The sequence below is a fragment of the Meriones unguiculatus genome, chromosome 6 (assembly GCF_030254825.1).
Source record: "Meriones unguiculatus strain TT.TT164.6M chromosome 6, Bangor_MerUng_6.1, whole genome shotgun sequence".
In the NCBI taxonomy this organism is placed as follows: Eukaryota; Metazoa; Chordata; class Mammalia; order Rodentia; family Muridae; genus Meriones; species Meriones unguiculatus.
In genome coordinates, this window is record NC_083354.1 from 27,073,980 (window position 1) to 27,146,068 (window position 72,089).

At 42.0% G+C, this 72,089-nt stretch overlaps 1 pseudogene; it reads left to right on the forward strand.

Annotated features, from left to right (window-relative positions):
• Positions 1 to 2,850: 2,850 nt before the first annotated feature.
• Positions 2,851 to 51,484, forward strand: LOC132646062 (baculoviral IAP repeat-containing protein 1a-like; annotated as a pseudogene).
• The last annotated feature ends 20,605 nt before the right edge of the window (positions 51,485 to 72,089 follow it).

The following is a 72,089-nucleotide window of genomic DNA, read 5'->3' on the forward strand; positions in this document are numbered from 1 at the left end:
TGTAGAAATAATGGTAGGACTCTTAGGTGGCAAAAAATGGATTGAAGGGAGCTGTGGATGAGGTGGTTTGGGTGAGAATGACTCATAGGTTTGTGTGTTTGAATACTTGGTCCCCAGTTGGTGGAAATGTTTGTGAAGGGCTAGAAGGTGACTTTGTGTGTCACAAGGATGGCCTTTGAGACTTCAAAAGCCTAACCATTCTCAGTGCACTCTCTGTTTCTTGCTCTCCTGCCTGTGGTTTGAGATGTGAACTCTAGGCTGTTCCTGCCATTCTGCTTTTACTCCACCATCAAGAACTCTAACCCTCTGGAGCCATGAACCCACTTAAATACTTTCTTCTATAAGTTGTGTGCCACTAACTTGTATACCACCAACTACTGGAAGGATTGACTTAGCTGAACACTTTTCTAAGCCATTTAGCAGGTAGAGAGTTAAGGAGCTGCCTGTTACAGACCACAAGAGAGTGGCAGCTTCTCTGTGTGGGATAAGAAAAGGAAACAACTCAGCATCTTCCTGATGCTATTGCCAGCCCAAACCATCCCAAGCAGGTGGTTCTAATGCATGGGTACTCCTTACTCCAGACAGCTGCCGAGTATTTCTCAGAATCAGTCACACCCCAGCATTTCAGGCCATGAGTTCACCAACATAACTGTGTGGATACAAAATTAGTTGTGCACATAGGAAATGCCACGTGGAGGCTCAGTGTGCAGCTACATGAGCACTGATATCCACTGAGGTGAACGTCGGGATCTTTGTTTCTTCCCAAGGACTGTGGCTTGTGCAAGGAGAAACATGGTGTTTTTCTCATGTTGCTGTTTTCAAATAATTGAATGTCTGCATTACCTTTTCCTGGAAAACTGAAAATAGAGTGAATTAGAAGTTTTGTAGGGCTAAGGAGATTGAGGAGAAATGGAAAGCCATCGAGTACTAATAGATACAGTTCTTTCTTTTGGGAGTGGTAAGTTGTTTGAAAATCACTGATTGTACCAGTCTGTGAATGTCCTAAAATCTATTAACTGCATAGAGGAGAACGTATAATGTGTGCATTGTGTCCCAATAACATTGTAATATTAATAGTGAAAATGCTTGAAAGTAGGAATTTATGTGATAAACTGCATGATTGTGTCTTACCTGAACTAGTAGAAAGGATGATAAGGTGTCTGAATGGAGAACCTACCCCTGATCCCTGCTCTGAGGAAAGAAAGTTCATGAATATCTACTTTTTGGCTGTTTGCAGGTGCTGGATAGAAACATTTGAATAACTGAGGACTACTTACATATCTACTTTGAAACACTCTATTGTAGTGGTTCTCAACTTTCTTAATGATGAGACCCTTTAATACAGCTCCTCCTGTTGTGACCCAGACATAAAGTTATCTTTGTTGCTACTTCACAAGTCCAACATTGCTACTGTATGAATCATAATGTAAATATCTGTGTTTTCTGATGTTCTTAGGCAACCCCTGTGAAAGGGACCTTTGACCACAAGGGTTTGAGGCCCACAGGTTGAAACCTATAGGCTCTCTGGGGAATGTCAAGAGATTCAGCCTTCATTGAAGACACAGTATATTTGATAAACACTACGAATTATTTAAAAATCTCTTATGGGTGTGATAAAGTTGATGATACAGCAAATGAATTGTAGACAATAGTGGATGTACTAAAGTGTAACCTTCTACTTGCTTCATTCTGAACTGATAGGGTTTTAAGAACATATTGTCTAGATAGCTCAGCAAGTAAAGGTACCTCTGCGGAAGCCTGATAACAAGAGTTTGTTCTCTGGGATTCACCCGGCAGAAAGAGAGAGACCTGATATGCACTCTCACACACATACTTTCCAAATGTAATAAAAAGAATTCATTAAGTTTTCTAGGATTTGGGAGAGCAAGAACAAGTTCAAGGCTAGCCAAGACTATATAGCAAGAGTTTCATAAGCTTGGGGACACTGGTGCTCTAAGCAGCTGGAAAATGCTTTCATTATTATCAACCCTATTTTAGCAAAAAAGTAAAAATTAAGCCTTGCAAGAGGAGAGGATTTAAGATGTTCTCAGAGGATATTCACTTATTTGTTTATTATTCTCTTTTGGGAGAAGGGAGTTTTTTTTAGCTCTGGCTGTGCTGGAACTCGCTCTATAGACCAGAATAGCCTGAATCTAGGCTTTTGCTCCTGAATGATGGCACTTGGAGTGTGTACCACCACACTGGCTATTCCAGAGGCAGTGGAAACCCTCTTGCTTACTGCTACAAACTGTTGATGAAAAGTGTACATTTGATTCAACTGGGAAGCACAGCCTCATTGCAGGAAGGAATCAGGTTGGACTGAAAATTCCAGTTCATCAGCTAACCAGTGGGGGGAGGGAGGGCTGGTTAGCTGAGATAAACAGGACTTAACAAATGGGGAATATTTTCATTTGGGTTACTCTAAAAAAAACCCCAATTTTCAGAATTATTTTACTAGATACAAGATGGAGATAAGATAGACCAAAAAATGGGCTTTGTTTCTTGATTGCTGGAGAAATCACATATCATGTTTGAAATTTTTTCAAACCTCTATCTTCAAAGTTTTTGAAAGGGTTGGCTTGGGTGAGTGTTTGGAATTAACTTTATATGTGGCTTTGTAGAACAGGAGGTTCAGTGGGAACTTGAAATAATCACTGACCAACAGATTATGATGGAACCACACAAGCTCAGTTTCACTTACATATGACCACGAGTGGAGGCCATGCCTGTCCCCCAGGATGACCACTGGGGTGCTGGACTTGGATGTCGTTGAGATGCCTGACCAGGCTTTTCCCTTGGGAAATCAGTTTTTGGTTTGTAAGCAGACTTTAATTTCTGTTACAGAGATACATGGAATTCTGATATGTGAAACCTCATTGCAGGAAACCACGTGAGAAGAAGCAGGACCCTGACCTTACTGAAGGTAAAAGGAGCCCAGATGACCATTAGCAAGGCCAGTGCCTGACAGACACCCAAACCCTTAAGAGGATGCATGTGTTTGACTCAGCAATTCTTATTTCAGGAATTTACTCTGAGAAAATGTTTAAACTTGAGGAAAGGTTTTGTTTTTAGCATCTTGAACCCATCTTTGTTTATGAAGAGAAAATGGCAGTGGCATAAATGCTCCATTGTAGGGGAGTGATTAGCCATTCAGAAGTCAATGAACTAAACAACATACAAGCAACAAAAGCTCAAAGCAGTGCAGGTAAAAGAGATTGCCTTGCAAGCCTGAGTTCAATCCCTGGGTTCCACTGTGGAGGGAAAAACCAGCCTCACAGACACACTGTGGCCTGGGGCGCCCACACTCACAAATCACAAACACTCACACAAAACCTATTAGGGGGAAATCAAGGTTTCCTTCTTGGGTTCTTGGTCTTGTTAATTTAAAAAAAAAAAAAGTTGAGATCAGAAGGAAGCTCAGGGATCATTTTATTAGAGTTTCAGAGAAAAATGATGAGGCAGGCAAGGTATAAATCACAGCAGCTTCCAGAAGGAGAGACATGGAGAAGAGGAGAGAAAGTTACGCCTTTGAGTTAGGACCCAAGGACACAGGCAAATTCAGCAGTGGATTTCAACAAGCAATGTGTGGGTTGGGAGTGGAGGTCTTCAGAGAAATGGAGTCTAGTGTGTCAGGAGCCCTTGGTCAGTATTAAAAAAAAAAAAAAAAAAAGAAATAGGAAAAAGGGAAAAGTTACAGGCTTAAGGAATTTTATTTATTCATCATTTATTTTGGGTGTAGGTGTGTTTTGTTTGCATGCATGTCTGTGCAACCAAGGTACATGCCTGGTGTCCATGGAGGCCAGAAGAGGGTGCTAGATCTGGTGCCAGGCCAGAAGAGGGTGCTAGATCTCTCTGAAACTGGAGTAGAGACCATTGTGGGCTGCGACTTGGGTTTACTGGGAATGGAACCCAGGTCCTCTGGAAGAGCATCCAGTGTTTGTAACCCTGGACCCCCTAAGCTACAGTTTCCCTGTTAGAACTAAGAAAATTGGGCAGGTTTAGCAGTGCTGAGGGGTGAAAGCTCTGTAAATACAAACATTATCCTCTGAGGAAATAATTATGCCTCCCAACTTAGCATATCTTCTGGTGAGTCAGATTTCCTGTGGAATGGTCTCTTGGCTGGATGACTGGCAAGTGACATTATCTGTAACATTCTAATCTTATCTAAGTTCTCAGATAGAACTCAGATAGAAATCCTGTTTGCTCAAGCCTTGACTGCAGGGCTGTCTCTAGTAGCTAGGAAACCAATAAATACACAGTGGGAAAATGAGAATCGTTTACTCTTGCAGGAAACCCAGAGACTTGTGTCTCTGTCTACTATTACCCTGCTATGTCCCTGTACTGCCCATGGCTGTGCTGGCTGAGGCAGCTCAGAGGTGGGGTACTTTCCTGGTATACAAAAGGTCCTGGACTCACTGCTTAACACCCACCCTGGACTACTGAAGGGACTAAGGACTTGGTTAGTTCAAGTGTGTTAGGCAAAATAGAGGACCTGGGCTCGATCCCTAACAGCCACCCCAGTATATTGCAGGTATATGTACATTTATGCATATGTCTATGTCTGTCTATATCTATGTCTATGTCTCTGTCTCTATGTCTGTATCTATGTCTATGTCTTTGTATGTCCATGTCTATATCTATATAGGCTAATGGGACAATGCAACATTTTAACTTAGAGAAAAATAATTGATAAGATAAATTATGTAGCAACTATAATAATAATTATGTTCTACTAATATAATAATAGAATAGGGAATAGTATAGAGTAGGAGGTTCCAAAGATTAATACGAAAGACAGCGACAGTGGAAGACTGGAAGTCCTTCCTGACCTAGGCTTCATTTCAACCAAAGGAGCATGCTGAAGAAGAGCTAGCTTTGTGAGAACACTGGGAGAGGAAAATATTATGTGAAGTGTCATGCAGAGCTGTCCCTTTCCTCTCTTGGGTCTGGGTCACAGTCCAGGCAGCATTCTTAGCTGATTAGAATGTCTCCTTTAATAAACTATCTCCTTGCCTGTAAGCATCCCTGTGCTTCATACAACCCACTGTAAAGACATATAAGATCTTGGGAAGCGCAGTGGCTGCCTGCCAGAGTAAAATCCTCCCTTGCATCTGGAGTTTGTAAGCAAGGGTGAGTAAAACCACTGAACTGGACCACCCATGGGTAAAAAAAAGTTTGTTTGGGAAATTAAAGTGCCAGGTGTTCACTTGTAGGCCAGGGAACAGTGGCACAGAAAAAGCCATGTCAATCTTAAGGGAATAGGGAGGAGAGGTGTGGCTCAAAACAGCCTGAGAGTTAGTGCAGGCTTTGGTGTTCCGTTAACAGGAACTAGATGTCTGTGTCCCAGGTAGGTGACTGTTAGGGACAGCTGGATAAAGGAAGTGGTGATTTTCCTGGTAAACAGAAAGGTGCCTTTGAGGTTCCTGAGGGATGCTGAATTTACCCTCTGGTTTACTCAATAAACTTCTGTTTCCCTGGCCAGAGTCCTGCCTGAGATAGGACATGGTTATTGGCACTACCACTGTGGGGGCCACTGTGGACCTAACACAGCTTACACACAGAGCACTACCTCTGAAAAGTGAACAGAAGAGAAGGGTTTTAAAGAAAAGGGTGATTTTAACACATTTTCTCTACGAGGCTATGGGATTTTGTGTATATTTTTCTCTAACATGCATGGCAAATATGTGCCCACATCACAACAATGGGGCCATTATTCACATGTGGGACAGGTCTTGGTGATACAAACTGTGTAGCATCCTGTAGGCTGATGTGGTCTGTCTGTTTTTAAGCTCTTGGCCTTTAATTCAAACAACTGAAAACAAAGGCTCTAAGATTTTCAAAAGAAGCAAATAAGTTCATCTGGAGCAAAGTGAAGCTACAGATTAGAGCAGGATACACTGTCAAGATGGACAAATGGCTGTGTGAATCAGAGTTCTGACACACCCTGATTATTGATTGGGCTTTCACTCATGGGGTTGAGGAAATGAGGGGTCGAGTTACAAGAAAGGAGACAGGTACTTTGTTTTGTCTGACAGGCTGAATTTAACCAAGCCTTTAGTCCCTGAGCATGTCCTTCACAGAACACATCTGACTTTCTTCATATGCATATGTAGTTATGCAAAAGATAAGATGCTCAATAGGGAACTTTCTATAAACGTGAGAAAGTAGTTTTACTTTCCTGCATATGCACCTCAAACCAGTGAGCAGGTGAGATCAGCCTGTCCATTCTCCCTTCCTAATGCATTGGTGCCACACCTGACTAGAGACTGCCTGCACTTGACTGTCCAAAAGAGGAAAGAAAAAAATCCAAAAGCCCAGAAAGTGGCCCAATGAAAGTGGCAGGGTGTCTGTGGTATATGTAGGTTACTACAAGAAGGAGATGTGCACAACCCAAACCAAAGAGGGTCCCAGGATTAACACCTTCCTGTGGCACCTGCCTCAGCCACAAGTTCTAGACCAGCATGGAATACATAGCATAATTCTATCTCAGAATAACAAAGAAACAAAGGGTGGGCAGAGCCTTTATGGATGGAAACAGGCCTATTTTTCTTTTTCATAGCTGGTCCTCATGGCCTAGTCCACTTGTTTGAGACACAAGTCAACACAGCAATTATTTCTTCTTAGTCCCTTTGTTTTGACATATGGGGCAGGGGCATGAGTGTGTGTATCCCCATGTCCATGTGGAAGTGAGACGACAACTTGTGGGTGTCAGTTCTCTTCTTTCACCATCCTGGGATTAGCTGCAAGTGTTTTTACCCTCTGAGCCACCTCATGGGACCTAAATTCATGTTCTTTATAGCAAAGCATTGCTATCTCCATTATCTGTTTTCCTTTCTCTTTTAGAAGATGGCCGAGCACGGGGAGGCCTCTGAGGAGCCAGTTACTGAGTTTGATTATGATCATCTCCATGAGCTCTCTGCTCTTCTCGGTGTGGATGCAGTGCAGCTGGCCAAGAGCCAAGATGAAGAAGAGCACAAAGCAGGAAGGAAAATGAAGAAAGGTTTTAACTCACAGATGCGCAGTGAAGCCAGGAGATTAAAGACTTTTGTGACCTATGACCCATATAGCTCATGGACACCTCAGGACATGGCAGCTGCTAGGTTTTACCTTACTGAGGTGAAACCTGGGGTGCAGTGCTTTTGCTGTAGCTTAATCCTCTTTCACACCAGCCTCAGGAAATTTCCCATAGAAATCCACAAGAAAGTTCGTCCTGAATGTGAGTTACTGTTGGGCAAAGATGTTGGTAACATTGGCAAGTATGACATAAGGGTGAAGAGTCCAGAGAAGATGCTGAGAGGCAGCAAAGCACAGTACCATAAAGAGGAGGCCAGGCTGGAATCCTTTGAGAAGTGGCTGTTTTATGCCCATGGGACCTCGCCACGTGGACTCTCCGCAGGCGGCTTTGTCATTACAGGTAACTAACGGGGTCCCATTTTGTGAGGTTTTCTGTGGTGGTTAAGGGTTAGGTTCCATTTTGTGGGCAGTAAAATGTTGCTGTTCTTTACATATAGACCTTAAGAGTACCGGCAGTGGGCTTAGTGTGTAGCTGAGTGCTAGATCACCTAGTAGGACCTCCAAAGCCCTGGGGTGTGTCTATGGAGGATGGCCATGGCTGGGATGGGAGGTCGAGACTCAGGAGTGGGTCATATAGGGCAGTGGGATGTGGCCAAGGATTCAGCCAGAGGGGACATGGAAGAGCAAGCATGCTGGGGTCTGTGTTGCTCTGGTTCAGTATGATCAGCTCCAAGACACACCTGGTGCCATCGCTTCCCTGCATCTGTAGGTGAAAGGGACACTGTGCAGTGCTTCTCCTGCGGTGGATGCCTGGGAAACTGGGAAGAAGGAGACAATCCCTGGAAGGAGCATGCCAAGTGGTTCCCCAAGGAAGTGGATCGTATTTCATGATTAAACGTTTTAATGTTTTATAGAGCAAAATAAAACTAGAGATAAAAGAGCCACATTGTTGGGGTATTCCCTTGAGTTCTGATCTTCCTCCTATCCTATACGAGGTCACCCCAGAACTTTTTAAGTGGTCACATAGTGATAAGTTTGAATCACATGAACTTAGCTTTTTCTTCTATTTATAAAGTTATTATTATTATTTTTTTGCTGGATTATTGAGTGATTTTATTGGCTTGATCCATAAAGGATATTTTTAATACATTCTTATTTTTTTAATCATCCTTATAACCACTACTTTTTTTTGCCTTTCTTTGTCTAATTTTTATTTTTTATATTAATTACAGTTTATTTACTTTGTATCTCAGCTGTAGCCCCTCCCTCATTCCCTCCCAATCTCACCATCCCTCCCTCCTTTCCTCCCTGTCCCTCTCTAAGTCCATGGTAGGGGAGGTCCTCCTCCCCTTCCATCTGACCCTAGCTTATCAGGTCTCATCAGGACTGGCTGCAATGTCCTCCTCTGTGGCCTAACAAAGCTTCTCCTCCCTGGGTGGGTGGGTGGGGGTTGTCAAAGAGTCAGCCATTGAGTTCATGTCAGAGACAGTCCCTGTTCTCCTTACTAGGGAAACCCACTTGGATGCTAAGCTGCTATGGGCTACGTCTGGGCAGGGGTTCTAGGTTATATCCGTGAATGGTCCTTGGTTGCAGAATCAGTCTCAGACAAGGTGACTGTATCCAGATATATTTGGTCCTTATGGTGCTTCCATCCTCTCCAGGTCATACTTACTCCCTCTTTTTAAATATGATTCCCTGGACTCTGCCCAAGGTTTGGTTATGAGTCTCAGCATCTGCTTTGATATACTGCCAGGTAGAGTCTTTCAGACGTCCTCTATGGTATGCTCCTGTCCTGTTTCTTGTTTTCTCCTACTTCCAATGTCCATCCGATTTGTCTTTCTAAGTGAGGTTTGATCATCTTACCCCGGAACCTCCTTCTTGTTGAACTTCTTTAGGTGTACAGATTTTAGTAGGTTTGTCCTATCTTATAGGCTTAGTATCCACTTATAAGTGAGTATATACCGTTTGTGTCTTTCTGCTTCTGGGATACCTAACTCAGGATGATCTTTTCTAGATCCCACTATTTGTCTGCAAATTTCATGATTTCCTTGTTTTTAATTGCTGAGTAGTGTTCCATTGTGTAAATGTACCACAATTTCTGTATCCATTCCTCTGTTGAGGGACATCTGGGTTGTTTCCAGGTTCTGGCTATTATGAATAAAGCTGCTACAAACATGGTTGAGCAAATGTCCTTGTTGTGTATTTGAGCATCTTTGGATATATGCCTAGGAGTGGTATAGCTGGATCTTGAGGAAGCACTATTCCTAATTGTCTGAGAAAGCACCAGATTGATTTCTGAAGTGGTTGTACAAGTTACATTCCCACCAGCAATGGAAGAGGGTTCCTCTTTCTCCACATCCTCTCTACCATGTGTTGTCACTTGAGATTTTTATCTTAGCCATTCTGATGGGTGTTAGGTGAAATCTCAGGGTTGTTTTGATTTGCATATCCCTGATGGCCAAGGAAGTTGAGTGTTACTTTAGGTGTTTCTCTGCCATTCTATAGTCCTCTACACAGAATTCTCTCTTTAGCTCTTTTTTGTTTACTTGATTTGTTGATTTTTAACTTCTTTATTTCTTTATATATTCTGGATATTGGTCCTCTGTCAGATATAGGGATGGTGAAGATCCTTTCCCAGTCTGTAGGCTGTCATTTTGTTTCTGATGACAGTGTTCTACAGAAGATTTTTAGTTTGATGAGATCCCATTTATTGATTGTTGCTCTTAGAGCCTGTGCTGTTGATGTTCTGTTCAGGACATCTGTGTTCTCTGACAATGAGTTCTAGGCTCTTCCCCACTTTTTCTTCTCACCAATTTAGTGTGTCTGGTTTTATATTGAGGTCTTTGATCCACTTGGACTTTAGTGTTGTGCAGGGTGATAAACATGGATCTATTTTCATTTTTCTGCATGTAGACATCCAGTTGGACCAGCACCATTTGTTGAAGATGCTGTTTGTAGTACAGCTTGAGATCAGGGGTGGACATACCTCTAGATGATCTGTTGTTGTACAGGATCATTTTGGAGATTCTGGGTTTTTTGTTTTTCATAGGAAGTGGAGAATTTTTCTTTCAAGGTCTGTAAAGAATTATGTTGGTGTTTGGATAGGAATTGCATTGAATCTGTATATTGCTTTTGGCAGGTTGGCCATTTTTACTATGTTAATCCTACCGATCCATGAGCATGCGAGATCTTTCCATCTTCTGATATCCTCTTCAATTTCTTTCTTCAGAGATTTGAAGTTTTTTTCAAAGAGGTCTTTCACTTGCTTGGTTAGAATCACACTGAGGTACTTTTATATTTTTAGTGGCTATTGTGAAGGGTGTTGTTTCCCTAGTTTCTTTCTTGGCCCTTTTATCTTTGTTATACAGGAGCGGTTCTGAGTTTTTGAGTTAATTTTGTATCCAGTCACTTTGATGAAGGTGTTTGTCAGTTGAAGGAGTTCTCTGGTTGAACTTTTAGGGTCACTCATGTATACTATCATATCATCTGTGAATAGTAATACTTTGTCTTCTTCCTTTCTGATTTGGATCCCCTTGATCTCTTTTATTTGTCTTATTGCTCTAGCTAGGACTTCAAGTATAATGTTGAAGCGATATGGAGAGAGTGGGCAGCCTTGCCTTGGCCCTGATTTCAGTGGGATTGATTTAAGTTTCTCTCTGTTTAGTTTGATGTTGGCTGTAGGCTTGCTCTATATTGCCTTTATTTTGTTTAAGTATGTACCTTGTATCCCTGGTCTCTCCAAGACTTTAATCATGAATGGTTTTTTGATTTTATCAAATACTTTTTCAACATCTAAGGCAATGATCATATGGTTTTTCTCATTCAGTTTGTTTATATTGTGGATTACAGTGATGGATTTCTGTATATTGAATCACCCTTGCATGCCTGGGATGAAGCCTACTTGGTCATGGTGGATGATTTTTTTTGTGTTCTTGGATTCAGTTTGCAAGTAATTTATTGAGTAGTTTTACATCAATGTTCACAAGAGAGATAGGTCTGAAGTTCTCTTTTTTTGTTGGGTCTTTGTGTGGTTTAGGTATCAAGGTGACTGTGGCTTCATAGAATGAGTTTGGTAATGTTCCTTCTGTTTCTATTTTGTCAAATAGTTTGAAGAGAATTGGAGTTAGCTCTTCCCTGAAGGTCTGGTAGAATTCTGCACTGAAACAATCTGGCCCTGCCTTTTTTTTGGAAGGAAGACTGTTGATGACTGCTTCTGTTTCCTTGGGGCATAGAGGACTTTTCAATCTTTCTGCCTGATTTCTATTTAACTTTGGTAAGTGCAATCTATCAAGAAAATTGTCCATTTCATTTAGATTTTCAAGTTTTGTTGCATATAGGCTTTTGTAGTCAGACCTAATGATTGTTTGGGTTTCTTCAGTGCCTGTTGTTATGTCCCTCTTTTAGGTTCTCTATGCCTTTTAGTTAGTTTGGCTAAGGGCTTGTCTATCTTGTTGGTCTTCTCAAAGAACCTGCTCTTGGTTTCATTGATTCTTTGAATTGTTTTATTTGTTTCTAATTTATTGATTTCTGACCTGAGCTTGAATATTTCCAGCTGTCTACTACTCTGGTGTGTTTGCTTCTTTTTTTTTTCCTAGGGCTTTCAGGTGAGCTATTAAGTTGCTTGTATAGGATGTTTCAAATTTCTTCTTGCAGGCACATAGTGCTATGAGCTTTCCTCTCGGCACTGCTTTCATTGTGTCCCATAAGTTTGGATATGTTGTACCTTCATTTTCATTGAATTCTAGGAAGTCTTTAATTTCTTTCTTTATTTCTTCCCTGACCCAGCTGTCATTGAGTAGGGAGTTATTCAGTTTTCATGAATGTGTAGGCTTTTTGCTATTTCTGTTGTTGTTGAGGTCCATCTTTATTCCATGGTGATCAGACAGGATACAAGAGATTATTTCAATCTTCTTGTATCTGCTGAGGCTTGCTTTGTGACCAACTATATGGTCTATTTTGGAGAAGGTTCCATGAGGTGTTCAAAGAAGGTATACTCTTTTGAATTTGAGTGAAAAGTTCTGTAGACATCTATTAGGTCCATTTGATTTAGGAGCTCTGTAGGTGCCCTTATTTCCCTGTTTAGCTTCTGTGTGGATAATCTGTCCCTTGGTGAGAATGGAGTGTTGAAGTCTCCACTATTAAGGTGTTGGGATGGATGAATGATTTTAGCTTTAATAATATTTCATTTACAAATGTAGGTGGTCTTGTAGTTAGGGCATAGAAGTTCAAAATTGTGATGTACTCCTGGTGGAATTTTCCTTTGATGAAAATGAAGTACCCCTCCTCATCTTTTTTGATTATTTTTGGTTGAAAGTCTATTTTATTAGATATTAGGATATTAGTTACCCCCAGCTTGTTTTCTGGGTCCATTTGCTTGAAAAACATTTTTTCTAGCACTTTACTCTGAGGTAGTGTTTATCTCTGTTGCAGAGGTGTGTTTCTTGGATGCAGCAGAAGGTTGTATCCTGTTTCTGCAACCATCCTGTTAGTCTGTGTCTATTTATTGAAGATTTGAGTCCATTGATGTTGATGGATAATAGTGACCAATGACTGTTAGTTCCTTTTATTGTGGAATTGGTGGTCTTACTGTGATTCTTTGCTTGTTTTCTTGTAATTTTGTTGGGAAATTATCTGTCTCATCTGTTTTCTTGAGTGTAGTGTTTTCATTGGATTGGAGTTTTCCTTCTAATATCTTCTGTAGGGCTGGCTTCCTGTGTAGATATTGCTTAAATTTTGTTTTGTCATGGAATGGTTTGTTTTCTCCATCTATGTTGATTGAAAGCTTTGCTGGGTATAGTAGTCTGGGTTGGCATCTGTGGTCCCATAAAGTCTGCATGACATCTGCCCAGGCCCTTCTGGCTTTCATAGTTTCTGATAAGAAGTCTTGTGTGTTTCTGATAGGTCTACCTTTATATGTTACTTGGCCTTTTTCCCTTGCTGCTTTTAATATATTTTCTTTGTTCTGTAGATTCAGTGTTCTGACTATGATGTGACATGAGCAGTTTCTTTTCTGGTCTAGTCTATTTGGTGTTCTATAGGCCTCTTATATGTTTCTGGACATCTCTTTTTTTAAGTTGGGAAATTTTTCTTCTATGATTTTCTAGAAGATATTTTCTGGATCTTGGAGCCTGGTATGGACTTTTTTGTCTGTTCCTATTATTCTTTGATTTCGCCCCTCTTCACAAGAAAATCATAACAATCAAAAAACTAGTATGACCAAAAAAAAAAAAAAAAAAGGAGTGTGTTTTGTGTTGGCAAGTATTCCTGGGCATAGGCCTGCCCTGAAGTGTGTGGTTATACCCAGGGACACTGCACTGGAGACTGATTGTCCCCTCATCAGCAGGGATCAGTTGGAAATAGCTTCTTGGTTAGGGTCCTTGTGTCCACTTCCCTGCTCAGTGCTGGGTCTCCATCTGGCTGGGACCTACTCAGGTCTTGTGTTTGCAAGTATTCTTCCTGACAGTATTAGTGACGTATAAAGTCCAATAATTTGAGAGGTTTTATCAAAAGGTTTTTGCAGTGTAGAATATCTCTGTTTATAGAGTTTTTTTAATAAAGAAAATTTTCTTTTATTTAAATTCATTTACATTACATCATAAGGGTGACCCTTCCCTCCTCTCCTCCCAATCTCCTCTCCCCCTCCTTTCTTCTTCCACTCTCCCTTTTCTTCCAGAAAATGAGAGTCCTCTTCCCTTTTATCAGCCCTCCCCAAGACATCAAGTCACATTAGGACTGAGCATATCCTCATCCACCGAGGCCAGGAAACGCAGTCCTGCCACGGGGAGCTGATCCAAACCAGGCGATAGAGTCTATATTGGAAGTTGTCTCTCTGTGTGTGTGTTTTATTGATTCTAATTCTGTTTTTATGCCTTGCACCATTTCCTTCATCTTTTTGAAGGTAGATTCCTGTCTCTGTATGATGGCCTCAATTATTTTGGTTTGTTTCCTCTCTATATTCCAGTAACTGTGCCAATACTTGTGCCTCTTTTTGTTTGGCTATATTTGACTGTGTTAGAAGTTTTCTCTGTGTGTGTGTGTGTGTTTTATTGATTCTAATTCTGTTTTTATGCCTTGCACCATTTCCTTCATCTTTTTGGATGTAGATTCCTGTCTCTGTATGATGGCTTCTATTTTTTTGTTCATTTTCTCTCTATATTCCAGTAATTGTGCCTCTTTTTCTTTGGCTCTATTTGACTATGTTTCTTTGAGAGCTTTGGTCATTTCCTCTTTATTTGCCTCCACTTGTGCGGCCAATTCTTTGAGAAATGTGTTCATTTCCTCTTTAACTGTCTCTATTTGTATGGTATTTCTCTGAGAGATCTGTTTGTTTCCTCTTTATGTGCCTCTAATAACTGGATAAGCATAGCTTTACAGTCATTTTCCTGTGTCTTAGATGGATTGGATAGCCATTGATTTGGGGGGTTGCTGGTGAAGCCCTAACATCCTGATTTTTGTTGGATGTGTTCTTTCTCCGACCTCTGGCCATTTGCTTATCTGTAACTGTCACTGTTTTTTCCTGGATTCTGCAGTTCAGACTATACAGTCTTTCTCTGGAGTCTGGAGAATTCTTCAGGAAGATGAGAGAGGTCCAGTGGTTTCAGCATGTGCATTGGTGTTTCAGCTGTACCTGTAGGAGGAAAGTCCGAGGGTGCAGCAGGACAAGTTTGAGCTTGGAGTCTTCTCCTTCAATTTCTATTATTCTTAGGATTGGTCTTTTGCTATTGTCTCAGATTTCACAGATGTTTTGTTTCAGGAATGTTTTATATTTAACATTTTCTTTGGCTGATGAATCAATTTCTTCAATAGTATCTTCTACAGCTGAGATTCTCTCTTCCATCTCTTGTATTCTGTTGGTGATGCTTTTCTCTGTAGTTTCTGTTCTCTTCCCTAGATTTTCCATCTTCAGGATTGCCTCAGATTGTGTTTTCTTTATGGCTTCTATTTACCTTTTTAGGTCTTGAACAATTTTATTCTTTTCTTTCTCCCATTTGTCTGTTTTTTTTTTTTTTTTCTGTGTTTCTTTGAGGGATTTATTCAATTCCTTTACCTGTTTAATTGTATTTTCCTGAATTTCTTTGAGGGATTTATTTACTTCTTTTAAGGCCTTAATCATTTGTTTTCACAACCTCAGATTTAAGATTGTTTTCTTGTGCTTCTGGTGTGATAGTATCCCCAGGACTTGCTGTGGTAGGATAGTTGGGTTTGGGTGATTCACGTGGCCCTGGGATTTGTTGCTTGTGTTCTTGCACTGATTCTTAGTCATTTGGTTGACTTTGGTATTAGCAGGCCTGGTGGTCTCTGATGGTAGCAGGTCTCTGGAGTTATAGGTGGAAATCTTGGTCCCAGATGGCCTCAGTCTTCTGGTTTTCCTACTCCTCCCTGATCCATGCGGGTCTGTTACTCCCTGATCCTCGATGCTGCTCTCTGATCAATGCTGATCTCCAAGGCCACAGATCGGAGTGTTCCTGGGAAATGGCACAGGCCCAGGGAACTGAGGTTTAGGGCTCACAGGGAAGTGGAGCTCAAGCACTCTGGGCTGACCTCAACATTATTGCTGGCAGGCTCTGGCAGGCCAGTAGATGGGGAAGGGTGTGGGAGGTTTCACCTGCTACTCTCTGATCTGTGGTGGTCTCTAGGGCTGCAGATTGGTGCGGATCTGTGTGAGATGATGTATCATTCCCTGATTGGCTGCTCACCCATGGTGTGAGATGACATATCATCCCCTGATTGGCTGCTCACTCATCACCCCATATGACGCCCCGGGCTGGGCTTGTGACTTGGCGCGCTATTGTCGAACGGTCATGTTCTCTAGGACATGTTTACCAGTTTTGAGGGCGGAAGCCAGTGCCATGGCGACCAAACCCCAGCTCTCCACATCTCCCCCTTTTTTATTTTGTTTGAACAGTAAGCTTCCTACTGTCAATACAGCATTATGCCAGAAAGCCAACATCTGAGCCTGGTGGAAGGCAATGCTTCAGCTGTTGACCGTCATTGGAGCAACCTCCTCACTGTGAGGCTGTCCTGTCCTAGGTCGGTGAAGACTTAATTGCACTCTTGTGTCACTGACTTTCCAGATCATTTGGCAAGAGAAAAATTGTGATTTACACCCATCCCCGTGCAATGGGAAACAGATCCCCAGGGAGTGAAAGGGCTGTAAATCCAGATTGTAGCATGTGCCTGCAAAGACAGGCAACCTTGTCAAACATTAATTTTTCAGCATGGATAACCAAATATTGGGGGAGGTGGCTTGCTCCAGAGCGGCTAGCGCCTGTGCGATCACCACCTTGTCACATTTTTGTTGGGTTTTGAGTTTGCAGAACAACCAGAGGACAAATATTAAACCACAGCACAGGGCAGCGCCAAACATCCCAACACCCACCCATTCCTTAAAATAAGAAAAGGCGGAAGAAACCCAGGATAATAAGCCATCTGTGAGCGATAAATCCACTCGAGTAGAATTAATGGTCACCACTGCCTCCCTTAGCTCTTCAAGCATTTCTTCAAATCCTTCTGACCAATTTCCTGCAAGATATAGGGACAATTTCCTGGACAAATTAGCGGCTCAGGTAAGATCTTCATATTGTACACTGGTAATACAGAGTGCTCCTATTTTTCTTTCACACCCTAATTGAGCCAATTGAGATAAAATATCTATTCTTTCTTCCACAAGATCCAGAAGCTGGTTAAGAACCATCAATCTGCCTTTTAATTGTGCGCTAGCAGATGCATGAAGGTTTATGGCTTCAGCCACACCTGCCGACAATTGATTTACTATCAAATAAGGCAGGCCTAAATCTTTACTGGACAAGAAAAAATTATGAATTATGTATGACCGGCATAGGCTTCGGGAATGCAGACAAAATGGCCCAACGTTGTACCCCCACAATACTAGGAACCTGATTTAGAAGGATCCAAGCAAGAACTGGAATTAGTTGTAGGTATATTCGTTGAAAGATCTTCTTCAGCTGCCGCGAGCTTTCACGTGAGGCGCTCCAGTACCCAGAATGGATTGTTTTCTTCCAGTAACAATCCACTGAGTCAGGCAGTAACAGCACACACCTTTAATCCCAACACTCAGGGAGGCAGAGGAAGATGGATCATTACGAGTTCAAGGCCAGCCTGGTCTTCAAGCAAGGCTACACAGAGAAACCACCCTGTCTCAGGGAGAAATATAAAATATGCCTTGAGGGCAGGAACAAAGCACCTGGAGCTGTCCCGTAAAATCTTGATCTAATACTCCAGGATGGACCATAAGACCTTTTAGAGTGAGAGAGGAGCGACCCAAAATAAGACCGACACTTCCTTCAGGCAGGGGGCCTTCAAACTCCACTGGGATAGGTCGCACCCCCATGTGTGGCATTAATAAGAATTGGGAGGTAGAACGGAGGTCCAACCCTGCTGATCCTCTTGTTGTTCTACAGCTGGATAAACCCTCCTGTTGCCTACCTGTGTCCCATATCTTTTGGGGCCCTGAGACCTGGGGCCCTGATGCCCATTTTTTGGAACATTTTTATCCCTCTCTTCAGAGGGGTTGTCATGCTGTATAAGTTTTCCCTGAATATCTGACTGAGCGGCATTCATTAGCCCAGTGATTGCCTTTTCTACACTTAGGGCAAAGTCCAGGAACTTTCTTTTGCGCAGACATACGGCAGTCTCTTTTTAAATGACCCATTTTGCTGCAATTAAAACAAACTTTATTGTTTCCAGAACTTGGGCAGTTCTTGCTTTGCAAGGCCAGCGTTGGTAAGCGGGCCTCCGAGTCCTCGGCAAACTTTTATCCAATCTGTTAGTCCTTTGCTCTTTCTAGGGATAATGACTGCCTTGCATTCTGGTGAAGTATTCTCATACAACAGTTGCTCTATCATTGGTCGGACCCTTTCCGGGTCTCCAAATATTCTGCCTGCTGCGTCTGTCATTCTGGCCACAAATTCTGGGAATGACTCCTGAGGACCCTGGATAATTTTTGTTAAATGGCTTTCAGTCCCACCCTTCTTTGAAAGGGCCTTCCATGCTTTAATTGCAGTGGCAGAAATCTGGCCGTACCCTCCCCAATCATAATTTGTCTGTCGCTAAACATGTGCACCTTATCCTGTTAGTAAGTCAAAGGTCCAATTTTGTTGATTGTCCTCTGCATTAACATTAGCCCTAGCCTGGGACTGACAGGCATCATGCCATAAAGCTTTCCATTCCAAAAACACTCCCATATTGGGGAGGGCAGCTTTTACTACAGTCTGCCAATCATTTGGGGTCATTGCTGTAGAGCCCAGCCTCTCAAGCTGCATGATTGTAAAATTAGCATCCACCCTGTACTTGTTAATTGATTCTGCCAGTTCTTTGACTAGGGGGTAGTCTATAGGCACGTAGACACGGCCTCCCTCCACGTCTTCGAATACTGGAAAAATCTGAAAAATTTTATGTCTATCTTTTGTTGAAAAGAAGGAGTCAGGGCAGTACCTCCCGATGTAGGGAGGAGGAGGAGCACTAGGGACAACAGGAGCGGCCGACCGAGAAAGTACACGCTTCCTGTTTCTCAGTAGTGGCCGCTCATCCAGGTGGTATCGTTCTTCCTCATAGCAGGCTGCTTCCTCCTCTAGATCTGACTCCTCGGAGGGACTTAACTCCTCCGACTCAGAATTGCCAATTTCTAAAGCCTCTAGTTCTTTTGTCGGATAGAGAGGCTCCTTTTTAGATTTTTTTCTTCTCCTTATCATGTTTCTCTCCCAGGGTGTCCTTTCCCTTGCCTTTCACTCCCGCGGCTTTACCGTCCATGGAAGGGTCTTTATCCTTAGGGACATCTTTAGAGACATCCTTTTCCTTTTTTGTAAGAGCTCTTAACCTTTTATCCCGTTCTGTTTCTGACATGCTGTCTTGTATCTCCTCCAACACTTCCTGACCAGCCTTAATAGAGGAACGACAGTTTTCATCTTCCAAGCAAGATTTAACCAAAAGCCACAGTGATCTAGTACCTGCTCTTAGCTTTTTGTTAATCTCTTCCCTTTCGAGATCGCCCTCAAGCTTGTACAAAACCAAAAGAAAAAGGATGAGGGCAACAGTCACAACAGGGAAAGCAATAAGGGCTCCTGCTAGCTGAGGTGAAAGATGAGATAAATCAAGACCAAACATACCTCTCAGAACTTACCTCGATGCTGCAGTTCTGAATCCTCCCCGCGAACTGGGGGTCTCCTCAGCACCAGCAATGGCAGGCTCCCGGCGTCCCGGGTTTCGGCACCAGATATTGCGACCCGCATAATCGTCTCGCCAGCAAGAACGCACGCGGACAATAGGATCCTTCTGCAGCAAGCTTTATTACAATGAAAAGAGGAAGACCCTGAGCCCCTAAGTGGCGCTGTTTATATAAGCCCTGCTTGCACCAGGGTTGTGTGAGATGACGTATCATTCCCTGATTGGCTGCTCACCCATCTTGTGATATGACATATCATCCCCTGATTGGCTGCTCACCCATCACCCCATACGACGCCCCAGGCGGGGCTCGTGACTTGGCGCGCTATTGCCTAACGGTAATGCGCTCTAGGACTTGTTTACCAGTTTTGAGGGTGGAAGCCAGCGCCATGGTGACCAAACCCCAGCTCTCCACACGGGTCCTGGGAAATGGTACAGCTCCGGGAACTCAGAGTATATTTTAATTATATTTTTAATTATAGATGTGAATTTCTTCAAAGTAAGAAATCATCAGGGAAATTGCCCAGTATATTCAAAGCTACGAGGGATTTGTTCATGTAACGGTAATTTACAAGGGCCATTTCTAATAGCATATGTTTGTTACCTAATAATATGTGATTCATCAGGGTGATGTTCATTTTTGTTTGTTTGTTTGTTTTCCCAAATACTCTATGTTTTTCTTCCTTTCTCTTGTCTTCTCCTGCCTCTTCTCTGCACAGAGGAAACAAAACTCTTGTCTTGTGAAGCTGGAACCACTTAGACAGTTTCCAGGCGGCTTTGGGTTGCTTCTGCTGCCTCCTTCATCTTCCCTCTGAGTGAGGCCACTCGCTACTCTAGCTACCTCCTGCCACCTCCATCTGGATGTCTGACTCAATCTTCTGACCTAGTACATGGCAGAGGCAGGGCACTCAAAGGTGGCTCCTGAACCTGGTTATTTACACCCTTAAATTAGTAAGGACTTCCTAGTGGCAAGCAGTGGGAGCCCACCTCAAACTGAAGCCAAAGGAGACTGTATTGTCTGACTGACTGAGAGGCAGCATCTGCAGAGGGCATGGGCTGACAGTTGGGGTGCAGTTTTCTCAGAGGGAGAGCTGCTTGGTTGGAGAGCATGGCTCCTTTCCCATGTCTCAGTTCCTCATGAGTCCAAATACACCTCTGTGTGTAACTGCAGTTCTGTGGTTGCACAGGGTGTGTGGTAAGAGTGACCCTGAGAAGCTTCCATTTCACTGATGTTTGACACTGCATAAAAGTTTACAAGATCAATAGAAATCAAACCTAAATTAAAGGGCTGCTTTGCTCAAATTCTGCTGCTTGAATGAAAATTCACTTCAGTTTGGGAAGACCTTAAGTTTCAGGCCACAGATAGATGTATATCTTGTAAGTCAGCCAATCAGGCAGTAACCTGAATTTCTTTTCCTCAGGGAGAACATTTTGTGAATTCCTGGGTCAGAAGAGAATTACCTATGGTATCAGGTAAAACCTCAGGCACATTCCAAAGTCTTTGTTTGGTTCTTTCTTTTGGTGTTTCTCTCTCTCTCTGTCTGTATCTCAGTCTCTGTCTCTCTGTATCTCTCTCTCTCTAACTGTGTGCACACAGTGCACATATACAGGTGCTTTTGGAAGCCAGACAAGGGCATCAGATCCCTTCGAGGTGGAGAAACAGGCATTTGTGAGCTCTCTGATGTGGGTGCTGGGAACCGAACTCAGGTCCCCTAAAAAAGTAGAAAATGCTTTTAACCACTGAGCCATCTCTTCAGCCCTCATCAACTTTCTTCAAAAAATATTTTTATAAGTGATTTCTCCATCATGGAATGACTTTGTTTTGTTTTGTGTTTTATTTTTTTATTTTTTTTTTTTACTTTATGGCTGGGAGAGAGAGTTAAGCAGTTAATGTACTTGTGCTCCTGGGAAGGACTTGGGTTATGTTCCCAGCACCCTGTAGTAGCTGACAACTCTGCAAGTGTATTTCCAGAAGATCCAATACTGTCCTCTGACCTCCTTGGCTACTCTACACATGTGATACAGCCAAACACTCAGACAGAACACCTACATCAAAAATAAAAATAAGTGAATCCTTAAAAGTAAATTTTTTAAAAATTGACACCCAGCCAAGCACTGTGGCACATGCCTGTAATCCCAGCACTCAGGGAGGCAGAGGCAGGTGGATCTTTGAGTTTGAAACCTGGCTGGTCTACAAAGCAAGTCCAGGACAGACAAGTCTACACAAAGAAAATCTGTCTCTAAAACAAAGGAAAATAAAACCCAATTTACACTCAGTTATTTCCATAATGTATATGTGTATGCGTGGGTCCATGTGTGAAGGTCGGAAGCCAGAGGACAACATAGGAGTTGCTTCTCTCCTTCTGCCATGAGGGTTCCAGGGATTAATTAAAAGTTTGTCAGGCTCAGCAGCAAGCATCTGTACCGTGGAGCCATGAACTGGCTTACTGTTTAGCATAGGTGAACACAGCTAAGTGTGGTAGGGTGGGCGCTGTCATGGATGCTTCTTTAAAACAGCTAACATTTTGGATAACATGTTTTGGAAGCATTTTTGAGCATCTCTCCTGTTCCAGGCTGGCCTCAAATGCAAATGAATTTTGAAGTTTTGTTTCTCCTGCTGAGTTCTGAGACAGAGCTTCTTGGGTGCTGGTGATGGAACTGAGGACTTCCTGAAAGCTAGGAGAGCATGCTACCAACTGAGCTACATTTCCAGTCCCCCAAAACATTCTTAAGTGACATAGTGTGCTGTTAAGAAATTAAGGAATATTCACATTAAAATGATGTGACAGGCTTAAGGATATTACTCACTTGCCTAGAAAGAACAAGGTCCTTGTGTTTCATGCCAACATCCAAAGGAAAACAAAGCCTTAACGTTAGGAATCTAGCTCAGTTGTAGGGCATCCATACAGCAAGTAGGACAGGCTCTGAGTTCAGTCCCAGCAGAGGTCAGAGACATGGGAACATGGGGTAGTGGATAGGTGAAAACAGTCGTAATAGAGTAAGAATTCTATGGTCATATGAGTATGCTTCTCCCTGTATTTCCTGCTCTTGGAAGGTGGAATGAGGTATCCATGGCCAGGTAGGACTATGATAACAGGTTAGAGGCCAGTATAAGCTGAATGAGGTTACTGCCAAGTATAGAGTTCCATGCCTGTAATCCCAGCACTAATAAAGCTGAGGCAGAAATATGATGAGTTTAAGGATAGCTTAGCTTAGCCTACATGGCAAAGCATTGTGCCTCCTTCCCCAAATGAGCATGAGGGTGAAGGGATGCCTCAGATGTTATAAGTATTTGTTGTTCTTGCCAAGGACTCAGTTTCAGTTCAAAGTGTCTCCAAGGTAGTCGCTTACAACAATTTCTAACTTCATCTCGAGGGGATGTAACATCCTCTCTGTCCACCTGGGGCCCTAGCCAACCTGTGGTATACATATATGCTTCCTGTAGGCAAAACACTCAAAACACATTCATAATCAAGTGAGTACACACACACACATACACATATACCAAGAGAGCGAGAGAGGGAAAGAGAGAGAGAGAGAGAGAGAGAGAGAGAGAGAGAGAGAGAGAGAGAGAGAAAGATGGCATCCTTCTCCCTGGAAACACTGTATTCTAGTAACTTGCTAAATAACAAACACAAACGGAAAAAGAAGATGCAGACAATGTTTATTCTCTTGGTCTTTGAACGCAGAGCTGTTTCTTTGGCCACATATGCAAGAGCCTACAAAAAAAGTGATATTGTCGCCATGGGGAATGGCCTGTCAAAAAGGTGTGATCATGAATTCTACCACAGCAAAAGTGGAAGAGTCTACAGTGTTACCCAGCATGCTCTTTTTTATTAAAGAAGCAAGTCATGAGCAGGATTCCTGGGAAGAGAATCACTGAAAGTATTTATCTGATTAGGAACTCTAAGGGTCAGGGATGGGCAGTAAGTGCAGGGTGCTTTCCTTACAAACACAAAGCTTTGCATTCTGTCTCCAGAAACCATGTGTCAAAGCCAGGTGTTACTGTTGTGCATTCTCAGGACTGGGGAAGCAGGGAAAGATGGAATCCTGGGGATCTTCAACCACACCAGAGAAGTGAAAGCCCCTCACATCAAGGGAGACACAGTGAAGGTTGTCCACTGACTTCCGCAGATATCTGAACAATATACCTGCACGTATACCTGCACACACGTGAACACACACAGAACTCTAAGTCCTGAGACAGCTTCCTAATATAGGTGAAGGAAATGATCAGATAAAGAAGGAAGCCAATGAAAGACACAAGTGCCAGCCTGCTCCAACCAGAGAAACATACTTGTGAGAACTAAGAAAAACAGTAGAGCAGACCAATCAGTTCATGTCAGAGGCAGTCCCTGTTCCCATTACTATGGAACCCACTTGGACACTGAACTTCCATGGGCTACATCTGTGCAGGGGTTCTAGGTTATCTCATCTCCATGCATGGTCCTTGGTTGGAGTATGAGTCACAGGAAAGACCCCTGTGCTCAGATTTTTTGGTTCTGTTGCTCTCCTTGTGGAACTCCTGTCCTCTCCAGATCTTACTATTTCCCACTTCTCTAATAAGATTGCATGCACTCTGCCCAAGAGTTGGCCATAAGTCTCAGCATCTGCTTTGATAGTGTGCAGGGCAGAGCCTTTTAGAGGCCCTTTGTGGCAGGCTCCTAACTTGTTTTCTGTTTTCTTCTTTTTTTAATATCCATCCCCTTTGCCTTTCGGGATGGAGATTGAGCATTATAGCCAGAGTCCTCCCTCTTGATTAGTTTCTTTAGGTGTGCAGATTTTAGTAGGTGCTCTTTGATCACCTTCTCCTGAGTGCGGAGCATCCTTACCAGGCCACAGAAGAAGACAATGCAGCCACTCCTGATGAGATCTGATACACTAGGATCAGAAGGAAGGAGAGGAAGACCTCCCCTATCAGTGGACTTGGGGAAGGGCATGAGTGGGGCATGAGAAGGGGAGGGAAGGTGGGATTGGGAGACAAGGAGGGCGGGGTTCAAGGGGGGAATACAAAGTGAATAAAATGTAATTAATAAAACTTAAAAAAATATATACATAGGATACATTGTTGAAAAAAAGAGAAAAACAGAATTTATTTGCTATGACATTGTGGCTTAATAGAAGTCAAAAGTCAATAAAATAAAAAGGTTTAGACTCTAAAAATATTTTTCTGTTTAAATTAAAGTGTAGCATTCCAAATGCCAAAGAAATACTTAAAGCAAAAGGAAAAAAAAGGGGGAATCTAGGATTATGTGTGAGACTTGTCAGACCAAGGTTGGGACAGTTTAATTTTCAAGTCTTCACAGTGTAGAGAAGACCAGTGGCCCAGATCCAGGATGAGTGATCTTCCCAGTGTGGTGATCTCAAAGAGCAAGCCATCAAAATGACTGTTTTTAAGAAAGCCACAGGAGAAACGACCTTTCTCAAATCTTCACACTGACCTGAAAACTGGAATCCTGTCTTGATTTTGTTGTATCCTGATTCTAGATGACCAAAGGATAGTCATAAGTTAGACTTTAACACAGTGACCATGTACAGAAATTAATAGAATGAATGGAATACCCCAGTGTTTGCCACTCTGCTCCAGCAGTTCTAACATGGTCTTTCTTGTGCCTCTTATTTCTTCCCGCTCTTCTATCCACCCTCAATTATTCTGACACAAGTACAGATCATGACATTATTCCCACCTATACACATACCTAACTTGAACTTTGTTATCAAAGCCTGCTCTTCTCACCCACTTCTTTTCCCCAAGCTTACTGCAATGACAGCGTCTTTACTAATGAAGACTTGAGGAAGGAGACTTTTAAGGACTGGCCCCATGAGTCACCTGAGGCTGTTGAAGCTCTCATCAAAGCAGGCCTTTTCTACACAGGTCAGTCGGGGGTTTTCCCCCTTATTTGTATGTTTCTGTGTGTGAGTGTTGCCTGAAGGTAAGTATGGGTGCCACATGTCTGCCTGGTGCCCTCAGAGGATAGACAGGGTGTTGGATCCTGGAACTGGAGGTATAGTTGCCGTGTGCCAGCATGTGGTGCTGGAAACAAACCTGACTCCTTTGCAAGAGCAGCCAGTGCTCTTTATGCTGAGCATCTCTTTAGCATCTGACTCAGAATTTTGTGTCTGCCACATATCTAATCCTGGAATTGCACTTTTCTTTATTTTCGTTTGTCATAGATCTCTTTGGGGCCTCATAAGACCTTCAGTTTTCCATAGTTCCCTTGGTGCTCAGCCTCTGAGCTTGGGGATCCTGAGGTCACTTCATCTGACAGGCCTATTCCACTGGCACTAAACTCACCACCTGGTCTTAACGCATTGCCTTTTCTTGCCAGCCTTGCCTGAGTGTCACGGATGAAGCGCTCCTATTTCTAGAGGAGTAGAGCAGGCAATAATGTGAGGAGAGACAGGGATTCTTCATAACATGCCTTGCATAGAGGTTTCTAAGTTTGCTCTTCCATCCTGCCCCAGATACAAGTATATTCTTCTGATTAACTCAGTAAGCAATTGCTTGTTGGTTGCCTATGTCTGTGAATGTCCCGTAAGTCATCATTGTCCAGAACAGACAGAAATCTCTGCTCTCACGGAGCTCCTACTCTAGGTCCTAATGGCAAATCTTTCAGTATGATGGTTTGGGAGAGGTTTCATCAAAGCACATGGTGCACAGGAACCTTTGGCGACTGTTGCTGACTGTTGCTGACCACCCCACTGAAGGACCAAGAGTCCTGTGTGAATTCTTGCCTCCTGTGCGTGGTATTGTCACATAATCCAACTGGAGGAGCAAGCAGGATTTCACTAGTGAAATCTGGAGTCGAATTCATGAGTTGACAGGTGTATGTGCTGTTGAGCTGACCCCATCTCCTTTTCCTAGGCAAAAAGGACCTTGTCCGGTCTTTTTCCTGTGGAGGATGTATGGAGAAGTGGGAGGAAGTTGATGACCCATTAGCAGACCACACCAAGTTTTTCCCAAAGTGAGCAAAGTGAATTCTGTTGACTTTAAACTCACTTCATCTGTTATTCCCTCACTGTCCAGGTTTGTTATCTGTGGGTAGTGTCTGCTCACTCTTTGGTTCCTACTGTGAAGGGCTCATTCTTCTATCTTTATTCCTTTCCCCACTAAAAGTGCTCTAAATTGATTTAAGTTTAATTATTAACATTTAAATATAAAGGTTTAAATAACCATCTGGACTTGAGATAGGATGCTAATAGTATCTGAATCACTTAAAATATTCCTTAAAAATGTTTTCTTAGTGTGCATTAAGACATACAATAACATTGCATATATATATATATACATTATGTTTTACATATGTTATATATATTACAGTTTACTACAATCATGCTCACCACCATCCTCCCATTACATTCTCTTATCTCTTTATAGCTCTTCTTAGTTCTATTCCTTCTAAAATCATATGTTTTGTGCCAGCCCAGGGATATATAGCAAGACTTATCTTTGCCATAAATAAATAAATAAATACAAAGATAGATAATCCATTTCATTTTGAAGTTAAAGAGTTACAGCAGTGGTCACTTTTTTCTTTTCCTTTTTCTTTTTTAAAGTATTTGACTTTTGGGTGTTTTGTCTGCATGTATATATGTGCACTGCTTGCATGCCTGGTGTCCACAGAGGTCAGAACGAGGGCATCAAATATCCTAGAACTGAGTTACAGGAGGCTGTGAACTGCCTGATATGGGTTTTGGGAAGCAAGCCTGAGTCCTCCCAGGAGTAGTGACTGTTCTCCCACTGAGACATTTTCAGGCCTCACTTTTTTTCTTTTTTCTTTAGGAGTATGTAGAAAATAGTTGAGAATGTCAGGGTCTTCTTCTTCTTAAACCCTGTGTGGCAAGTTGGGAGACATTTTGGTTGTACTTAAAACTTGTTCTAGAATCTATCAACAAACTTTGTTTTATTATAATTAAAACTAGCATACGTAATGCGTATCTACTGTACTTACATATCTGGTTGAAAGGACAATAACAATAAAGCTTAGGAGCTGAGTGCTAAAGTCAAGATGTCAAGGTCTCTCAATGCCTCAGAGGCCACCTTGCCACTCTCTTGTCCTGAGGATGCTGCCCTCCTCATCCAGGGGCAAACACAGTCCTGATTTTCAGTTCACAGTCCTTTTACCAAACAAAAGCACACACACATCTACATGAACCTTCAATTTTGCCTGTTCTTCTTCAGTTGTTTGTTGCTTCTTTTTATTTTAGTTCTATGTCTGTTGTGTGTGTGTGGAAGGGGACAGAAGGTTGAATCCAGAATGTCATGAGTGAGAAGCAGCACTTTGCCACTGAACTACTGCTCCAGCCCTCACATTGTTTAAGACAGAATCCTAGTATGTCTACAGAGTGAGTCCCAGGAATCCAGGGCTACCCAGAGAAAACCTGTTTCAGAAAAAAAAAATTAAAAAATTTACTGTGTAGCTGATCTTGATTTGCAGTATAGCTCAGATTTCCCTTGAATTCACATCTTCTTGCCTTACTCTCATGATGCACAGCCATGTGCTACCATAATTGATTGGCTTGCCTGCTATGTTTGTTGGGGGGGCCGGTCAGCTGGTAGAGGAGTGTTTGAGACAGAGTGCCAGATAACTCGGGATGGCCTCGAACTCAGTGTTTAGGGAGGATGGCCTTAAACTCTTATCCTGCCGCCTCCCCCTCCCAAGTGCTGGATGACAGGCATGTTCCAACACACCCAAGTTTTGTTTTGTTTTACTTTATTCATTTTTATTTTATACATTGGTGTTTTGTCTGCATGTGTGAGGAAGTCAGATCCCATGGAGCAGGAGTTATAGACAGTTGTGAGCTGCCATGTGGGTGCTGAGAATTGAGCTCTGGCTTTCTGGAAGGGCAGCCAGAGCTCTTGAACACTGAGCCATCTCTTTAGCCCCAGCTTTTGTTTAAATAGACAACAGCAATTTGTAAACTTACAATTGGCAACAATGACCATATCCTTTCTTCCAAGTGTCTTTCTGGGACACCCCAGGGCTCTCAGTTGCTAATGGGAGTCTGGAATAAACATAAATTCAGACCTTAACAAGAACAGAATTCCAGAGACTTACAACAAGGTCAAAGTGGAGACAGTGAGTGACAGGGTGTGCTCATTCCTGAGGGTACACTTCCTCCTCCCAAACTCAGGGGCCATTGTAGAAGAGGGGCCCAAGGGGTCAGAAGAGCCAGAGGCTGTAGAGGACAGCTTGGTTTTGTCTTGTTTTGTGCATAGCAGGTTCCTTCCCTCAGGAACTCACAGTTGCTGTGGTTGCCTATCCATACAAGCCTGCCCCAAATCCAGCCAAGCCAAGCCCCACCTGTAGGAGGGGAGCTGTTGACACTTGTTCAACCAGTGGGCCTTGAGGTTTCCTGAGCTCTGCTGGATGGCCCCGTGTCCAGTCACCCATGAGCATCACTAATTGAATTCAGTTAAAAGAGGATATGAAGCTGGGAGGCGACCTGACTTTAGGAGGAGTCTGGGGAAACTGAAGAAAGGCAGTGGGGGTTGATATAATCCACATACATTGTATACACATCTGTGATTTCCAAAGAATAAAATACTTTTTAAAAAAGAAAAGGCTTCCAAACTGTGGCTCAGAAAGCTCTGCCACTTTGATCAGGGCTTATAGATGAACGAGAGCAACAGAGAGTGGTGTGCAGAGGAGATAATTGGCGAGGGAGAGAGGAGTGAGTCAGGAGAGGTGCTCAGGGGAATTTTGCAGTTCTGATTCACTAGGAATGAGATTGCTTCTTTATTACACAGGTTTCAGAGAACAAAGACAGACTAATGACATACTAACATGTCCAAGAAGTACAGAAGATTTGTTTGATTTTTCATTACGAAGTGTTACAACTTCAGTCATGATTAGAAAATATAAACAGAGCAAATTTATCTTTATTATAAGCCTTATAACTCCAAAGCAAACTCTAAAGATTGTCTTATCCAAAGCAAACACATTTCTTATATAACATCCTGCTTTTAGGCTGGTGGTATTTGTAGATTTAAGGCACTCCAGACAAACAGAAAACACCTGAACTTTCTTTTTAATGAAGAACAAATATTAATACACAACTCCTTTTACGACTTGTGTCATCATCTACACTATAAAGTAGGAACACCTTATTTTAGTCAATCTGTCTTATTTACTCAGTTCTCTTCCTCCAGGGGTGTACCCTGTATGACCCCCTATCTGTAAACTACATTTTCAGAGAGTTCTAAGCGTATTGTAAAGGGAGGCCTTGAATCTGTTACCTGGTTTTCTGACCAGTCAGAGCTTGTCAGCTGTGTTTGTTTCCCCTGTACCAATTATACTGTTTGAGTTTGCTTAAGGGCAGATATCCACAAAAGATTCCTGTAGTAACGGCTTCATGAAATAATTTCTAGCTTACATGCTAATCTGTGCTCAGTGATCTCCAAAGCATAAGGAAACCTTCAAAACAGTGGCCAGATAATGTTATTTTTCATGAAAGGAAATAACTCAGACATAATTTTCTTGGGAAAAGACAGAAAAAATCATAATGCAGAAAGGATTCCTCCCCCCAAATAAAATGCATAGATCCTAAAAACTTACAAAAGAGGGAAAGAATGAAATGATTGCAGCATTTGGCTCTTCTTTGCTAGAGCTGTGTCAAACAGCTGTGCAGGCTTCATGGCTTTTGCTGTTTCCAATGGATATGGCTGTGCCATCAGATGCTCCCAGAGCCTTGGTGTGAGGTTGACATAGACATCTCATGTATGGCTGAACACTCAATAACCAATTATTCTCTGTACTACAGTGAGAAACTTATGTAGCCAAGGATCAAAGCAGCAGCATTCGTTGCATAGGAACATAAATATTTAGAAGGAATTTTGACAGGATGTCCATTAAGCCAGATAGCATTCCTAGACCCTTCCCTGCTAAGACCTTTACAGTGTTTCTGGGTCATGTGCTTTTCACCAGATCTAATTTAGGTTTTTGTTTTCTTTCTTTTTGCCTTTTTGAAATAGGGTCTCACTGTGTTGCCCTTTCTGTTCTGACTTTGCTATGTAAATCGGTCTGGCCATTGACCCAGAGATCCACCTGTCTTTGACACCCAAGTGCTGAGATTTACAAGCCTACACCACCACACCAAGATTGACCAGGTTCAGAGCATCTGTGAAACAGCTTCAAGTCCAATTCAAAAGCAGTTGGTTATCCCCAAAGATTCAGGGCACTCTTCACCGTTGGCCTCATCTTGTCTGGCATGATGGTGATGTTGTAGAATGCAGGTGGCCTTCCTCCCTCAGCAGACTGAAAAACCTCTTCCAGTACTGTGACAGGGAGACAGCAGGGAGGAAATTCTGAGTCAGCTCCTCTCTATCCTGAAAGCAACATGCTCTGTGTATTCAGAAATAGGTCTGTAGTTCTGTCCAACTTATTTTGTGAGACAGGTCTCTCATTAAGCCTGGAGCTGGCCAATGAGACTTACTGGCTGGTTAGTGAGCCCCTACAGTCTTCCTGTCTCTCCTTCTCTGGCACTAAGATTACACTGTCCCTATTGCCTGGCTATTACACAGGTGCTGGAGCTCTGAACCCAGTCTCCATGTTTGCCCAGCAAGCATTTGCCAACTGTACCATCTCTAAGCTCTGGATATCTAACTTAAAATTTTATTTGTGTGATATCTATGTTTTTATACTTAATGTGAATTTCATGTAGTTGGCACACTCAGATCTTATGGGTTTGTTTCTGACAGTTTGACAAGAGTTGAAATGGTTAAAAATTACTGTTAACTAAATTCTTAATTGTACACTTTGTTTAGTATCTTTTAATGTCCTTTGTTGTTCTTTTTCCATGACTCTGTAGAGTTTTCTCATATTTTAATCTGTGAATTTTTATTTATTTTTACCTTGTTCACTTAGGTAATGTGTGTTTGTGTGTGCAATGTGTGTTCTACATGGGGCCAAAGGGAGACAGGGAGTCTCCTCTCCTTTATGTCACCCTCTTGTTCCCTTGAAGCAGGGTCTCTCTCTGAACCTGTTAGCATCCAGCGAGCCCTAGTTATCCTCTTGCCTCTGCACCCACAGTGCTGTGTCACTATCTTCTATTCTTTCTGATTATTTTAGCTGGTTTCACGGACAGGAACTAGCTCTGTTCACACCCCAACACACTCCCCCAATATCCTCACCATTACTTTACAAACCACATGCATCGTTATTAGGACCCAGAGACTGAAGGTTTTACAGGATGCAAGACTGACAGAGTCACTGAAAATGTTCACTTTCTATTTCACTCCTGGTCCTGAATCTTCATGTTCTCCATAAAGCTAATACAGTCAGTTAACTGCATGGAACCATTTCATGACTTTTATCTTCTTTGCATAGTTGTGTATTTCTTCAAAACCTGAAGTCCTCTGCAGAAGTGATTCCAGCCCTTGAGAGCCACCATGCACTTCTGGAAGCCATGGTAATGAGCCCTGCCTCTTCTCTGACTCAGCAACACATGATTGTGGGGTTGAGCTGTGATTGTCAACTGTAAATGTATCATAATTAGATAGAGTCCACGAGAATCTAAGAAGCAACTGTCACATGACAGCTATATATGGGGCTTCACAGTGAACAGTGAGCCCTTCTCCCAGAAGATTCAGATGCTTGAGACCCTTTTAGACTTGACTTGATTAAAACGTAGACTAAACAGTCCATCTGCCCTTTTCCTGCAGGGCAGTAGGCTAGACTTTCTGCTAGAACTTTAGAACCTTAAACAAATGTGTCATTTTCCTTAGTTGGACTTTTGCTTGAGACAGATTTTCAGATTTTCAGCTTAGGCTGATCTTGAATTTTCTGTGTAGCCAAACCTGACCTGGAACTTCTGATCTCTGCCTTGGCCTTAAAAATGCTATGGTTCCAACTGTCTGCACCTATGTCTAGCTGATTTGACTTTTGATGTTGTTTCTTGTATTTAAACCAAGACCCTTTTGTGCTAGGCAAGCACTCTAGGACTGAGACATATTTCTGACCCATGAATGTGCTTTGTGAACCAAACCAAATGCCAAGTAGTAAACCAGGAAATGAATTTTTGCAACATAAGACACAACTACGAATTCAATGGGCATACCAACTGCTGCAGGCTGTAGTTGTTTGGTAGGTGTGCTATTATTGCCTTCTCACAAAGGAAAAGCAAATCTGGGAATCATGGCTCATGTCTACAATATAGCATTCTGGAAGCTGAGGCAAGGAGATGGCTGTGAGTTCAAGATTAGCCTGGATTATACTATAAAACCCCATCTCTGAAAACAAAACAAAACAAAAAACCCGACAGCAAACAAATCGGAAAAAAAAATGAAGAAAAAATGTTGAAAACTGAAAAGATAATCAACTCTGGGTTGAAGTGATATGTGTACAGTATTTGCGAATTTCAAAATGACATTGCAAGGGCTAGAAATGTTGTTCAGTTGGTAAGATACATGCCACATACAGAGTGAAATCTAGAAGACATTGGGTTCTCAATGATAACATAATGTCTCACTATCATGCAAATTTTAATTTAATAAAGAATTTCTCTTTCAAAGGAAATCACAAGTGAAAGCAATCACGAGGACCCAGTTCAAACCACCAAGGCCGGTAAGAACGTGAAAGCACATGGGATTCTGTGTATGTGTATGTGGGCTTTGGACAGGAAAGTGTGTTTATAATTGTCCAAGGAGCTCCTAGAGGAGAGCACTGAGGTGAAGGGAGCTGTGGGTGAGAGAGCGCTCCTGTGGCATCTTGAGAGTGAATGCAGGACTACAGACAGCAGTCCTCATGCCAGATGAAAAGCAGCCAGTGTTAAGGGCATCATGCAGCCGGCTGGTCTCCTGAGATCCTAAAGGGAAATTAGGGTGCCAGGATATCCAAGTCCCTGTCAAATGAGAAGCCTTAGACATAGTACCCCACATTCTGATGCTATGGAAAGATCTGAGAGGGTCTTAGGGTATGGAGGGGGGTCATGCGAAGGAGAGGAGAGTCCTAATCCACTCTTAGCAGACAAGCAAAGCAATCAAAGAGGTGTGAAGGTACATCTTCCTCTGCCTCCCTTCTCTCCACAGGCTTGGCTCTGAGGGATGCCCAGTGGTATCAAGAGGCAAAGAGTCTGAGTGAGCAGCTGCAAGGCGCCTACACCAAAGCCAATTTCCGCCACATGAATTTGCCAGATGTGTGCTCTAGCCAAGGCACTGACCACTTGCTTGGCTGTGATGTGTCCATCATTGCAAAACACATCAGCAGGCCAGTGCAAGGGCCCCTGACAATCCCAGAGGTCTCCGCTAATCTCAGCTCAGTCATGTGTGTGGAGGGGGAAGCTGGCAGTGGGAAGACAACCTTCCTGAAGAAAATAGCTTTTCTCTGGGCATCAGGGTGCTGTCCCCTTTTGAACAGGTTCCAGCTGGTCTTCTACCTCTCCCTTAGTTCCACTAGACCAGACCAGGGTCTGGCCAGCATCATCTGTGCCCAACTTCTAGAGGTAGGAGGCTGTGTTAATGAAGCATGCCTAAGCAGCAGCATCCAGCAGTTAAAACACCAGGTGCTGTTCCTGTTGGATGACTATAATGGGATGGACTCACTCCCCAAGTCCTAGAGACACTGATTACAAAAAACTACTTGTCACGAACCTGCTTATTGATCGCTGTCCATACAAACAGAGCCAGGTCCATCTGTCCATACCTAGATACAATTTTAGAGATCAAAGAATTTCCTTTCTATAATACAGTCTCTTTGTTACAGAAGGTCTTCTCACAGAGTATAACACTTCTGCAAGAATTTATCGTTTATTTCGGAAAGAATGAGGATTTACGGGGAATTCACAAAACTCCTCTCTTCGTAGCAGCAGTTTGTACTGACTGGTTTCAAAATCCTTCTGACCAGCCCTTTCATGATGTGGCAGTTTTCAAGTCCTATATGAAGTACTTGTCCTTAAAGTACAAAGCTGCAGCTGAAGCCCTCAAGGCCACTGTGTCCTCATGTGGGCAGCTGGCCCACATGAGAGGGCGTTTTTCTTCATGCTTTGAGTTCAACAATGATGACCTCACAGAGGCTGGAGTGGATGAAGATGAAGACCTGACCACCTGCTTGATGAGCAAATTCACCACCCAGAGACTGAGACCAGTCTACCGGTTTTTAAGTCCTCTCTTCCAAGAATTTCTTGCTGCCATGAGGCTGACTGAACTCCTGGGTTCAGACAGGCAGGAAGACCAAGATCTGGGAGAGACAAATTAACTCACCCTTGAAGGCTCTGACCACCTACAACAACTTTTTGAAGTATGTCTTCAGCCACCCTTCATCAAAGGCAGGGCCAGAAGTTGTGTCTCATTTGCTTCAGTTGGTGGATGAGAAAGAGTCCCTGGAGAACATGTCTGAAGAAGAGGATCATGTAAAGCATGGACCAGAACCTTCTTTTATAACACAGTCAATTAAAGAATTGTGGCAGTTTTCTCCTGAAGCTTTGTCTTCAAATTTTTCAGAAAATTTATTGAGACTTGCTCTAAACTTTGCTTATGAAAGCAACACAGTTTCTGCATGTTCTCCATTGATTTTGCAATTCCTTCGAGAAAGAAAACTGGCTTTAAAAGTATTGAATTTCCAGTACTTTAGGGACCACCCAGAAAGCCTATTACTGTTGGCAAGTATAAAAGTCTCCATGAATGGAAATAAAATGTCACCTAATGTAGGTTATTCAGTCATGAAAAACTGTTATGAAACATTACAGCCACCAAGTATACATGAGGACTATGCATCTGCCTTTGAACATATGAAGCAATGGGCGGAAAATTTAGCTAAAAATCAAGAGAATGTATACAGTTTTTTCAATAACATGAATAACCAACGCAGATATCTACCAAAAATAAATTCTGGGTATTGGAAACTCTCACCCAAGCCACACAAGATCCCTAGGTTGGAAGTTGCAGTGGCTGACATGGGCCCAGTAGACCAAGCACTGCTTGGGGTCCTAATGGAAGTCTTCTCAGCTTCACAGAATATTGAGCTCTGCTTGTCCAACAGCAATGGCTTTCTTGAAAGCATCCGCCCAGCTCTGGAGCTGAATAAGACCTCTGTCACCAAGTGTTCCATGTGCAGGCTGGAGCTCAGCACAGCAGAACAGGAGCTGCTTCTCACCCTGCCTGCCCTCCAGTCTCTTGAGGTCTCAGGGACGAACCAGTTACCAGGTATCCCTGTGCTTTCACAAGCAGTCTGGCTGACTCTGTGGTTTCTCATCGTTAGTGTTAGATGAGTGAAACTTCGCAGACACAAGCCATGGATGTGCCTCGATAGGAGAGATCTGAATACTCTCATTGTTTGAGGCAGTGTATAAGGTCCTGAATCCTAGAATGGGTTTCAAGTAACTCAGAGAACACTAGGAAAATATTGCCACCATAGTTTCATCTCTCAAGGTCCTCAGAAGGGTGCTTGAGTAGCTTGTTGTTGGTTAATGGGGCATTGTGTGTCAGATGATGCTGGAGAGCCTTCTGTTCTCTCGCTGCCCAGAGGAGGAAATGGCTTCTCCACAGAAGACATTTAATCTGCATAAATAATAATTATGTCTTCTTCTAAGCGCTGTTTGATAGTTTTCAGGATAGACTTTATAATGATGTCTTTTAAAATATATTTATTTAATTGTCTGTGTTCCTGTGCTTGTATGTTTAGTTGCCCTCAGAGTTAAGAAGAGAGTGTCAGATCTTTTGGAGCTGTGGTTACAGGTTGTTCCAGCTGCATAATGTGGGTGTTGGGAACCTAACTGTGGTCCTCTGCAGAACAGCAGGAGCTCTTAGTTGCTGAGCCATCTTTTCAGCTCCTAGACTTTACTATCTTTCAGTCAGTTAATTTCTCAGTCTTTATACCATGGCAAATATTTAATTTTTAATTTTTGTTATTGTTAGTAGCAGAACTTTGATTTTTTTTTAGCAGCATGCTATATGCTCAAGTATTCTTTGCTCTGTCTGTATAGTCCTTTTTCTTTTTTTTTAACTTTTTTAAAGACTTTTTTTATTCTTTTTAATAATTTATTTAATTTTTATTTTATGTGCATTTGATGTGATGATGTCAGATCCCTTGAAATTGGCATCACAAACAGCTGTGAACTACCATATGGGTGTTGGGAATTGAACCCTGGTCCTTTGGAAGAGCAGAAAGCACTCTTAACCACTGAGCCTTCTCTCCAGCCCTGTCCTTTTTCTTTTTAAGAATTACTTTTGAAACTATAAAATATATCATGTCCTTTTTTCCTATCTTCCATCCAAGCTATTCCATATACCCGTCCTTGCTCTCTTTCAGATTCATGGCATGTTTTTAAAATTAGTTGTTGATATTGATATTGACATATATACATACATGCGTGTATATATATTTCTAATATACTTGTATACTAATTATGTGTATACATTTCTCAATACTTAAATACCGGATCAGTCTGAATACTACTACTTGTATATATGACTTAAGGGCTGACCATTTGTTAGTACATAACCAACTGGCATGCTCTTCCCTGGGAAGACTGGTTTTCCCATCATTAGCATCCCTTAGGTTTTTATAGTTCTTTGTGTAGGGTTGAGGCCTCCTGAGCTTTCAATCTTTCTTTTTCCTTTTTATTTCTTTTTTCCTTCCTTCTTTTTCTCTCTCTGTTTATTTTGTTTGCCTGTTTTATTGTTTTTACTGACATTTATTTCATTATATTTTTCACAATGTCATACATGAGTGCTGTATTTACATACTTTCTATGCCATGCTCTCTTCCCTCCAACACCTACTATTTTTCCCCAGTTCCCTGTCAACCTAGTCTACATATCTGTATATATAAACACATATATAAATACAAACTGCTGAGTTTGTATTTATTAGTGTTGCTTGTATACGTATGTGCTCAGGGCTGACCGCTTGGGATTGGATAACCTGCTGGGCATTGTCTGTGGAGAAGCTGAGTCCCCCCTCAGCGTCCACTAAGCACACATAGCTCTTCATCTAGGGGTGGGACTACCCATATTGTGGTGGGCTCCACATGGTAGCTTGTTCTCTAGATTTTGTCCAGTTGTGGACTTCTGTTATAGTCTCTGTCTTCTATGAAAAAGAAGCTTCTTTGACAGGTGATGGTGGCATACACCTTTAATCCCAACACTTGGGAGGCAGAGGCAGACAGAGTTCTGTGAATCTGAGACAGTCTGGTCCACAGAGTGAGTTCCAGGACAGCCAGGGTTATGCATTGAAACCCTGTCTCCAAAACCACACACACACACACACACAAATAAAAGGAAAATAAAAAGAAAAAGAAAGAAGAAGCTTCTTTGATTTCTTTGATGCAGATCGACAGCTATACTTATCTGTGAATATAAGGACAAGTATTCAGAATGCAGGTAGAAATTACACTTGCTTAGCAAATGGTAAGAGTAGGCTGTCTTTCAGGGTCCATGACCTTACCAGCCACAGGAAGTTAGCTTGGTTTATGGTAGCAGGCATGAATTTACTATTCCTGAGCAGCCTTTACATTTTATTGGGTAGGTGTTGGTTACCTCCAAGATAAAAAAAAGCCATTAATATACCATAGGATATACCATCCATGCTGGTCGTTGTTATGGTTCATAGGCTTTGTGGCTGGGTAGGATGGTGAATTGCTTTTCTCCCTTGACAGCTTTCATAGCACCTTTGGGTACTGTGAGAGTTAATCTTGTTTGTTTGTTTGTTTGTTTTCTTTGTCTTAAACAGTGGTAAAAGAATGGTCTCAGAACTGTTTGTCTCAATTTGCAATTTAAGTTTAATAGTAAAATACTGGTTAATGATAACAATGCATCCTAAAACCTTCAGAAGAAAAGAAGAATGTTTCCTGGACCTTTGTGTGTATGTGGCAGTTTTAAGTTATTAGTTTCCAATATCAGTACTTTTTAATGGACACAACTTGACCAAAAATCTGTCACAGAATTTTGAGACCCATTAAAACAAGTTAAATGAGAAAAGAGAGAGAGAGAGAGTTAGTCTTTAGGGAAGAGGCTTCCAAGGACAGTTCTAGATTCTTTCATGTCTTGAGCTTGAAGTATGTGGTGTCTTGAGTAATAGGATCCTGTCATCAAATTCTGAGAGGCAACCAAAGGAAACAGCAAAAGCCTATGTTATATTGGAGGGGAGGGTCTCCTGACCACAATGCAAAGAGAAATTTTTATACCTTGCACTTGGACTTTAATTTTTTCATGGCATTTTCACCTCCGGTGGCATAACTTTACTTCAGTTATGTTTATATGTACACCTATACTTACATATATTATATGTGCATTTTTAGGTAAACATTAAATACGACTTTTTCCTGGTTTTTGAAAATGTGCCTCCTGTTTTTGGTTTTGGTTTTTAAATAGTGTCTTTGCTTGCGCAGGTTAGATTTAAACTCACTATGTGCTGGATAGTGCTGCTTCTACATATCTCATCCTTGAAAAAAAATTTTAATGTGATGAAAAATATCGACTCACAGATTCCAAAAGAGCTGATTGACTCTCATGCAACAGGTAGACAAAGCAGGGTATGAATGTAGCTTAGCTGGTAGAATGTTGATATGCCATAAACATGCATTGTATAACATTAACATTCGTAAGATCTTGGGTTGAATTCCCAGCACTGTGCAAACTGAGCAAGGTTGTTCATGTTTGTATTCTCAATACATGTTAAGTGGTGGCAGAAGAAATTCATGGGCAGCCTCAGCTACATACTAAATTTAAGGTCAGACTGGGAACTTGAGATCCTGTCTCAAAATAAGAGAAATGAGAAAAATGTAGATGGAGGGATAGATGGAAGGGAGTGTAAAAAGAAAATGGAAAGTGAGAAATAATGTAATTTTATTTTAATCTCAAAAAAGTTTTAAAAATTAAAGATAAGAGAGATAGGATAAAAAAATATAGCTCAAAGTAGATCAATGACAGTTCAAGAATGAAACCATAACAAGTAATCCTTAAACCTTAGATTTGAAAATGGATCCTTATCTATGACGTAGAACACAAAAGAAAAAATATGCCTTTGAACTAAGAAAACAACCAACAGGTCACTATTACCCTAAGTTTACAGTAGTGGAATGAATACCTTGGCATTAACTAATAGCTTTTTTATTGAACAGAAGGCAGAAACACACACACACACACACACAAGTAACATTGGACAAACCATTCAGGTGTATTTATATATTTTGGAATATATATATACACATATATGTGTGTGTAAAACAATTACATTTTTCTCCCTTCCTTGTCTTTGTTTCAACCTCTACCATGAACTCCCCTTGCTCTCAATCGAATTTATGACCTTTTTCTTTACATGTTTTATACACACATACATACACACACACACACTCACACACCTACACATATGCAACGTGCTCAGTCCATACAATGTTGCACACACACAGAGTGCTGACCATTTGTCATTGTATAACAGTTGGTGTGCTCTTCCCTGGGAAGAGGATTATTCCCTGTCTTAGCATCCTTAGTTGCCTGATGTTCTTCCTTGTGGTTGAAGCTTCCTGATCTTCAGCCTGTCCACGTTAGCATGTCCATTGGTGTGAATCTTGTTCAGGTCATGTTTAGGAAACTTTCTTATTGAGACTTCATGGGTGTAGATTCTCTGACATTTCCAGAAGACAGAACATCAGTAAAGCTTGGTATTCCTCTGGCTCTTAGAATCTTTCCTCTTCTTTTTCCCACAGTGATCTCTGAGCCTTAGGCCAACCAGTCATGTTGTAGATGTGTCAGTTGGGACTAGGCATCACAATTCTTAATTCTTTTTTGGTGTTCTCTGTGCTTCCTGTATCTTCTGTATGGGTATGTCTTTTCTTAATCTGGGAAAGTTTTCTTCTATGATTTTGTTGGAGAGCTGGTCTATGTCATTGACCTGGGCTTTTTCTCCCTCGTCTATTTCTCAAATTTGAAAGTTTGTTCTTTTCTTGGTGTCCTACATCTCCTATATGTTTCTTTGCTATGTTCCCCCCACACACCATATTCTTTGCTTATTTCATGTACTTTATCTTCAAGTCCTCATACTGAATCATCTGCTTGATTCATTCTACTTGTAAGTCTGTCCTTTGAGTTTTTTAGTTCAGTTATTGGGTTATTAAATTATATATATATTTAGATTGACTCCTTTGACAGTGTTTCTGTCTTTATTGAATTTTATTTTCAAATCCTAGATTTTCTTTGTCATTCCATCAGTTTTATGATTGTGAGGGTTGGATTGGGCCTACAAGTTGGATATGGCTCAGGTGGATACCGGAGACTGAGCTGATATGCAAGATATGCATTTTAGTCCACGATTGTGGGGGTTGGGGAGGGTAGAAGGTGGGGAGCATCAAGAAAACTCACCCAGCTAGAACCTTGAAAAAGTTTGTGTAGGATGTGGCTGAAGGTTGGGGGTGGAAAGGAAGGCAGGGTGGATTGTGAAAGAATTCTAGAGTTTGGCAGTGACACACGCAGAGGTAGCTGGACTAGACCCAGATACTGGATGTGGGATCTAAACTAGATCTAGGCAGTTTGGGGATGGATGAAAGAGGAGGGTGGAGAATTACATGGACAGACTTTGGAAGAGGATGCACAGGATCAGGTTGGTGGAGAAGATCTGAGTTACATTTTTATGTAAGTTGGAGGTAAGAATTCAAATATAATTGTTTGCATGTGCAAAACCAGTTGTTTCCCATGCTGTTTGTTGGTTGGGGAAATTTTTATATATTTTGTGAGTCTAGAGACCAGCACAGGGCTTCCCCTGTAGTATCTAATCAGCATATGTAGCAGATGGCAGTATCTTCATGGCTGTGCTTCCTACACAGATGTTAGAAAGTCTCAGAAATTTCATCCTGAAAGCATTAAAATGGCTAAAGATGACAGCACAGCTTAGAACCTCCACTGGGGACCTTAAGTCATGGGAACTATGTGCTGCTTTCCAGATCAGCTCTTTGCAAATTTGGACAAGTTCCTGGGCCTGAAAGAACTGTCTGTGAGACTACATGGCAAAGCAGATGTGCTTTCATACCTTCCTGGAGAGTTCCCAAACCTCCACCACATGGAGAAGTTATCCATCCAAACTTCCATGGAGTCTGACCTCTCCAGACTAGGTAAAGATGGTGCTTGGATCTCCAGCTCATGTCTCAGCTGGAAAAGCTACTTGGCTAGTAATTGTTAGAACTGTTAAATCATCATTAGTTAAACCTTCCCTGGGCTTCACAGTGTGAATTGTTCCCACATGGGAAGGTGTGGGAACAGTGCTCTTCCTCCTTAAGAGGGCAGAGATTTATTTGTTACCCGACTCTTTAACATGTAGGGAACTGTTCTCAGCCCTTCATAACCGCTGACTCAGTCTTCACAGCCCCTGTGTGAGAGAAGGTTTGATGATTATTGCTGATTGTCAGCTGGGGAAATGAGGTCAGCAGTGGCTCAGGGCTAAGGAAATGTGTCTCCAAACAGAAGGTTTGACTGCACAGCCTGAGCTTTACACTCCTAAAGTTTCCTCTGCAAAGCAGTGTGTGGAGTCCTCTTCTTTTGCTGTCTGAGTGGCAAGTGCAGATCTGTCTACTGAGGGCGAAGGAATCTGACTGGGAGCAGTGTAGGTGTTGCAGCTCTGAAGGGAAAGGCTTCCCCTACAGGAGTTCTGATCCAACTGCCTGGAGAGTTTCCCAGTGCAAGTGTAATAGCTCTGCTTCTGCAGGGGAGGTTTCCCCAGCAAAAGTTCTGCTCAGCCTAAAGGGTTTCAGTGTGCTCCAGAAGATATCCTGGCAGTCCAGAGCCAAGGAATACCACCAAGCCACACCACATAACAAACCTTGCACAAGAGATTTATTGGGAGGGAAGACTTGGGGGGGGGTTGCTTCTTCTCAAGCAAGAAGCAGCAGAGAACTGGGTGGAACACAGAGTTTATATAGGATTTCATGGTGTGCGGTTGGAGTGGCAGAGCTTTCCAGGGAGGTCTAGGAGTGGAGGGATTCTGTGGCCTAATTGTTGGGATGAGATCAGGGATTGAGACAATTTTATTGCTTGTAGGCCTGGGGCCTTGTTGGTTTACAATGTACACAAAGTTTACAAAGGGAGTACATGGCTTTTGAGTTGGCTTGAATAGCCAAGAAGAACTTAGAACCTTTTCTCCATTTCTCTTCTTCCCAGCCTCTTGTTGACAGACAGCTGTGCAGCCATCTTTCTACAACATGCCATTTAGCAAAATGACAAAAGCACCATCAGATCCTTAATTTTTAAAGCACTGAACACTAAGGAGATGTAAGCTAGGAACTGACATGGCAGATTTGCATGTCAAAAAGTCACTAGAGTATGGAGGCTCCTGCCTATATATAGTCCCAACATTTGGAAGGCTTAGACAGGAAGACTATCACATCAAAGCCAGCCTCTCTCTGTAAATGTAGTTATTTCCAGGCTAGTCAGAGATACAATATGAGACCCCTTCTGAAAAGAAACCAAAGCAAGCAAACAAAACATTTTCCAAGTTGAAGGTAAATGTGCTTAAGTCAGTCCTGTTGGCTTCAGTCCCATAGATCTGTGTGGTGAAAGGAAACATCGAGTTCTCCCAGTTTTCCCCTGACCTCCCAACATGTGCTTGGCACATGGATGATCTCCACACACCACATACACATACACATACACATACACATACACATACACATACACATACACATACACATACACATACACAAAATAAATAGGTTTACATGTTTTTAAAGTTGTGTTTCAGAGTTGTTCTCTTTTTTTATATTACTTTGCACAGAATTCCTATTGTGTCAGTAAAGGCTGCAAACATGGAGACATCAGGATGACACTGGGGGTGAAATATAGTGAACAGAAATAGTTTTCTTTTTCAGTTCTCTGTTTCCAGAGGGGGTCAAGAACTTGCCCCGGGTCATCTGCTCACTAGTCAGCTGCAGAAACTGAGCATAACCCCAATGAATGTAGTCTGACTTCTAGATACTGTGCCACTGTGTCATAGAGGCACTGGGCCACCAAGTCACTGCCTGTTTAATCACTGTAGCTGGAACTGATGTATTGAGGGTCAAATTCTAGTAGAAATTCATGGCCTTTGCTAATTTCCGAAAATTCTTCATCTTTTGCAGTTAAATTGATTCAGAACTCTCCAAATCTTCATGTCTTCCATCTAAAATGTAATTTCCTGTTGAATTGTGAGTCTCTCATGGCTGTGCTTGCTTACTGCAAGAAACTCAGAGAGATTGAGTTTTCTGGACGATGCTTTGAAACCACATCATTTGGTATGAACTGGACAACTTTGACTACAGATGCTCCTGTGCACAGTCATTCAATACTCTAGGATTAAAATGCAACTGCTATCATGGAAACTGTGAGGAGACTTGATCTTCATTGAGGCTTTCACAAAAGTGAAACACATCTGTCTACAATTTAAATCTTTCATTTTCAGAGCAGTGTCTTCCACTTAGTCATAGTAATTCAACCTGAACATTATATCACCTTTCATCACATTTGAAATACTCTTTATTTCAACAGTACTCTTCTTTTTCATAGGAAACGCGTCTGACCTAACTAAAATTTATTTTCTCTTTCCTAGTCACCGTCTTGCCAAATTTTGTTTCTCTGAAGATACTGTATCTTAACGACCAACACTTTCCAGATAAGGAAACATCAAGAAAGTTTGGTAAGTTTGTAAAGCAACATTTCTTAATTTTTTTTCATCTTCTTCTCCTCTCCCTCCTCCTAGAGTGAACCCATAACCAAGCAAGTTGTGTATAGTTGTTCCTTGACACCCATGGCAGTTGGGTCTAAAGCCTGCTGCTGCTATAAACACTAGAAGATCCTCTATGATACAAAATGGTGCCATGTTTGCCCATGACTCCACACATCCTCCATGTACTTTAACCCATCTCTCCATTGCCTACAACACCTATCCCCCTGCAAACAAATGTTATGCTGTGTTCTTCTGGGAATATTGAAGAGTGAGAAGAGTCTGTATGTGTTTGGTACAGACACAATGTTTAAAAATTCAGCCTGGGGCTTCTGGAATATGCCCATACTTTAGCACACTAACTCATCTATCCAGTCTCCCCACAAAGCACACATGTATACACATGCGCACATATACACACATTCACATACACATGCATGCACATTCACACACAGAGAATTGTTATCTCTACCTAAAAGAAACAAAAGGGATTAAGGAGAAACTCAGGCTCTCCTTATGCACAATGAATCTGAGAAGAACTGTGAAGAGAAAGCTCTCTACCCTATATTGGCATTGTCTTGCTTTTTTAAAGAGTGTTTCCCATAAATGCTCATTGTTTGATGAGACTAGATCTCAGACTCAGCACAGAAATCTGAACACTTGCCTCCTCCTGACTGGGTCTTATGAGGCCTGAGGAGTGGCCTTTCCCTGGGCCTTTTTTGTTTACATTCATTGACTTATTTCAAGTCTGTGTTGGGTGGCTGTGCATGATCCACCAAAGTATGGGTCATGCATCAACCATGCTGGTCCTTTGGAGGACAACATAGTGATATTCAGTCTCACCTCTCCCATTCCTCCTCCTCAATGCTTGTCACTTGTTGATCTTCATTCATTAGTCCGGTGCCATCCTTTGCCACACCTTTTGCATACTCCACAAAGCTGAGAGGCCTTCCGTTTCAATAATTTCTAGGGGAAAAACACCCCCATAGTTTCTACAAATGCTTTGTCTACGATCCCTTTAAAAATGACCTGGCTTACCACAATTAAAACATCTCACATTTTGATTGTTCTTAAGACTGTTAGAAATTACTTCTGATATCAGAGCAGCATTATAAACATGAGATCCAATATCAGCCATATTTCTGGTCCATTCATCTATTGGTGCCAATCCTGTTTAAAAGGACTGCTCACACTTTTGCATTCTGAATTAGCATTTTTTCTGTTTTGGTTTTTTTTTGAGAAAGGATTTCTCTGTGTAGCCATGGCTATCTGGAACTCACTCTGCAGATCAGGCTGGCTTAATACATACAGATCCACCTGCCTCAGCCTCCTGACTGCTAGGATTAGAGACATGTACCAACACCACTTGTCTCTGAATTAGCATTTCAAAAGCCAAAAATTCAATCAAAAATTGTCTGAATTGTGAATCTGATACTATTTTATTCACAGCTGAAGTCAATCTTTGCAAAAGGGTCAATATAGGCATATTTTGGTCTTTGTAGATTTTAGTAAATGACTCCAAACTCTTTCCTGATTCTTCAACTTTGTACCAAACGTTTAAAGCTGCTAAGCAATGTAGTGTCATGGTGTGATTATCATATTCAAGCTACCTTTTTAACTCATCATATTGACCTTTACCTAGCAATGGATCCTTGGAAATATTAATACTTCTAGTCTTATATCATTGTTCTATAGTCCTAGCTTCCTCTTTCTCCCATGTTTGCCATTGTAACTGAGAACTGGCTTCCAATATTGCTGATGCCAAATCTTTCCAGACAAAGGATAATTCTGTTCTAAGTTGCCAATACATAGGGTAAATGCATACCAAATAAAATGATTACTTCTTTCAATCTCAAATTCCATGTGCCTATAAGAATCCATTTAACTTCCTCAGAGCATTGGGGGTGTCTATCATCTTTTGTATAGTTACTGTATAATCGAAGGTTGGTTTTCTAATAACCTTAAGCTGCCCCTCTTCAGTTTCATCATGCAGTGGCACAGTAAGTTCTTATCTAAATGTCTCTGTCTTTGTCTAAGTGTTGTTCTCATTTTTATTTATAAGTATCTCTAATTTTTCTTCTAAGGCTCTTATCCTTTCAGTCCAGTTTTGATATTTTTATTTTCCTTATATCTCTAAGTTTTCTTTTTTTCCTTTGAGAGGGTACAAAATTCTACTATGGCTATTAAGGATAAAATATTAATTGCTAGGCTGGCGTAAATATAATCTGAATTATGTCAATCTCAGTCAAGTTGTTTATCTTTTCATTTACTGCTGCTGTTTTAAAGCCATTTAAAGCAGGATTATGCAGGGTCCTAGCACTTTGTATTATGGTATTTCACATCTTAACTTCTTGGAGAATTTCCAGGTGACTTACCAAATATTACAGCTTCTCAGTTTGTCTGCACTGGCATAATTTCTCTGTTCATGTGTTTGTGCCATGTGTTGAAGCAATATATATATATATATATATATATAAATTTTTAAACAAATTTCAATCACTCAGTTGCACCAATAATGATTCAGGAACAAGATGCTTGGGTAAAAAAATTTAAAAAGGCTGCTATATGACAGAAGCAGAGAAAGCATTCATCTGACCTTCCTGCTTAACCTATGTAACAAAGGGAAACTCTCTTTCCCAGCACCATCTCAAAAACCCCTCAAAACTCAATGTCTTACCCTTCTACCTCCCATGTGTTTTTTTATCCATCCTTCTGACTTTCTCTTACTCTCTATTTTTTTTCTACATTCACTCCCTATCAACTGGTTTCTTGCTCCACCTCTTGAACTTTTGTTGACTTTATTTAATCCTGTTCAAGCAAATTCTTGGATTAAAGGTGTGTGCTAAGGCTGAGCCCCACCACAACAAACAACACAAGCCCGGGATTCACAGTGTGATCAAATATCCTGGAGCACTGTCCCCTTTTGTCTTCTTCTTTGAGAGGGCAGTGATGCGGAAGGCCTCTGTTAGGTGGGGCCTCCTAGAGTACAGAATGTCTAGGTCACAGATGCTCATGATGGAACAGCAAAAGAGGATGGCTTTGTTGTGTCTTCCACAGCACTGGCTCTGGGTTCTCTCAGGAACCTGGAGGAACTGCTTCTTCACACTGGGGACGGGATTCACCAAGTGGCCAGACTGATTGTCCAGCAGTGTCTGCAGCTTCAGTGTCTCCGAGTTCTTGCTTTTCACCAGACCTTGGATGATGACAGTTTGCTGGAAATTGGTGAGCTTACCTCAGAGAAAAGGTTTCACCCTGTGTGCAAGCAGTGGTGCCCCTGGTGCTACCTGATGCAAATGTCTAGACCTGAGAAAGGCTTCCAAAGCATTCCTCATTTGTACTATCATGCTGCTGCTTCTCATGCCCTTTTGAAAATTTAGATTTATCTTGGTCTAAGTGGGAAGGTAAGTGCTCTCCCCTTTTTTTTTTTTCTTTAGAGGTGGTCAAGGTAAAGGGGTAAGGGAGGGGAGGTAGAGAAGTGTTCAGGCTGTGGTTTGTTTTCCCAGTGCTGGGGATTGAACTCAGTACTTCACATACACCAGAGCAGTGTTCCGCTACTGCACCACACCTCGGTAAAATCTTTGTCTCCACACTTGTTACTTCAGATACCTGGCTGTATCTCCTTTTGGTCAACTGGATACTGGCAATATGTAAACAAGTTGTAGCAAGTTGAAATATAGAGCTGCATCCATTTTCCTGCACATGTTACTGAAACATTTGCCATCTAAGTCAGTGTGGCAATGAACCAGGTTAGGGCACAGAGCTTCCCCAGTGCCCGAAAGCCCAAGTTGTATCCATTCTCAAAGAGTGCCCTCCACTTCCATACACAAATGACCACTGCACTGCTCTCTCTCACCGTAGCTTTATTTACAGCTAGACTTTTCTATAAGGGAATTCTATAAGATAGGCAATGTTTTGTCTTTTTTCAACAAAAATTGTGTTTGTACCTTATTTCAGAATAATACATATGACCGTAGTGCATTGATTTCACTGCTGTGCGTCTATTCGTTATTTGACTACATGTGACCTCTCTGTGTCTATTCAATGGGCACTTGAGTTGTTTCTAGTAGCTTGTTACTGAGAAGTGCTTCTAAAAGCATTCATGTAAAATATACATGTTTGGGTATTTCTGGGGATGGAATTTCTGAGATACCTCACATATATTGATTAAACCATGTTTTTTGCTTAGATGTGGTACATGCTTGTAAGTCTACACTTGAGGAGGTTCAAGGGTTCCTTGTCTAAATAGCAAGTTCAACGCCAGGTTGGGTCACATGAGACTGAGCACAAAGAAACAGGAGCAAAAGTCTCCATGGTGTTGTGGTAGCTTTTACCCTCACCAGAGGCTGGTTCACATTCTGTCCCTAGTAGATATTGTCAATCCCTTGTAGTTTGGGTACTCTGATGATTCTCATGGGTAATGAAATCCAAGGCTTTACTGTTGTTATAAAAAAAAAATTACCAATAAATTTTACCAATAAAGACTCAGGAGCCAGATGCCAGGATGAAAACCTACTAGCTCAGAGAGGCAGAGAAAGGACCCAGCTGACATTCCTTCTCAGCTCAGGTCTGGATGGAGAAAACCCAAAAGGCTTACTAGCTCAAGTGACAGCTCAGGAAGGAAAGGCCAAAAAACCCGAGGCTGAGGGCTTCCTAGTTCAAAGCCCCAAAGCCATGGAGCTGAGGAGCTGAAGCCTAAGCTAAAGCCAGAGCTTGAGGTAATACCTTGTTTCTATGTCTCAACACTGTCTTAAATACCCCTCAATGCAAAGTCCCTCCTATTCTTTAATCACTATGAGCTTGTTTATTGCTCTGCCTCTTGATCTAAGGTTAACTTTATTAAATTTGGTGTACAGAAAGCTCTTAAGGGTGTGTGCTAGGGCTGAGTAAACCATACCATAATCACCTGTTCACAATAAAACATTCTTGGACTAAAGGTATGTGATAGGGCTTGTTATGCCCAATGGTAACTTTTGGGGGGTGGGGGTCAGGCCTGCTACTCTCAGCTCAACCAAACGAGATAAGAAACAGGGTTTTACAGTTCACAATTATGGGGTTCATAATGGAATCAAATATCCTGCACCACTTTAGTTGAGGAGTTGAGGAACATCTTTCAGATTGACCAGCATCTGAAAGAAAGACATGAGAATAAAAAGAAATGGTTTACCTTTCTGAGATGCACCTCAGAAGCCAGACAGATCCCACTTGGCTAATGGATACTGCACTAGGGCTCAGAAATTCTGAGAAAAAAAAAAAAAACACTTAATCTTAAGGTGAACCCATGTTCCTAAGGGTGGTCTCCTAGCCAGGTCCCTGACCTGCCCCACATGATTAACCCTTAAAAGAGGAGCTAAGGGCATGATTCCATGTGAGATAGATTCCATTATTTACACCATAATTACTTCCAGAGGGTGTGTTTAAATCTCCAGGTGTGAAACTGGAGATGTACTCAGCAGTGCTCATTTAGATTGTGTGAAGCCCTGAGGTCATGCCCAAGCACCACAAAAGTCAATCAGTCATTCCATCAATCAGTCAGTCATTCAATCTATTGATCTCTCCGCCACTTTGTCTACCTTCCTTATGGCTCTAGTTTTCTTTTATAACTTCAAGCTAAGTGCAAATCAAATGTAGAGTTGTAAGATCTTTCAGGTAGATCAGTATTTTTGTTTGTTTGTTTCTTACCTGTCTAGGCACTTTCTCCTGGTTTCTGTTTCCCCTTTGCAGTTTGGCAAGGTCGTTCCCAATCTGCAAAGCAGCTGTTTGGTGCTTTCAAAGAATGACCTCTGAAGCATCATGTTGACCATTTCCTACTTTCATTGTCCGGGTTGGGAGTAGTACCAATAACTTGTCACCATTACTGACAGCCTCATGATTCTCTTTTTTAAATGTTTTGTTTTCTAGCCAAGGTAGCAACCAGTGGAGGCTTCCAGAAACTTGAGAACTTAGATCTTTCAGTGAATCACAAGATTACACAGGAAGGATACAGACATTTCTTTCAAGCTCTCGACAACATGCCAAACTTGCAAGAGCTGAACATCTGCAGGCATCTCTCAGAATGCATCCAAGTTCAGGCCACCACTGTCAAGGCTCTGAGCCAGTGTGTGATGAGACTGCCCAGCCTCATCTGGCTCGGGATGCTCAGCTGGCTCCTGCATGAAGAGGACATGAAAGTGATGAATGCTATGAAGAAAAGACACCCTCAGAGCAGACTGTTGACTATCTTCTGGAAATGGGTACTGCCATTCTCTCCTGTCATTCAGAAGTGAAGGATGCAGTTGAAGGCTACTGACAGTTTTAAATATCTGATTTCCTAAAACATTTTATTGTAGCTAAGCAAGGTGGTACTCCTCTGTACTTTCAGCATTTAGGAGACTGAAGTTGGTGAATCAAGAAGTTCAGAGCAGCTTGTGTTATATAGCAAGATCTTGTCTTAACTAATTGGCCTGCTCTTTGATCACCTCCCCCTGAGCAGGAAGCAGACTTACCAGGCCACACAAGATGACAATGCAGCCATTCCTGATGAGACCTAATAAACTAGGATCAGAAGGGAGGAGAGGGGGAACTCCCCTATCAGTGGACTTGGGGAGGGGCGTGTTTGAAGAAGGGTGAGGGAAGGTGGGATTAGGAGGGGAGGAGGGAGAGGTTTATGGGGGGATACAAAGTGAATAAAGTGTAATTAATAAAAGTTAAAAAAATAAAAGCATAACTAACCATCAGATGAAATATTATTTATTAAAGGTGTAGGCTGCTGATACTTTTCTAGAAGCCTGCTTGTTCCTCACTAAACATAGCAGCTATGATGAGCAGTGCCTTGGCAGTCCTTGTATGGTTCTCCTGTCTAAAGATTACAGCTTTTGTCAAGTTCACGCAGAGAACCCTCCATTGCCAAGGTCAACAGGAAGGGGCTGGGGAAAAGAACATCAGTGTATAAAAGCCAGAACATGGAAGGAGTATTTGATGGAGGTAAGAAACAGACAGTTTAGTATTGCATCAGTCTCACACATGATGAAGCATGAGTCGACTTTACCACAGAATGCAGCTGACTTTCCAGGAGATGCTTAGTCTTTGCAGGGCTTTTGTATGTTCGCCAGCCTTGGTGTGGCCATGCTTGCTGTCATCTCTCATTCATTGCCAATGTGAGGGGGGAAATGGGCTTAGAGAAAACTGCTTTTCTTCCAGAGGCTTTTGAAAAGTTTGCATGTGCTGTAATGGCCTTAAGGTTTCCTTTGTTTTTCCATTTTGATGTTTAGAGACAGGTTTTCATTACGTAGCCTTTGATAGCCTGGAACTAAACGTGTGGATCAGGCCTACCTGGAACTCACAGAGATCTGCCTGCCTCTGTCTCTTGGGGACTAAGTTTGTTAAAATCTTATTTGTAGAAAGATTAAGGACTCAGGGATATATTAACTTGGTTTTGACATTCATTTAGTATTCCACATGTATATAAAAATCTTACCTTGATACTTATGTTGGCTTAACATAAATATATACTTTTAATTGATCAATTTATACCTCAATAAATCTGGAGGAAATAGATTTCCAAACAGATTTTATTAAATCTTTGATTATATCTGTAATGTTGAGTCAGAAAGTATTCTTACTTTCCATTCTACTCCTTTCTGTATTATTCTTTATCTTACAGTTCTCTGTGTTATTTTTATGTTTAAAATAAAGATTCAGGACCTTGAACACAGTTCTCTGTGTAATTTTTATGTTTAAAATAAAGATTCAGGACCTTGAGAGATGTTAAGAACACTTGTTACTTTTACAGAGGACCCATGTTTGGTTCCAAGACAGTCTCTCTCTCTCTATTTCTCTTTCTGTTCTCCCTCTATGTTTCTTTTGAGACAGGGTTTCTCTGTGTAGTCATGGCTGTTTTTAGACTCAGGTTGTAGATCAAGCTTACCTGAAACTCAGAGACACCCTGTCTATATAGGATCAGACATTAAATATTTTATTATCTGATTTGACATGTAATACTTTATTGTCAGAAATGTTTAAATGTTATAACAGAATCCAGTGAGTAGACAGAAATGGCAGGTCACTCTGTTCCAGGTAGCAAGGTATAGTTATGCTTGACAATGAGGTGGACTGGCAGTGCTTTCACTAAAGAAATCAATAAATCTGTAATTACTAATTGGCCTTTTGTACCTTATTCCACTTCATTACTGGTAACTCCAGTGGGGCCCATCACTGGCCTCAGGAAGCACCTTCTCCACCTTCTCTGAGGCATCACTCCTGCTTTCCTCCTCAGAGAGCTGCAGCTCAGGCCCCTGCTGCTTCTCCTCTCTGACCACATGTGTGGTGGGGGAAGTAGGGGTCTGAGTTCTCCTGACTTGGTCTCTGTTAAGTGCACTTCCTGGACCACCTCATCCAGCTCAATGGCTTTGAATTTCAGGTCTACATCACCTCCTCCATCTCCAGCTCTAGCCTGAGACTATAGATATACCTCCAAAAGGCATTGAAATATCACATCTCCAAAGCTAACTCCCCTTCAGCAAAGTACTCTTTTTTAATTAAATTTCATATTTTATATTAATTACGGTTTGTTCACATTGTACCCCAGCTACAGTCCCCTCCCTCCTCTCCTCCCAATCCTGCCCTTCCTCCCTCATCTCCTCCTATGCCCCTCTCCAAGTCCATGGATAAGGGAGATCCTCCTCCCCTTCCATTTGACCCTAGCTTATCTGATCTCATCAGAACTGCGTGCATTGTCCTCCTCTGTGGCCTGGCAAGGCTCCTCCCCGATCTGAGGGTGGTTGTCAAAGAGCCAGCTACTGAGTTCATGTCAGAGACTGTCCCCTTATTAGCTGCCATGAGCTACATCTGTGCAGTGGTTCTAGGTTATCTCCATGAATGGTCCTTGGTTGGAGTATCAGTCTCAGAAAAGACCCCTAAGCCCAGATATTTTGGTTCTATTGCTCTCCTTGTGGAGATCCTGTCCTCTCCAGGTCTTACTATCTCCCCCTTCTTTCCCAAGATTCCTTGCACTCTGCCCAAATTTTGTTTATGGGTTTCAGCACCTGCACTAAAGTACTCTTTCTGCAGGCCTTCATCTCCCCAAACTCCCACTTGACTGTCTGAAAACTCTGCTGCTAAGGTTGCAGTTCACCACAACCTGAAAGCCCATAATAGAGAACGCTCTTTGTTAGCTGGCTTCCTCTTGTCTGCTGGGGAACCTGGGATTTCCACATCCTCTACACCGAGTCCTCCACTCAGCGATTTATAACCACTCTGGGTACCTCTATCCCTTCTGCAAAGTTTTATATAGCCCTTGTTCACCCCGAATAAGATTGATCTGTCTTCCAGAAGCTGGTCCTGGCAGCTGGTCCCAGAAGTCATCATTTGCATCCATACTTGAGGAGCTTTGAACTCACAGTCCATCACCTCTGACCAATAACTGCCAACGATCCCCAGGGGCAGGGTGGGTGACACTACACTCCTACAGTTGCTTAGTGAAACCCATGGAGTTATCCTTATCTTCATTTTCATAGTCAATGTGTAACCCACTGATAGATGTTGGAAATTCCATTTGATCTAGTCACCCATGGTGCCTCACACCTTAATCCAGGCCCAAGAAGGCAAAGCAGGCATCTCTCTGTGAAGTTAAAGAGCCAGCCTAAAGAGTGAGCTCCAAGCTAGCCAAGGCTACATAGTGAGATCCTGTCTCAACAACCAACTAACCAAACAAACACCCCACAGATTTTACCTGGTTAGCCTGCTTCCTGTTTTGAAACTGGTGGCGTGCTGTCAGAGGCTCCTCCTGGAAGTCAAATGTTCTCCCTCTGCCTCGCCATTCTTCACTGGACTCCTGCTTAAAGTAAATGCAGCTAACTCTCCAGTGGCCAGGACCTTGACCTACTCATATCTGCTTCCTTAATTTCTTCTCTTACTCTGACTACACTCGTTTCCTTGATGCTCCCTGACTATTCCATAAACATTCTTAACCAAAGGTCTTCGTAGCTGTCTTCTCCTTTTCCTAGAAAGATCTCTCTTTCTATGTTCAGATATAGTTTGTATTCCCCACAGCTTCATGTGTTGACATGTGATGCCATTCTGAGAGTCTAGGAGTGGGAACTTAATGTATTGTGTTTAGAGGTGGGTCTTCTGGTACCAGCCTCAGCCAGTGGAAGGTCTCAAGATAGGGAGGACTGGATTGGTACGAGAGAAAAATCACACACAGGGGCAGGTACAAGCTGATGAATGACTCATTTCAAGAGTCTGTTCTTCTGGGGCAGTCTCTCTGATGTCTACTCATCCTCTCTTTTTTCTTCTCTCCTTGGAACAGAGAGTCAATCCCAGTCTGTTATTGTTAAATCATTTCCTTATATATTTTTATACATGATCAGAGTCCTTTTTTTCTTTCCCCAGAATACTGGCCTTTCCCCCAAGAGCTACAGATGAGAATAAGCAGAGTTTAGCAGGCTGTACTCAACATGCACAGTACAGTGATTGCAGCCAAGAACTCAGAATGCAGCAAGCTGTATTCTTCATACATGCTACAGTGATTACATTGCAAGCAAGCATATTTAATCACTAGCTCAATGCTTCTCCCATCCAGACCTCAATGTTGTAGGTCATCTGGGCAGAACCTGTGGTTATACTAAGCAGCATAAGAACAAAGAGCTGCCAGACACACTAGGCGGGAACTCAACCAATTCCTGATATCATTTGCTATCCATGATCTGACTAACATTTTTCTGGGAACAATTAGCATAAAAGGCCTCTATGGATTCAATTTCTTGTTCAGTTAATTCAAGGTCCACTGCCTTTACAGCCAAGATAAATGTTTTCTCCATAGTGGTTTTTCTGAGCCATTTCCTTTTCCTCAAGCCCCCCATCCCGGTAATCTTCCTGGTTGCATTGACTAGTGTTGAATTAATGGAAAAAGATGGAGTCACAGTAAGAAACAAGGCAGGCAGACATATAGGAAGAAGCAATGCCAATTGTAGACTGGTAATTTAGAGATGTTTTGTCAAGCAGCTGCTTCCACAACCAGGTTGTACCTGATATTTTGGAAGGTGATTAGGAAAAGGCCATTAAGGTTAAGCCCCCATTGTAATTAGTGGCTTGCTATCACAGAGAAAACACAGCATACAAACACACACATGCACACATATCATACTCCTTGTCCGGCCACACCCTGTTGCATTGGTCAATGGGACAGATTTAAGAAGGAATCCATGTTATGATTTGGCAGTTTTCAATTTATGAAAAGATGAAAAGTAGTTCTTCATGCTCCTTGTCACATACCCTGTGCTGAACTAAATCATGTGGTGTGAAGCTTCCTGACACCCTGAAAGGTTATAAAACTCAAATCATTTCTTTGTGCTGGGATTTGGCCAGAGACTCCTCAGGAAGACTGCTCATGGATTTGGTCTGCAAATGAAGAGTCTCTGCAGAGGCTCCTTCTCCTTCCAGTCTTAGTCACTTTTCAATTTCTGATATGAACACCATGACCAAGGCAACTTGTAAGAGAAAGTCTTTAACTTGGAATGTATGTCTCCAAAGGGTTAGAGTCCATGGCTGTCATGGCAGGAATCATGGCAACAGGCAGGAAGGCATACTGCTGGATCACAACTTCTCACTAGAGAGCTCAGGTTTCTAGATATCTTCAGCCCCAAGCACCAGGCAGAAAGAACTAAATGTGAATAGTGTGGGTTTTTGAGGCCTCAAAGCATTCCCTCACATGATGAATCTCCTCCAGCAAGACCACGCCTTCTAATCCTTCCCAAACAGTTCTGACAAATGGGGATCAAGTATTCAAAAATATAAGCCTATGAAGGCCATTCTTACTCAAACCACTACATCATTTTCATGGTGATTATCTCTTTTACAGACTCTCATTCTCACTGTTATCAAAGCCCTTCTCAAGGCTTTAAGGGAAACCCACAGTTTCCTATCAGAATTACACCTGACTTCTCAACAGAAACTCTAAAAGCAAGAAGGGCTTGGGCAGATTTCTTACAGACAATAAAAGACCACAAATGTCAGCCCTACTACTATATCCAGCAAAATCATCATAGATGGCCCACAACAAAAACAAATGTAAACAATATCTATTCACAAATCAAGCCTTACAGAAGATAGTAGAAAGCATTTTTTAACCCAAGGAGGCTAACTACACCCAGGAAAACACAGGAAATAAATAACCTCACATCAGCAAAAACAAACACCCCCCACACACACCCCACACACACCCCACACACACACAAAACCCCACCACAGAGATAAAATATAAGAGGGATTAACAATCATAGATCAGTAATATCTCTCAACATCAGTGGACTCAATTCCCCAATAAAAAGATGAAGGCTAACAGAATAGATGCAAAAACAAGATCCATTATTCTGCTTCATAGAAGAAATACAACTCAGCAACTAAGACAAATATTATCTTAGAGTAAAGGGCTGAAAAAAAGGTTTTTCAAGCAAATGAGCCCAAGAAGCAATCTGGAGTAGCCATTCTAGTATCTAATAAAATAGACTTTCAACCAAAATTAATCAAAAGAGACAGAGACAAAAACTTCATACTTGTCAAAAGAAAAATTTACCAAGATAATGTCTCAGTTCTGAACATCTATACCCCAAACTAAAGAGCACCCACATTTGTAAAAGAAACATTACTAAAGCTTAAACCACACATTACTAGTGGGAGACTTCAACACCCTACTCTTACCAATGGACAGACCTTTGAGCCAGAAACTAAACAGAGAAATAATGAAACGAAGAGACATCATGAACCAAATGGACCTAACAGGTATCTACAAACACAAAAGAATATACATTCTTCTCAGCACACCATAGAACAATCTCTAAAACTGACCATATACTCTGTCACAAAGCAAGCCTCAACAGACAAGAAAAATAAAATAACAACTTTTATCTTATCAAACAGCATGATTTCAACAACAACAAAAACACAAGGAAACCTACAAACTCATGGGAATTGAACAACTCTCTACTCAATGACCACTGGGTTAGGAGAGAAAAAAAAGAAATTAAAGACTTTTTAGAATTCAAAGAAAATGAAGGTACACTATATGCAAACATATAGGACACAATGAAATCAGTGCTAAGGGGATAATTTATAACACTAAGCACCTTCATAAAAGAAATTGGAGAGTTCTCATACCAACAATTTAAAAGCATTCCTGAATGCTCTAGAATATAAACAAACAAATAAATAAAGCAAACACACCCAAGAGGAGTACATGCCAGGAAATAATCAAACTCAGATCTCTGATGGAGTTGAAGACTAAATAGCTTAGTCTCATAATTAAGTTATGTTGGTATAATATTCTTGTGGAATGTATACAATTTATTAATTGTTCATTCAAATGCTGATTTCTCTACTCACTATCTGGTTCCAATCCTGACAATGTTTGTGATGTTTATTCTACGTATCACCTGTCTCAACTTTTTGTAAACATGTCACCATTTGTTCTCTGTATTGTCAATAAAACAACCAGCCAATGCTGTGTAGTGGAGAGAATAGGGTGGGACATCCGGGTCCAGAGGGAAGAGAAGGAAGGGAGTGAGAGGAGAGGAGAGAGATTGGCAGGACAGGACTTTGAACCATGAGGGGAGATAAACCGGACCTAAGATATGACTAAAAGCAAGTAAAATGGGTGAAATCTGAATGGTAGGAAAGTATGCAGGCTTGTAGGTTTAGTATGGAGTAACTATTACCCAGCATTGTGCTCTAGGTTAATTAAATAAATCCTAGTCTCTGTGTGGTGATTAGGGTATACAGCAGGTTACAAATAACTGCTGCTTTACTAAAAGGCAAATCTATAATAAATATTAATATTCAACAATAAAGTTGTTTAGAATTTAGAAAATGTTTTCAAAAAGATATAAGTTCTAAGTAGAATTCAAATGCTAAATACTCTCCCCCAAGACTGTCTGATTTCTAACCAGACAAACACATACTTACATACACTATTTGATGTTGTATAAACCTTGCTCCCCAACTTAAAGTTGGTTGGTTAATAAAAATAGCTAGAAGCCTGTAACTGAGCAGAAGAGAAGTAGTCATAGCTCAGGTTCCAGGGCTTAGGGTCAGATGGGACCTTGAGGCAGGAGAGAGAAGCAGGAGAGGAATCTGGAAAGAAGGAAGTTGCCATGGGGCAGTTTGGACCATAAGCATGTGGAGCAAAAGCATCCCAGGCAGGAACAATTATGGCAAGTAACTTGGGGTACGCAACTGGGAAATAGAAAAATACCTTACAGAGTTGATATCTACTCCATTACTTTGCTTTAAAGCTTTTATAAATCCAACAGTTCTCTGTCTCACTTCCCTGGGAACTAGCTGAGGTAGAGAAGCTCTCTGGGGTCTAATATCTTGTCAAAGACAAGCTTTGACAGGTCAGGGAGACTGGGAAGGTTTGTGTTGAGTCAGTGCTTAGTCACTCAACAGACTTTTCTCTGAGGATACAAAACTTAATTATCTGGGACTGGTGAGAAAGAAAAAAGGGGAGGGAAGGAATCACGCATTCACACACACACTTGGAAGATGAAGCAAAGCAGGCTCGAACAACTTAACTTTTTTGGTCGATGGTGGATGAAGCAAAGCTTCAAATTTCACAACTTTGCATACATACACATCTACATGCACATCTACATGCTGGGTGGGTGGAGCACACTCTAAAGAGAGAGCTCCAACAAGCAGGTTCCAAGCACTGTTTATTATTTCTTGGTTCCTCTTATACCCTCTAAAGCAAAATTCTCTATGTCAGAATAAAAATTACTTCATGCCCATGAGAGCAGTTGTCAGAAAAACAGAAAGTCATTACTCAAGAAAGAGTTACAGCAGGATTATTGATTACATGTTGTTCCATTAAGACTCATATCTAACTAAACATTTTTTAGCTCTCCTTTACACTACAAGTTCGTTGTTAGCTCAGAGCAAAAGCTTTTTATGCCATAGGTTAAGAGGATTTAAGGAGTTACGGCAGAATTACTGTGTACAGGTTCTTTTATTAAGACTAATGTCTGACAAAACAGTTTTCATCTTTCTCTTAGCTCCACACGTTCATTATAAATTCAAAGCAATAGTTCCTTTATGTTGTAGGTTAACAAGGTTTTTACCAAGAAACAGGTGATTTGTCATGTCTCATTCTTAAAGTCTTGTATAGATAAATTATCTGTTCTTAATTTTATACTCATAATAAAACCATACATACTTTGTTCATGGCTATTTTTATCATGGTGCATACCAAGACCTGATCTCATCTCTGGACCTGACCTAGAGTGAATGTTTTTTTCTATCCCAAGCATGTTCTCCCTAATGCAGTTTATGTGCTTGTGACACATGAAGGCTCACCGAACTTCTTCTGCAGCTTTTGCTATTCTGCAGGGGGTGTTTAAAATTATTTGAACCGAATTAGGAATTTTACAACATCTCATGGGTTATCTCCACCGACAAAATAAGCAAATCCAAGCCTGATTAAAAGTATAGAAAGAGAAGGTTTATTTGGGAACTGAAGCTTTTGGGTGAGTGCAGCAGCCTCAGGTGACAAAGCCAAATGAAGCTGCACCCTGACTATGTTGGGTGGGGTTTTTAAGGAATGTAGGCCCAAAGGAAGATGATGTTTCCTGGGGACTGGTGCCTCCAGGTGAGGTAATTGGGGCAGTCCTCAGGAATGCCAGGAATGTGGAGGCTTTTCTCAAAAGGGGCAGGGTTGGAGAGAGAAATTGGAGTTTACCAGATGATGTGGGGGAGGGGAGGGCAACTGGAGATGCCAACCAAACATACTGACCTCTTTGGGTATGTAGTACTGAGTTCATATTTCTTGCTGGAAAAGGATGGTACTGAAACCCCAGAGTAGTTGAGTCCCCCATGCCTGGTGGTAGGGAATGTGTCAGAAGGTTTCAGGGTTTAGGGCAGGACTGGAGATTAGGGTAATGTGGGGCTTTTCTAGAAACAGCAGGCAGAAGGCTTGAATCTGTGAGGGCCTAAGAAGGAAGAGAGAGGAATGACTCAAAGGGTCTGAGAGGCAATGGGAGGAGTATACCGTGATAGGCTGAAACAGGGTTATAGAGAGTTTCCTGGGTGAGTTCCATTGCCGATATCAGGGCTCTCAGACACAGCTGCCATCCACATACCATGGGATTGAGAGACCAAAGAATTTTGGGTATTGGTTTAAAGTTTAAAGCACAAGCCTGAACAAAGGTCAGCCAGGTAGAGACATGTCCAGCCACCTGCTGGGAGGAACTAACTTGACCACATTCTTTTCCTGACCACTAGAGATACAGTTGCTAGGAAACCAGCCCAGATGGCCAGGCCAGAACCATTTCTGATCTTGGCTCCTAAAGTAATCCAATCATTTGAAAGGTCAATTTTCCTTACCCAATGATGTAACACCATGGCATGTAACTCTCTGCTTGTAGTTTTTCCCTTTAAAAAAGTTGTTCCCCTAGACAGCCCCCCCCCACTGCTCCTATTCACCAGGGAGGTTTCTGAGACCAGGGCCCAGAGCTTATATTAAATAAACCCTCATGTATTTGCAGCGGAGTTGATTCCTGGTGGTCTTTGGGGATCTTGTCAACTGGGCATAACAAGAGCTAGCTGTTTTGACAAGAAGGTACTGCTGGATGGAGGGCCCATCCAGTTGAACTAAAACACCTGTGTTCACTCGCACTCTCTCATCAGTTAAGAGGTGGTAGGGTTGGTTGGAGTCTGGGAATGCCAGGGCAAGATCCAATAAGAGCACATGCCACAGTAAAAAGAAGTGAGGGAAGACAAAGGCTGGGTAGGTGAGGGGCCCTGGGAGGTCTTTCTGGCTGCCTGGTACAGTGGCATAGCTATAATAGCAAAATTGGCCATGCAGTGTCTGAAGAACCCCACCAGGCTTCAAAATGAAAGAATATGGTCCACTGTAGTTGGTAGCTGTAGATCTTTCAGAAGCCGCACCCAGTCAGATGTGAGAGTCTTCCACTCTGAACTGAGTTGGATGCCTAAGTAAGAGAGAGAGAGAGAGAGAGAGAGAGAGAGAGAGAGAGAGAGAGAAAGAGCACAACTGAGCTTTAGAAGGAGAGACATGGTAACCTTGGGAACCAAGATTTAATAGTGCAGCAGTGTTTCTCTGAGACAAAGACAAGGAAGGACTGCAGAGTAAAATGTCATCTACATAACAAAGGAGTGCACGCTGGGATGAAGATCTAAGGAGAAGAGGCCAGGCACTGTACAAAAAAATGTGGGCTATCCTCAAAGCCCTGAGGAAGAAATGTCTATGTGAGCTATCTTGTAGTCCATGTATCAGGGTCCTCCCAGGTGAAGGCAAAGAGAAATTATGAGTCAAGGTATAGGGTTACAGGAAAGAAGGCATTCTTTAGATCCAGGGCACTAAAGTGAGAGGATGTAGGAGAATGTTAGAGAACAGAGTGTAAGGGTTAGTGACTACAGGTTGAGTAGGGATAACTGCCTGGTGACTAAGGTGGAGGGCCTGTACTAAGTGGCACACTCCAAAAGGCTTAAGCACTGAGAGAACGGGAGTGTTATAAGGTGACTCAGGAGGGATTGGAAGTCCCTGAGAAGGCAAGCAGGTAATGATAGGCTTAAGGGCATGGCACTGAGTTTCCCCGATGGGAAACTGCGGTTTGGAGGGGAAGGAAGAGAGGTTCTAAAGGCGGATGAGGACTGGTGGGTAGCAACTACTGGTTTAGAAATGTCCCATACTTTATGGTCACCTGTCTCTGGTAGAGTTGGAATAGGGCAGTCTGGGATGGGAATCTGTGAGACGACTAGGATTAGGAGAAGGTGGGAATCAGGAGAGATCATAGGAGCGAGAAAGAGGGTAGCCCCAAAGCGGCTGAGGGCATTTTGGCCGAGCAGATAAACAACCAGTTGGGCATGGCCAGAAAAGAATGTGAAAATAATCATCATGCAAGAATGCATGGGAGTGGTGGGGTCCTGGGTGGAAAGGAGAGAGTTTGGTGATGAGCATGCAAATTTTAAAAAATTACCATCCCTGGACTAGAGAGATGGCTCAGATGTCAAGAAAACTTGTTTTCGTAGAGGACCAAGGTAGCACCCAAATAAAAGTTCTCAACCATCTATTGTTTTGCCCTGTTCTTGAGACCCCAAAAGACCAGGAATAGACTCCACTGTAAATACATGAGTTTTTTTTATATTATTATTATTGTAAATGTGTTCGAACAAGGGATATGAACTTCCTCCATAAACAAGAGAGTAATGCAACCCCATGGTCTAGAGGAACAATGTTTTTAAAGGGCAAAACTGCAAGCAGGGACTTATATGCTTTGGCGTTACATGATTGGGTAAGGGAAATTGACTTTTGAAAGGATTGGTCCATTTTAGGTGCCAAGACCACAACAGTTCTGGCCTGGTCCTATGGCCCGGTTTCCTAGCAACTGTATAACTAGTGGGTGGGGAAAGAATGCAGTAAGGCTAGTTCTTCCCCTCAGGGCACTGAGGCTAGTTCTTCCCCACAGGTGGCTAGACATGTCTCCACCTAGCTGGCCTTAGCTCAGGCTGTGCTTTAAACTTTAAAATAATAGCCACTGATTTTTGGTCTCTCATTTCCCTCTTCCCATGATCATGTGAAGACCCAATCTTGGTTCTTCCAGTGGCCTGTCCCATGGGCAAGTAAAGCAGTGTCTACCTGAAAGAGGGGATGGGAATGAAAGGGGCAGAGACTTGAAGAAGGGAGTCAACACAGGTTTCTGATCTAGACTCATTTATTAGGCACTGAAGCGGCTCTTTGAAAGCAAAAACAAAAACAAACAAACAAAAAAAACCCACAAACAACTTTCTCATGATAACAGTTCATTTGCTTCACCTGGCAAAGTGTCCAAGGATTCACTCAAAGTTACACAAAGTTTGCTGTCTGGTTCCAAGTTTGCAGGGAGTTTGTTATCTAGTTCTCAGGAGCAGAGCACCCTGATGGAGAAGCTGCTAATATCAGCTTCTGAGAAGCTGCCAAGGTCAGTTTTTGAGAAAGTGAACTTGAGATTAGACCCCTATCTGCAAAGGCCAGAAGGTAAAACTCCATTACCAGACTCCTTCATTCCAGATATGACCCCTGGAGTCAGTTCTCCAAATTTACCTCTTCATAATGGGATCTGAGTACCATTGCTCTATCTCTCACAAGGGTTTCTTCATGAAACCATCGAGTAATTTAAAATACAAGGCCTAAAGGTAAAAATCAAAATGAGTAGGGGTCCCTTCAGGGTGGATATAAGGGTACTAAGCCAAAGAGAATTATTATACCAGGATTTAAACCATCCTCTGGAATCGTTTCTCTCTAGGGTCTCTCCAGGCTTTTTGTTCAGTTGCTGCAATACCAGTTCCTACTCTAGCTAAGCAGATACCCAAGATAATAGCTAATGTCAGGGATCCCCCTTTGACCTAGTATTTCAGCCTATTAGGTTAGATTTGGGGCTGAAGGGCTCTTCTTCTGAAGTTTGTTTCATTTCTGATAATAGGACCATTGGTATCAAGGGCTGAAATGCCAGCTAAAGGCTGGGAAATAGGGCAGTCCTCAGAAGTATCTGGTTAGTTGATCCACCTGAAGAGGCAGGGAGCAATCATATCAGCTTCTAGCAAATCTAGATTTTCAGCTTGCACATTGTAGCTGATCCTGGAATACAGTCAACCAGGTGAAAATCTGCTAAGACGAATTCAGACTAGAGACAAGTTAAACTTTGTCTAATAATTACAGAAAGTGAGCAATTCCAGGACCAAGGGAAAAACTCATCAACTGAATATAGGAAAACAAAGAATTTACTGTCTCATATGGATTATACACATGAAAAAAACTCAGAAAAATAACATATCAGCAAATCCAATATAACAACATTGTGAGAGTAACAGGTGAAACTGCATCCAACTGAACGAGTATCAGTTCTTCTTATCTGTTTGTTTTGTAACCTTTATAAGCAATTTAAGTGTGTCCACAGTCTAAAACTCTAACACTTTTCCTGTGGGCACAGCTGTCGGTAATCAGCCACCAATAGAGCTCAGCCACTTTTTGTACACTCAGCATGCACTTTTAGCCCCTACCTCCAAGTCACATTGGAAATTTAGGTGGGAATGCATTAGTGGTTTTAGTGGTAAACCCTGGATGCATGAACTTTCCTTAACAAAGCAACTAGAACAAATAGGTTTAAGATATTCCTAAATCCTGTGTAAAAGTCTAACTCAGAAATGGCAAATATTAAAAATACCATAGTAAAAGCTATGGCTTTTCGGTTAGATATACACATTAAACAGATGTTTTTAGCATGATGAGGTGCGCCTTTAAGTCTATCTGCAGAAGACAACCAAGAGGAAATTAAAATCTCAAACTTGTGATTGGTTAATAAGCAGTCAGTGATCCTTCAACTTATCAGAACTCTAATGATCAATGTCAAAACTCTGAATTTCTGAAATATTTTAACAACATAAACACAATAGCAAAGAGGGCAGAAATCTAAAATATCTCCCATTTTCAATATTCCTTAAATCACTTTCCTAAACCATAATACAACTCACATTCACATACCTTAAAATACCTACTTAGACCCTCCAATCTTTCTTGCATTTTTCAACCTTGAAACATTTTCCTAGACCCTTAAACAATATTCTGTAGATTCTCACAACCTAAACTCCACATCTTTCCTTCCAGCTATTTACCATAAGACACAGGCAACTAACATGAAGCCTGCAAGACAAACCTGTTTGCCTTTCTAAATAAAAGATCTAGTACCTAGCAGTTCTAACTACCTAATGGACTGACCAACGAACTACAGTGGACCTAATTATCTGCTCTTTAGCTGCAAAGCTACCTTAAGCTTAGCCTAGCCATCAATGTGGTCAGAGACCTGAGAGGGATAAATTGTAAACTAATTATATGTACCAATCAATGTTCCAATCAAAATGACAGAGATGACTATTTAGTCCATCACCTGGGCAGTGTCCTTGGCTCATGGCATTATGACCAGAGGCAGTCCAGTGACCAGGCACAGAAGATGAGAGACTGTTTCTGTGGAGAAAGAAACATGAGAGATAGACATCACCTCACCCTCAGCAATGTGAAATAATGACTCTCCAAGTGTCCACAGCTTTGTCTACAGTTTAGGCTGGGCCCTAGCAGTTGGCCAGTTGTGGCAGCCTTGCTCAGTGGTTAGCATACCACAATCCAGAGTCACTGTCATCTCTTGTTGTGCCCAAATCTTTTTGGAGATCTTGGGGGAGATACTGCCAGGATTTGGGGACTCTGTCATAATAAGCTCACACATGTTAAAATGCCATATTCATCAGTGTGGCTCGCACTACCTTCTCGCCAGCAAGAACGACGCAGCACACACAGGATCCTTCTGCAGTAAAGCTTTAATGCATCTTGAGAGGGAGAGCATAAACTTACAGCGAAACGAAGACCCCAAATGGCAGATACTCATCCCTTATATAGGAAACTGTCCTCCGTTTAGGATGTGTCAGTCCCTGATTGGCTGTTGCTCATCGGGCGAGATGACGTATCACCCCCTGGTTGGCTGCTCACCCATCACCCCATATGTCGCCCCGGGCTGGGTTCCTGACAATGGTTGCCCAACGGTCATAACGGTTTACCGGTTTTAAGGGCGGAAACCAGCACCATGGCAACCAAACCCTGGCTCTCCACACATCAGACCTCTGACAAGCTTAAGGGCCAGCATATCTGAGTTACTCTTTGTCTATCTTTAGTTATCTATCTACTTTCCATCCTATAAAACAATGCTATAATGTCTAATTCTGGCATATTCCTTAGATGTGTGTTTTCGGACTATATTTCAAGTACATCTACATAGACAAAACTTCATAGTTACCCATCCTAGGCTTAACCTTAAAAAATATAAACAAAAGACTAGCTAAAGCTCAACTGCAGTCATTAGCATAACTTTAACTCTGCTTTTTCTGAACTAAAATCAAAGCAAAACTTTTAATCAGATATAGTTCATAGAGGGGCTAGCAAATCGTGCTGATCCAACCACTTGAATTAAAACTCAACAGCAAAATGCTAAAAGGACAAAAATTGCACTTAGCACTATACAGGGAACTGAACACAGCTGGCAGCCCTAAACAAAGATGGTGGTAAAACCATGGCTCCACCCTCTTTATCTCTGAACCAACATTGTTAAGACCTGCTTTCACCTTTAACATAACTATAGCCATCTTGTCTTCTGTCTCCATTTTGATTATGAGATGAAATCAAGTCCAAGTTCTCAGGATCTGCCTCCCAAGTGACTAATTTGCTAACAATGAAAAATCTGTCTACAAGGTCAGATTAACCCATTACTCATACTCAGTTATCTTAGCATTCTGGAAAACCCCTAGCCACAGCTTACTTACCTCACTTAGGACCAATCAACTTAAAAGTTAGGTGATAACACTTTGTCTTGTTAGCCAAAATAAACTTAAAATGTAATACTGCTCTCCCCTTGCCTTCTAAACGTGGTCTTTCTATAAAAAGCCCACCCTGAGAATATATCAGGGTCGAAGTTCAGTCTGGACTGTCTGTGATTGTGATCAGTCTTGGGTGCGTATTCAATAAACCCTCAGTATCTGACTGAGATTTATCTCTGAGTGGATGGTGAGGCCATTCTTGGACAGCTGCAACACATTTTCTCTCTCTCCCTCTCTCTCTCATCAATGAATGCCTTAGTGAGGTAGGTATGTTTTTAAATTTTATTTCTAAATTCTTTTGTTTTACTTTGAGAAAAGGCCCCACTATGCTGACTTGGGTAGCCTGGAACTTGCTGAGTAGAGCAGGCTGCCCTGGAACTCAGAGATCTGATGTTGGGGTTTGGTCTGGTGCTATGTATTCAAATGCTGATTTCAGTGCTTTGAGATTTAATTAACGCCCTGCCAGGGACATTGTTAATAATGTTGAAGTCTCTCCTGTAACCATGTGATGAAAAGGAATGTTCCCCATTATCCATGATTGGTTGATTCAAAGGTCTGTATCTAGGCAGGACAGAAGGAGGTAGGTATGGCTAAGGTTCCCAGTCTTTGGGGACAGAAGAATCATGGGAAGGAAATGAACGGTCAGGAAGAGAGGAGGAAAGAGAAGGTCGCCATGGGTTAAGTGAAGAGAGAACCATATGGGCTGGAAGGTAGGATTCCGGGAATGGCTTGGAAGGGAGCACTCCAGATGAAGGATAAAAAAGTATTTATGGAATTATGGATGAGAGGTGGCCCAAGGAGGCTGGAGAGATGGCTCAGAGGTTAAGAACACTTGCTGTTCTTCCAAAGGTCCCAAGTTCAATTCCCAGCAACCACATGGTGGCTCATAACCATCTAGAGTGAGATCTGTGTACAAGCTGAATGCTGTATAGATAATAAATAAATAAATCTTAAAGAGAGAGGTGGCCCAATTAGGAATGATTATAAGAGATGGAAGGGATGCAGGCTGAGATAGTGAAGGTGGAATTATCTGCCCAGCCCAAGGTGGTACAAGGCAATTAAAAAACCTGACAGGTGTCCGTGTTTTCATTTGATTGTAATAGCAGGTTAGATAATATCATCGTAATAATGATGGAGTTAATAATAATGTATTTAGCCTATACCATGTTTTCTCAGCAACAGTCAGCTTCCCCTGCTTCCCTGGCACAGAGACTGAGCTTGTCCAGTGCCACTTACACCAACCTAACTGATCAAGAATGTGCCTTGAATGGTGGCTCATAGGAAGATCAAAAGCAAGATGAAGGAAGAGTCTTGAAGATAGTGCTGGACGCTGATACTGATATACAGCAAGTGAGCATGAAGTGCCACCACAGATAAAGAGCACTGGTCTTCCAGAAAGATCTTACATCTCGACCTGTGCTGTACGCCTAGCTTGAAGATTTAAAAACAATCTAGAGCTATGAGTGTGAACAAGGTGGCAGAGATTGACTGACTGATTGATTGATTGATTCACTTTTGTTGTGGTGCTTAGGCATGAACTCAGGATCTCACACAATATAAAGAGTACTCCTGAGTACATCTCCAGTCCCACAGCTGAAGATTTAAACACATCCTCTGGGATTAATTTTGGTGCAAAGATGGAGACAGGCACTGAGCTCCTCCTTTCAGGGACCTGGCTAGGAGTCCACCCTAAAGAAGGTGGGTTCACCTTCAGACAGTGTGTTTTTCTTCTGAGAATTCCTGAGCCTGAGTGCAGTACCTATAAGCTAAGACTCGATGAGGTTTGGTGGGGTCTGCCTGGATTCTGAGGAGCATCACAGAAAGGTATGACTATTTCTTTTTGCTCTGTTCTGTCTTTTTCTTTCCGATGCTGGTTAATCTGAAAGATATCCATCCCTCAGCTCCTCAACTAAAGCTACGGATTTTCCTATACATGAGAATCATTAGAGTGCCTGCGATGTAAGGGACTGACAATATCTACTACAGACAGACTGTGAAGCAACCTGTGGTGAAGGGGAAAGCTGCAGAGATTTAGTCCTCTGTCTCTCATCTCATGTTTCTTCACTGTAAAGAGATGTGTTCCTTTGTTTCCTTGTTTGTGGTCAAAGTCTCCTGTAACCCAACCTGCCATTGAGCTGGATATCTAGACAAGGAACCCCGGAACCTCCCCAGTGTAGACTTACAAGCATGTGCCACATCCAACAAAGCAAGCAGTTTTAATCAATCTATGTGAGATCTCAGAAATTCCAGCCCCAGAATACCTAAACACATACATTGTATGAGCATGCTCTTAGAAGCACCCATAGTAGCCAGCGTCTAGAAACAGCACACATGTGGTCAAATAAGAATGGTGCACAGCAGTGAAATCAATACATTCTGGTCACATGTGTTACTATGAATATAAGGCACAAACAAACAAAGCTTTGGGGCATGTATATTTAAAGCAGTGCCTATTGCAGATGATTTCCCCACAGGAAAAGTCCGGAGGCAAATGAAGCGATGGTGAGAGAGAGCAGTACAAGGGAAACGCTTTCTCTGAGAGAAACTCACCAATTTCCAGCACACTGTTGTCATCCAAGGTGTGGTGAAAGGCAAGAACTCGGAGATGCTGAAGCTGCAGACAATGCTGAACAATCAGTCTGGCCACTTGGTGAATCCCGTCCCCAGTGAGAAGAACCAGTTCTAGGTCCCTGAGAGAACCCAGAGCCAGTGCTGTGGGAGACACAGCAAAGCCATCCTCTGTCGCTGGTCCACCATGAACAGACTGTGCCCCAGGCATTCCATACTCAGGCCCCACCGCTAACAGGTTCTACACATCATGTTGTATTAAATAAAAATGTCCTCTAAAGTGGGGGCCTCTCCTACGGGTCACCCTAGCTGCACAGTGTCTTTGCCCATCCCCTTGCCATCCCACCTCCAGCCATCACTCTGCAGATACCCACACTCCTCAGTAAAGCATGTTCTGCCACCATGACAGCCTTCCACCACACATCAGTCCTCCTTAGCGTGACACTCTGCACCTATGATCTCCAAGTCTCAACATCTGTGGCCTCACAGAAAATTTAAAAACCTTTCCAGCATAAAGCATACTCCATATTTATCTTCAACTTTCCCCTTTCCAGTTCTGGAAAATAACATTTGTACACAGTCCTTAGTTACCACTGGAAAGATAATATTTAGAAATCAAGTCCAGGGATTTAGGCAGTTGGCTCAGTGATAAAAGTCTTGCCTAGCATGCTGGATACCATGGTACCACACATACATACACACACACACACACACACACACACACACAGACACACACAGAATAAGCTTTGTTTTGCCTCCTTGTTCATCTGAAAGCAAAGCAGGGTGCACTGTTGGCAGCTCTACTGTGCCAGTCATGAAAACTCAGCTATGGGTCTTGCTCTTGCCACATCCATTCAAACCAGCAAATCAGATCTAAAATTCCAATCTCAGTGTGTACCACAGACAGTGGTTATGTGAGTGTGCCCAGGAAACAGGACCATTAAATTTTGTTAACTGGTTGGTTGGTTGGTTGGTTGGTTGGTTGGTTGGTCTTGGCAATCTCGGAACAGAGTCTCAGCCTGTAGTCCAGACCAGAATGGCTAGAACTCATAATCCTCCTGCCTCATCCTCCCAGTACCCCCAACACATCATAGGCATATGTTACCACCACTCTCGGCTTCTAGGTGATCTGTCATGAACAGGAGGTTACTTCAGATATCTAGCCACTGAAAGAAATCACACTAGTTCTATGTACAGAAAATGGTTTCAAACCGTTAAAAAGAATGGACCTCTGAGCACCTGTGTGTTCGTTACTACAGCCTAGCTTCCAGACTCTCTGGTGGGTGTGTGAGGAGCGTGCGTGTGTACAGTTGGAGATATGGATGACTTGAAACGTACTCAGAGTTCTCTCTCTGTTCATGGCTCAGAGCTGGTGAGACAGCTCAGTTGCAGAGGCATCCGCAGCCAAGCCTGACACCCCAGTTAGACTCCAGAAATCCAGATGGTAGAAGAGAGAACCAAACGATTTCCACCTGCTGTTCTCTGACTGCCACACCCATGCCACAGCACAACCACACACAAACATACACAATGAACCCCTGCAAAAAAAACCATGCACAAAAAACTATGAGTCCACACCAACATTTCCACTTCGCATTTCTCTTTCTGACATATATTTTTGTTGCCCAATTTGCTGTATGGACAGAGCTTCATAAGCAAAGCTTCTCAAATTTAGATCATCACAATGTGTATACAGTAATTTATTCTTAAGGGAACATATGTGGGGCTGCGGAGAAGGCCCAGCAGTTAGGAGCACTTCTTGCCTTTGTAGCAGTCCCTGGAACAGTTCTTAGCCTGCACAATGTGGCTGATAATCGCCTGGATTCAGGGAACTCAAAACCCTCATCTGACTTCTGTGGCCACCAGGCACACATGTGATGCACAAAAACACATGCTAGGAAAAAGAATAACAGAAATGTTTTAAAACTTAATTAATTAAATTTAAGAAGGAGGAAACACACTTCATGAGATAGACTAGCTCTCAGTCTGGGCACAGGAATCTAACACTCACTTCCTCCTAACAAGGGCTGGTGAAGCCTGAGGAGTAGCCTCTCTCTGGGGCTCTTTTTGGTTGACATTCATTGACTTATGTCAGGTCAGTGTTGCTGTGTGGGCACCCACATATCACAGAGCATGTGTGGGGGCAGAAGGCAACCTTGTAAGCGCTGCTTCTCCCCTTCTTCCATGTGAGTCCAGGGATCTAAACTTGGTCCTTGGGCTTGGCATAACCCCTTTACCAGCTGAGTCATCTGGCTGCCCCACCCTGCCCTGTCAATGCTTGTAAATTCTCTCTTCAGCATTGAGGAGACTTGGCTCTCATTATACTCAATGACTGTTTTGCATAATTGACATGTGATACATGCCAGCCATCTTGGTGCGTGATCCTGATCCTGTTCCTGCTCTTTTAGCACACTGAATTACCTATCCACTTCTACAAATAAAGAAAACTCAGGCTCTCTTTATGCACAATAAAGGCTGAAAAACATTATGAAAACATAGCTCTGTACCACATAACTGCACTCTCTCCCCTCCCTTTATTTAACCTTTCACAATATTTACCATAAAATCTGATTACTTTCTCAATCATTTCTTAAGTCAAAACTATTTAAATTTGGGGCTAAGGAGATGGCTCAGCTGCTAAAAACACTGGCTTTTCTTCTAGAGAACCCAGGTTCAATTCCCAGCACCCACATGTCAGATTACACCTGTCTGTAACTCAAGTTCCACAGGATCCAACACCTCCATTCCAACAAACATGAAAAACACCAATGCACAGGAAACAAAAATAAATAAATCATTTAAAAAGTATTAAACCTCTAGAGCAATAAGACAGTTGAAGGAGATCAAGGGGATACAAATTGGAAAGGAAGAAGTCAAATTATCACTATTTGCAAATGATATGACAGTATACGTGAGTGACCCCAAAAACTCTACCAGGGAACTCCTACAGCTGATAAACACCTTCAGCAAAGTGGCTGGATACAAAATTAACTCAAAAAAATCAGTAGCCCTCCTGTATAGAAAAGACAAAAGGGCTGAGAAAGAAATTAGGGAAACAACACCCTTCACAATAGCCACAAATGACATAAGGTACCTCGGAATAACTCTAACCAAGGAAGTCAAAGACCTGTATGGAAAAAATTTCAAGTCTCTGAAGAAAGAATTAGAAGAAGATATGAGAAGATGGAAAGATCTCCCATGCTCATGTCTTGGCAGGATTAACATAGTTAAAATGGCCATCTTACCAAAAGCAATTTACAAATTCAATGCAATTCCCATCAAATTAAAAACACAATTCTTTACAGACCTGGAAAGAAAAATTCTC